Source organism: Vicugna pacos, chromosome 15 (assembly GCF_048564905.1).
Source record: "Vicugna pacos chromosome 15, VicPac4, whole genome shotgun sequence".
Classification (NCBI taxonomy): domain Eukaryota; kingdom Metazoa; phylum Chordata; class Mammalia; order Artiodactyla; family Camelidae; genus Vicugna; species Vicugna pacos.
The window spans coordinates 8,965,591-9,027,481 of NC_133001.1; the positions used below are offsets into that span (position 1 = coordinate 8,965,591).

General features: G+C 37.7%; 3 protein-coding genes and 1 non-coding gene across 13 annotated transcripts in view; 3 read left to right on the plus strand and 1 right to left on the minus strand.

Moving 5' to 3' along the window:
• SNRPG (small nuclear ribonucleoprotein polypeptide G) overlaps positions 1-1,147 on the plus strand; it is a 7,989-nt gene extending 6,842 nt beyond the window's left edge. The window contains exon 4 of the mRNA XM_006201557.4: positions 1,013-1,147. Within this exon, the coding sequence (XP_006201619.1) occupies positions 1,013-1,063 (51 nt within the window). The 3' untranslated portion in view covers positions 1,064-1,147. The remainder of the gene's footprint in view (positions 1-1,012) is intronic.
• Positions 1,148-4,225: 3,078 nt separating this feature from the next.
• On the minus strand, positions 4,226-16,264 carry PCYOX1 (prenylcysteine oxidase 1). Its single transcript, XM_006201556.4, has 6 exons — positions 16,097-16,264; positions 14,700-14,906; positions 13,144-13,318; positions 6,032-6,243; positions 5,528-5,680; positions 4,226-5,099 (listed from the first exon to the last, which is right to left on the minus strand). Exons 1-6 carry the CDS (start codon positions 16,215-16,217, stop codon positions 4,441-4,443), a joined length of 1,527 nt encoding a protein of 508 aa, XP_006201618.2. The 5' UTR covers positions 16,218-16,264; the 3' UTR covers positions 4,226-4,440.
• An 11,774-nt stretch (positions 16,265-28,038) lies between these two features.
• TRNAG-CCC (transfer RNA glycine (anticodon CCC)) lies at positions 28,039-28,109 on the plus strand. The gene has a single exon. It is a non-coding gene; the product is annotated as a tRNA-Gly (tRNA).
• Positions 28,110-28,366: 257 nt separating this feature from the next.
• On the plus strand, positions 28,367-56,180 carry TIA1 (TIA1 cytotoxic granule associated RNA binding protein). 10 transcript variants are annotated; one of them, XR_004189172.2, is made up of 13 exons: positions 28,368-28,673; positions 35,961-36,057; positions 38,742-38,840; positions 39,354-39,408; positions 39,579-39,611; positions 40,852-40,939; positions 44,149-44,224; positions 50,084-50,322; positions 50,570-50,665; positions 50,780-50,864; positions 51,250-51,373; positions 52,219-52,364; positions 53,484-56,180. XR_004189172.2 is itself a non-coding variant. In XM_015237066.3 (13 exons), exons 1-13 carry the CDS (start codon positions 28,648-28,650, stop codon positions 53,608-53,610), a joined length of 1,158 nt encoding a protein of 385 aa, XP_015092552.1. In that variant the 5' UTR covers positions 28,376-28,647; the 3' UTR covers positions 53,611-56,180. The 10 variants fall into 10 exon arrangements, 6 of the variants coding, with proteins under 6 accessions (XP_015092552.1, XP_031532359.1, XP_006201616.1 ...); XR_004189173.2 differs by having other exon boundaries at positions 52,222-52,364; XM_015237066.3 differs by having other exon boundaries at positions 28,376-28,673; positions 50,084-50,192; positions 52,222-52,364.
• The last annotated feature ends 5,711 nt before the right edge of the window (positions 56,181-61,891 follow it).

A 61,891-nucleotide genomic window follows, 5' to 3' on the forward strand; every position in this document is an offset into this window, starting at 1 on the left:
CAGTGATCACATGCAAATTCATTTGTTTCCTTAGCGGACACTTGTGGAGCCTTGTGTGTGCCTGCCACTGCTTCAGGCACTGGGGGCGTTGTGCCAAGCAAGGTCCCTGCCCTCAGAGAAATGACAATAGTGTATGTAATAAGTAAATCAAGCAAGCAAGCAGAATGAGGGGAGAAGAGAACAAGTTACAGCTAATTTTACTCCACCTGCCTACAAGCATAGTTCCACTTTGAGTCTGCGGAATGCCTCCATTTCTAATAAATTGTTACATGTCCCCTCACCCCTTCTGTCCTTTGAGCTGTCCAGCTCCCTGAACTGATCTGTAATTGCATTATCTACAGTCCCCCAGGGGCTTCTTATTTTCACAGTCCCCTTCTGGTTTGACTTTTCTGCCCCTTCTTGAGCTCAGTTACCAGCCCTTTCACCTGTGCCCCCTTGAGTGCCCTTGCTTATCTTCCCCTAGGAATGGCTACTGTGTCAGACACTGTACCCCTAGGCCTTTTCTTCTCTTCCTCCCTCCAAGTTCCCACTCATTCTTTTATATGTGCTTTTGCCAAAACTGGTCATTCCCCCACCTGTGAAACTCACTGGCTCATTGGTTTCAGGATGCCCTCCAATCAGTGTAAGATTAGTGTTCAGTTGGGTACAAACTGTCTTTTTCCCACTTCCCTTCGTAACCTTTTACTGTATTCAAATTAGATTCTTTCTTTATCACTTTACTCTTTTTATCTCAGTTCTATTTAGAATTTCCTTTCTGTCAAAATTCTACCCAATTTTCAAGACCCAACTAAAATGTCATCTTCAAAAGGCCTACTTTTTTCAACTTCCATCCTAGTTTGTTCCCTAAATGATCTTAACACCCCTAAGTTGACATATGTTCTATTGTACCTATTTTTCTCATTAACTTTTGGATCCCTTAGGGGCAGGGATGGTCATGTTCATTTGAGTCCTGTAATTTGGGTGAAATGTTTTGCTAAATGAATTGTTTTTAAATTCATTTTCTTTTTCTTAGGTAATACGAGGAAACAGCATCATCATGTTAGAAGCCTTGGAACGAGTATGAACAATGGCTGTGTTCACCAGAGGAATCAACTGCTTCCACGTGTCCCCTCTCCACATTTTGCTACGATAAAAATTGGGTCGTGTACATTCTCCTATTGAACTTTTTTTTTTGTTAGATAAACTTTTGTGATAGTCAAAAGTGCCTTCTCAGATGTTTTGAACATAGAAAATATTAGCTCATGTTTTGACTTTTTTCTGTTATGACTGTTCCTGGTTGAGGCTGACTTGTTCAAAGGGTTTTGTGTATTAAAATAGAAGAGTCTTATTAAATGTGAAATATGACAAGGATGCCCTTTTCCCCTGTCTTTTACCACTGAACAGAGGTAAAGAAGCTGCAAACCGAGTGGGTTTCTTCTGGAACATTAACTGGAATTTTCAAAATTCTTGAAGTAACTTTGAGGTACTCTGACTTTCCAGGTACATCCACATTCCAAGTACAGTTGCAGTCAAACACTGGTTTGAACTGCACAGATCCAGTTGTATATAGGTTTTTTCCAGTAGTAAATACTACATTATTACACCATCCATGGTTCAGTTGCAGGTTCAGAACCTTGGATAGCACAACCACGTCCATAGAGTGCTGACTGTAAGTTACCTGCAGATTTTCAGCTGCGTGGAGGGTCAGCACCCCTAACTCCCATGCTGTTTAAGGGTCAACCATATAGCACAACAGAAGTAAAACACAGGAAATAATGATGTTTTATTTTGAACATAAGTGGGGAAAATTTTTGAATATAAGAGTAGAAATATATTTGAGAAAAACATTCCAGTGCATTGTGATTCTTTGTGGAATAGAGGATAGTGATAATGCTGCCTGTAATATATTCATCTAGTTGGTAAGTTTTATGGTGCACAGCCTCAGATGAGAGCGATATTACAGATGGTTGTGTCATGAACCCAACTTGAGAAACCTATCAAGCAAATGCTTAAGCCTGTTTTTGTGATCGGGTAAAAAGCCTACAATCATGAATCACTTTAACTGGAGAATGGGTGTACACACAATATGTGAGGTACCTGTAAAATAGAACAAAATGGGTGGCTTATATTTATCCCCAAAATGGTATTTCCTATTCATAGGAAATGATTCAGCAAATGAAGAGCCAGAAGGATCAGACTAGAGTTGATGTGAAAGCCAACACACTTTTATTCTCCAGCAGCTCTTTAAATCTTCGCTAATGTTGACAAGCTCGTGTTTTTTGCAACTATACAGAGCTGAATTGTAGATCTGGTTCTCTGTGGTTCCGAGACCAGTAGCATCACCTAGGAACATAATAGAAATGGAGTTTTTTGTATCCCACTCCAAGCCTACTGAAACAAATTCTGGAGGTTAGGCCCAGCAATGTTTTAACAAGCCCTCCAGGTGACTGTGGTGCATACTCAAGCTGGAGAACCACTGGAGCAAAATTTGGCTTTCATTCAGCCCCTACATACATAGTTTTTACCAGTCTCTACTATAAAAAGATGATTTGAGTGGCCTTCTGGAATAATGGGCTCTGATAGTATTTTTCTTCCAATTAAAAAAAATACTGTAATTGCATTAAAACTAATATGCTCAATATACCGATAACCTGTTTTTGCTCTTTGAGAAAGCAATCTCAGGTGCCCTGTCAGAAAACAAAATCAGAGTTAGGTTTGACATAATAGCAACATTTTAAATTGGTGTTTTTCTAAACAAAAATATATCCCATTGCAAAACAAGCCTACAAGTGGTAGAAATTAAAATTATTTCATTAGTATTTACCCACTTTTAGCAATATACATAACAGTATCACATTCTCTACATACTGTCTTCATTAAAACAACAAAAGAAAAAATACAAATGCCTCTTAACATACTTCCTAAGAATAAAAATAGTAAAAAGCTGACCCTTTGACAAACTATAAATTTAATCCCTGCCTCTACATCAAATATATCTTGGCAGTTTTATCAGCATATTAATATTCACAATTGTAACAGAAGTAGGGAGGAAATTGTCTTAAATAAGACTCAGTGTTCTCTTTTTCACTAAAGTAGCTACTGCTATAATCTGGAAATGGACTTTTTCTTTTTTAATGTTAACTTGGTTGCAGTTACTTTTAGAATTCAGGAGCTTTTATTTGTCCTTCCAGTGACTAAGGACGGTCACTCGTGATCATTGTACAGATGGGAGAATTGGTTCTCAAGTTTGGCTACATGTTAGAATCATTCAAGAAGCACTCCTACAAGTGATTCCAATGTACAGCCAAGGCTGAGAACCACTGCTTTAAGATTTCAGCAACCAGTTTCTCACCCCAAATGCTACAGTACCTTTAGAAGCATTTAACAGTTTGAGCATATGCTGGATCTGATCAAGCATGGTGTCATTCTGAATATCCCACTCCAGTGCAAACTGCTCTGGAGTAATCTAAGTTGCCTCTGCTGTTAGACTGTCAATGCTTCTTACTATCAAGATTACTTGAGTTCTCACTGAGAGAAATCATTCTCTGCATCATGGATCTGCTCTGATAATGGATTGGGTTTCTTGGGACTTTTAAGGCACTAAGAACCCTTTGGAAACATAAACCCTCACATCAGTGATTCTCAATCCAGGTTGCATGCATACTAGGAACTTTAAAAAGCTACCAAAAAACAGGTCCTATCCTCAATCCATTAAATCAGAATCTCTGTTGTGGGGCTCTGTCAGTATTTTTCAAAGCTCCACAGGTGAGGGTTTGATAACAGAATGCTAAAATTTTATTAGCCAGTATTTGCTTTTCATTTTACTTGAGATTTTTGCATGACATCTTAAGTTTATACTACTGAGACTTCTGAATTTCACCCCTAAATAAACAGAGACAGAAGCAATCAAAAGAACATCCTGAAAGTCCAGACTTCAGGCATGGGCATATTTACTTTGAAAAAGGGTATAAATTACTAAATCCAGGCGTAAGATACCAGCTCCCATGTAGTTTTATGCGAATGAAAATCACATCCAGCTGTGAAGCACAAATCACCTAGTCCCCAGCTAAAAGATAAGTCGTCCTCAAGCACTCACTTAAAATGCTCTAAGGTTTTGTTCAGAATCCAGGGCCCCCACCCCAGGCCTATTAAATCAGAATCTCCAGACGAGCTAGAGAACCCATCTTGTTTAAGAAACTCAGATGATTCTTACGATCAGACACATTTGGGAAATGCTGCTGATGGATTAAAAGAGTTAAGAAATGGTGGAGATGCCACCTTTATGCCTTCATGCTTAATTAGAACCTTGTATCTTCTCATGACTCACTGGGATTACTTTTGTTAAACAATGATAATGGCAAAATAGCTGATTCAAAATCATCTCTGCTCAGACTGTGCTCTTTTTTGCCAGTGATACTCCATTTGGAACCAGGAGGGGGCGAAAAAAGAGATGGTGGTATTTCAGAGCTCAGTTTTAAGTCTCTCATATAAGTCCTCTTGGTCAATCATGTGCGTGTGTCCGTTCCAGCGATGGTAGGCGAGGAGAGCAGCATTGTAGCCCGCCACGGCGCTCATTTCCATGGCACTTGCTGCGAACTCTATGCCGCTGAGGTAATAGAGTCGATCATGGAGTATGATGGAGGGGCATTTCTCTGGAGGCGTATAATGAGGATATGCAAACCATGACTGCTTCACAGCATAATCATAGGACACAAAGAGCTTTAAAATTTGCTCTTTGCTAAGAGCTCTTGCGGAAAAGATCTTCCAAACGTGTGCCTTCTCTGCTTTTGGTTGAGGACTATTATCTTCTCTTACGGAGGACACAAACCCAATGCTGTTAATGAACAAATCTGGATTATCAGTGGTTAAGACGGTACCGAGGTCAAACTCATCTAAGGGTCTAGAGCTAAAAACAGTTGAATTCAATTGCCCCTTAATTAAAGTGGTCACTAAAGGTTCGTAGGGTTGATGGAATTCCTCAATTGGAGGATCAAAGTTGAGAAAAGTTATATTGGACATTTTTCGATTCAACGGAGTGGCCACCAAGACAATGTCATAGAAGTCCGAATGGGTCTCAGATCCAGTTTGGTAGACCACTTCATACATCTTTGTGGGATCTCCTAGAGGAAATTAGGAAGCATACATTATTTTTTTAATTGTTTCTAACATACTATAGTTTATACCTTCTAAAAATAATTCTATACCTTCTTAATAGTTTCTCTATCATTTTAAGGAATTAAAGGAAGTTTTCCCTTGCATTATTATTACATTGCCACCAATTTTCTATTTGGAATCAAAAAAAAAAAACCTTGTCAATAAGTACAGAGTATGAAATTTGTACTTTTGAGGGTGAAATTGTCTTTTAAATCCAAGGAGTTATGCTGCTGTACTTGAGCACATTTACAAATATTCCCACACGACACAACACATCCAGTCTAAAATTTCAGCATTTGGAACTGAGCAGGAGATGGTGAAAGAGGTTCTTCTCCCAGAGCAATTATTTTCTGCACAGGAAATGAGGAACAAGACAACAGATGTTCCAGCTCACCTGTCTGTTTGGTCCTTGTTTTCTCCTCTATGGATATTACTGAGCCAGATATAAGATTGCTTTTGGAAGCCTCAAGGAGCCGTGAGCAGACAAGTTTATTGCCACCTTTTACTGCCCAAAGACCAGGATCAGTAGCGGACATTGACACTGCCCCTGTGAGCGGTAGGAAAACAATGTGTTTTAATTCTGACTCTAAGAGACCCTCTCCCCACTCTCCCTTCCCAAGTAGCCGAGCCCTGCTCCAAATGTCTCCAGACACTGCCAAATGGCCTTGGGAGCAAAATCTCCCCCAGTCAAGAACCATTCAACTAATGAAAACTAAAGACACCGTTCCCATAAAGATGCACATCCACATATACATAATTTGCCAATGTTTCTGTTGGGCCTGGGGTTTCACAGAGAAAGGGGGTCTTCTCCAAATCATGGCCCAAAGTCAGGAGCCACCACAGCATCAGGTAAACCACTCCTAACTAATGTCCATGACTATTCCAAGCCCTGACTTACCCACAAAGCCATTGATGTTCATGTTTTGGCCATAATTGACCCTCATGACAGGAGTAATAACTTCATCAAGGAATTTCTCAGAGAAACCTGCTTTCTGCAAGGTTTCCAGAAGTGATCGGTTAAACAGTGCAAGGAAGTCGTCCCCTCCTAGGGAATGCAGTAACTTCTCCACGCTACTGAAGGCATAGTCATGAGATTGGTAGCGGTAGATCCTTTTGAATAGAAGAGAAATGGCCATTAAACATCAAACAAGACGGGGGAGGGTAGACATAAAGAAGGAAAAGAGCATCATAAGACTCAAACTGACTTTTCCTGTTTCCTCTGATTCCCACCTATCACGTGAGACGCAACTCAGTCACCACCTTCCCCAGAGGTCCCAGAAGCTCTTCGTCCTCCCTCTCCCCCCGCCTCCTCTGGAAGCCCACTGTCCTTTGTACACACTCTTCTGCGTTAATCTGGTCACTGGGAGCACCTTTAAAGAGGAGGGGATGTCTCGTTCTCATTCGCCTTATCTTCCAGCAGCACTGAGGCCACGTCTACAATTAAACTCTACTTTTCCACTAAGGATGATGCCCTCCACCTACCCCGCAGCCCAGCCAGAAATAACAGGCTACTTCTAACATCCTACGTGCCATCCTCAGTTCATTTAGCTTCAGACTTAAACACGTCACTTCTCCTTTCTGCTTCTCCCACCGAACATGGAAACTTCATCAGTCTTTCTAACATCTCTCTTGTTACTTCACCCTCATTTCCCTGATCTTACATCAAGATTTACATTCAAACTCTTAAAATGAAGAATGGATGTACCTGCTTCTGGTTTCTCTTCTTTGAAACATTTATGAATCTCCCAGAAGCCCAAAGTACCCTTCTTATTTTGTCATCCATTCACTTATTGAAAAAAAATCTCGCTTACTATTGCTTAATCAATAAAGTTCTGACATTAAAAAAAAATGGATTTTTTTAGAGCCAAACTCATCAAGTCTCCTTTGCTCTAACTGCAGATACAGAAACAAAGTAGAAGTAAAAGAAATGGTCTAAAAGTCACATAGCAGGTAGAAGGCTCAAGCACCTCTCTCCTCCCTGCCCTCAACCACACACCCACGCACACTCACACACACAAACACACACTCATATCTTTCACTTGGACACAGTTGGCCCAATTCCCTGGTCTCTAAATACACTCTGTTTATTGCTCCCAAACATGCACTCGCTCTTCCCTCCATGTGGATACCGTCCTCATTCCTAATCATAGAACAGCTAGCTACAGGTCCTCCAGAGCTTGAATCCCACCTCCTTTGCAAAGTCTTGCCCAACTTCCCAGTCCACGGCGATGTCACCACATTAAAAAGTCCCATAAAACTTAGCACTCATGCTGCTCATCCAATACTTAGATACTACTTTGTATTATTTAATTTTTAGAAAATATCACCTCACATTTCTCTGCACTTTGGACTTGAAATACATCCCCATAAATTAATTCATGCAATAACTCAATACGTATTTTTTCTCAGGTTGCACATGATACACAAGTGAGAAAGACATGGTTCCTTTCTGTCAAGGAATCCTATCAGTCTCCTGTCAGTGGCTGTAGGAGGAGTTTTTAAATCAACTTTCTTCTCTCAAAATGAACTGTAATTTTTCAAAGAGCAGAGATAACGTCCTACCCATTTCAACATTACCTACTGTCTAACAGTGTAGTGTACAAAACGTCAAATAAATTTGTGTGGGAAAATTCTCAGCATCCAAACTGAGAAATTAAAAGAATTGCCCCCAACCGTATCATCTGGCTTCTAGTTTCTAAGAAATTGGAAAAAGTAGGATGAAAATATTGAGTTCTTTAGAAAAATAATAGACTGAATACCTCACAAAATGAAGAGTGATCTTTTGCTAATGGTCAGCATGACAAAATAGTAGTCAATTTAATTAAAATAACTTATATATGTTGTTATAAAAAAATTATTTCCTGCCTCCTCCCACCTGAGCCCCAACCCCAATCAAACAAGCCTCCTAAATGAGGCATGAGACAACATACACCATAGAAACACTGAGCGTTGTAACTGCTCTGCAATACCAGTTGCACTAGAATACAAATCTATGGGGGAAGAGTATAGCTCAGTGGTAGCGCGCATGCCTAGCATGCACAAGGTCCTGGGTTCAATCCCCACTACCTCTATTAAAATAAATAAACCTAACTACCTCCCCCCCAAATATATTTATCAGAAAGTTAGATATAAGTAACTAGTAGTTTCTGCTAATCGATAGCTTGAATAGCCCTCTTTCTTTTTAAACTACATATATATGACCCTTAACCATGTATTCATTCATTCATTCATTCATTTATTCATTGAACAAATAATTATGGAGCATCAGCTTTGGGCCAGGCACTGTTCCAGGTGCTGAGGATGCAGAGGTCAATACAACACAGAAAAAATCCCCGCCCTAGTGGAGCATTTGTTCTAGTTGGGTAAACAGGCAATAAAAAAATTAATAAATGTAAGCAAATTACCTAGGAGTTTAGAGGATGATCATCATTAAGGAGAAAAGTAAATGAAAAAGTAAGGCTGGGAATGCTTGGAGTTGGCAGGGCTGCAGCTCTAAATAAGACGGTCCAAAAAAATAAGCAGAGTGGTCAAGGGAAGCCTCACTGAGAAGGTGACATCTGAGCAAAGGCCTGAAGGAGGTGAGGATACAAGCCCTGCAGTACCGGGAGGGGGTGGTATTTCGGGCAGAGGTAAGAGCAGCACAAAAGCCTTCCGACAGAAGCACGCCTGCTCTGCTCAAGGAACAGTGCGGCCAGTGCAGCCGACGCAGGGAGATCAGGAGAGCAGGAGGAGGCCCAGTCAGAAAAAAGGAAGGGAGAGGGAGGAAGCACTCCTAAAATGATGGAGGAAGGACCTTAGAACATCTGCCCCGACATAAAAGCTGTGGCACACATTGAACATCAACTTTTTCAAGACTCTGGAAATAAACAAAACACTTGTCCAAATCCCAGGAGTATTTATTCAAGCTAAATGGCTGAATGTTGGTAAGAAGAAATGAGCCCTGTGGCACTTGAACTTGCTTTGTTCCCATTCTCCTCTTGCTGGCAACAAGGCAGCCTTCAAAATCGGCAGCCTTGCCACTGCAATCTTGCTGTGACCCCAGCAAGCTGGAAGCCACAGGATAAGGCAGGTCTGGAGAGCCCCCAAAATTCCTATGCTTGGGTGATTACCTTGGGCCCATCTAAATAATGAAGAATATCTCCCCACTTTGAGTCCCTTAACTTAATTATATTTACAAAGTTCCTTTTACCATGTAAGGTAACACATTCACAGGTTCCAGGGATTAGGACGTGGAAACCTTGCAGAGGAAGGCATTATTCAGCCTACCCCAGGAGGCTACTCCAACAATCCAGACTACAGATAAGAGTGGCTTGGATCAAACTGGTAGCAGTAATGATGGCAAGAAGTGGTGAAGTTTTGGATTTTTTTTTTAAAGACTGCATACTTTTTAAAGATAGGATTCAAGATAGACTGGATTTGGGAAATGAGAGAACAAAAAAAAGAGTAAAAAATGACTCAAAATATTTGTTACGAGTAACTTTTTTCCTTTTAGGGAAAAAAAGGGGATGTTTATAAAGCCTTTCACTCTGAGCTCTTTCAGTCTCAGATCAAGAAGTGTGAAGGATCTAACATATCCCCAGACATACACTAAGTACTGGGGACAAGAGTGAGCTTTAGCCTAGCCTATCAGCCAAGGTATCGCAACAGGAAGCCATCAGTGGACCACAGGGTTCAATGCAATAAGTATCTGAGTGAATATCTACTACATTCTAGTTAATGAGCATACTGTGGAACAACACAAGTTGAGCATGTGGTGTGCACATACAATGCCTAAGAGATGTTTGAAAAGAGAGATGAATGGTGACTAGGGAATTAGGGGAAGGTGCCCAGAGTATTAAGAAAGGGGTGAGATAAGAGACTGAACTCTGGGATAAGGAATGGCATCCAGGCAGAAGAATTGCCTAAATAAATGCTCAGAACTGGAAATTAACTTGGAAGTGTGGATATCAGGGGCTGCAAGTTCTCTACCCAAGTACCTCCAACAACAGAGAAAAATGAGTGCATCCTCCCAGGGTGTAGGGTGTTGCCTAACACAAGCGTGAACCGTCTTTCAAGTGTCACGGATTACTACTGCCACACGGACCTGGGCTCACACTGTGCACACTCTGGAACGGAAGCACAAAAATGACAATGCACTTCCTCGAAGCCGGTCAGCAGACCTCCCCAAAAGTTCCTACAGAAAATCACAAGCCACTTTCAAAAGGAGCCAACTGGATCTGTCATATGTATTCCAAAAAAAAGAGCGAAAATGTTGAGCGAGGACTTTAATTTTCTACACCATTCAAAGAAAAAAACTCAAGAATATTCTCCAATTGTGCATTTTAACCTAGTGGTCTCAACTCTGATTATTAAGATTCACCTAAGATGAACATACCAATGCCCAGATCCTACTCCAGAACAATGAAATAAAAATTCTCTGGGATAGAGCACAGTGTTCTCATTTTTAAAAGATCCCGGGGTCGCGGAGGAAGGTATGTAACTCAGTGGTAGAGCGCATGCTTAATTAGCATGCACAAGGTCCTGGGTTCAATCCTCAGTACCTCTATTAAAAAAAAATACATGTATGTGTGTGTGTATACGTATACATATATATGCCAAATTACCTCCCCCTGGTAGTAAAAATTCCCCATGTGAATACCATTTGCAGTCAGGGTTGAGAACTACTGCTTTACTGAAATGTAAGGATTCCTCTCTTGGCAACTTCTGTGGCTCCCAATCCTGGCTTCTGTGACATGGGTGATACTGCAAATATTTAACAACTGGTACAGCATTAAATAGAAAGTAGACTGACTCCAGCACTGGAACTGAATCAAGGCTTCGTGCTGGGGGGGGACGGGGGAGGGTATATAGCTCAGTAGTAGAGTGTGTGTGCCTAGCATGCATGAGGTCCTGGGTTCAACCCCCAGTACCTCCATTTTAAAAAAAAGACTCCCTGCAGGGGGCAGGGGAGGAGGTTCCTGAGGAAGACAAAACAGGCAGGCAGCAGCTATTTCACAACCCCAGCAGTATTTCACTACTTCAGCTACTGGCACACGCTGGCTCAATACCTGCCTTCTCACCAACTATCTCACAGGGTATGATAAAATTACCAAAATAAGATTTGCATGATCTTGGTTTATTGAAAGAAACAGACATGTCTGATGCATGACCCTTTAAAAAACAGAAAGGTCAGTGCTATATAATCAAGTATCAAAGATACACCGGAGAGGGGCAGTCATTCCATAGTTTGGAAACTGTTTCCTAAAATCAAAAATAGTACAGAGGGGAGGCTATAGCTCAGTGGTAGAGCGCGTGCCTAGCATGCATGAGGTCCTAGGTTCAATCCCCAGTACTTCTATTAAAGATAAATTAATAACCTAATTACCTCCTCCCACCAAAAAAAGCAAACAAGCAACACCCTCACTCGGTCTTTTTTACAGTTCTGTAATATACAGAATTCACTTCAAAAGTGATTTCTTGATCTCTCAAAGGGCAATTCTCTACATGTCAAGCAAGCCACAGATAGGAAAACCGGCAGGGCTGTGTCTGATGCCATGAGAACTTGAGTTTCCTGCTAAGCGTGCACCAACATGCCACCTTTTTTTTAAAAAGGGAACGGCTGTCTCTATACAAGTTCTATATATTTTCCTAGTTAACTGCTGTCTCTCTATCAGAAGGTATGTTCTCTGAGGGCACGGACATGTTCTAGGTTCTATATCTTTAGGACTTAGAATAGTGCCTGGCACATACTAAACAGTATTTGGTGAATGAATAAATGAATGACTACTTTAAAACAACCTGCACTGCAGCCAAACTTAACATACCCACTGGAAAGATGTTCAAGGAACTGACCTCAGAATGATGTTTAGAACAAAAGGAATTCCTAACTACTATAAGTTAAAGAAACTAAAGTATATTCATCCTATGTAACTCTTACATTTGTTCTGGTCAATACTTGATCACATGACATGTAATTTTACCTTCTTTTTTTTTTTAATCATTATTTTTTTAGTTTTCACCTTAATGGAGGCACTGGGGATTGAACCCAGGACCTTGCGCACACCAAACACATGCTCTACCACTCAGCTATATCACTCACCCCCAAATTTTCCTTCTTAACAATTCTTTTACTATGTTGGAACAATCATAGTAATGAAATATTACTAGCATTTACAAGTTAAATCATTCCAGCATCTAAAACTGTAAACCAGCATAAAAGTCAGTACATGCCAGCAAACTTAAAAAAACTGATTGTATCTTTCAAAGCTAGATTGGTAACTTTATGTTATTTTTTTCCTACTTAACAAAGCAATGCCCAGTCATACACATGGAAAATTTCGAAAACAACAGAAAAACATAAAGAAGAAGGGGCACCTGTATTCTAACTACCCAGAACAAGGCTGAAATTGAATATCTTAATTTAAATTCTTGAGGCATAAAACTGATACTCTATTCCAGGCTGCTGGCTCACTGAAACATCATCCCATAATCAAATACAGCTCCTTTAAGTCTTCTGATCCCTTCTACAAGCTCTTGCACACATTACCTCATTGATCTACTCACAACCCTAACACACTTCAGAAATTAAGAGTGAGGACCCTGGAGCCAGATTGCCTGGGTGAGAACTCCAGCCCCACCCCCTACTCGCTGGGTGTACTTGCCCACCTGAAACCTCTCTAAGCCGCCACCTCCCACATCTGTAAAAAGAAGCTAATCACACTACCTACCTCAGAGAGCCGTCATGAGACTTTAAGGATTTAGTATTTGTAGAGTAATTAAAAGTGTCTGACAAAACAAAATGAGCATTTGCAAAATATACTTGAGCATCTGCAAAAATAATTTCAGAGGCGAAAATAAACTCCCCTTTCAATTTCCAAGTGGATACATGGTCTGCATAATTTATGCAAAACATTTTGCCTAACAATCTGACAAACAGGCCTTGCGGTTAGGTATAGAACTGTTCCAAAAAACTCTGATTCTAAACATCATCTAATAAAAGGTCTTAGGTTAGATGGAAGAGAAAAAAATTACCTCATAAACTTGTCTAATATATCCTCTACCCACATGTGCATTCGGAGGGACTGAAATCCATAGTGCCAAATTAGTTTAATCATGTTAATTATAAACCAGCTGCTCTCCTCATATACCAGAGTCTCTCCGTTATACACCCCAACTAGGCCACTAGGGCTCTGAACGGCAGAGAGACCTGCAAAAACAAAGAAAGGGTAGCTAAGTCAGTGGTGTCCACGCTGATCAAAGGAAAGAAGGTAATCTGAAGCTACTGGAGACACTGTGAAGTGAGCGAATTCCGGGCTTCCCCTAGTTCTCAGGAGACATATCCAAGCTCTATCTTTAGAACAGTGTGTGATACCCTAGACACTCACCACACTGTCCAAAAGCAGATTCCCTGAAAGATGGCTTAGATGATTGTGCACATGTATCAAAATTAGACTGGCTATATTTAGTCTAAAAAGACGAAAAAGTCAAAAGAAAAAGCCAGAGTGCCAGCTGAGTTCAACTTAAAAACTGAAATGTTAGATAGGATTTTTTGCAGCATAAATTGCTCCTGGCATCCACTTGCCTTCATGGAGGAAAGAGGCCCAGGGAACATCCACAGGAGATATGGAAAGCAGCTAAGGAAAAGGCAGCCCCACTCTTGGGCAAATCCTATTTTGCATAACTGGGTATTTCTGATAACTGGAAGGAGGCCAAAATTACACAATATTCACTGAGGAAAGAGCCTGTAGAGGCCTGCAGAATTCCCCCAACACCTGTCAGGCACCTCTGCTGGTAGGGAAGCAGTCAGATGTCCCAAGTTCCAGGCACATGTTTGCACCTAAAGCTGTGTGACTTTAAGCCAGACACTTCAAGTCTCTGGGCCTCATTCCCCAAGATGTAAGATGAACACACTAGGTTTCTGCTAACTCAAACCATTCTTTGACTCTTTTTATTTTTGATTTTTTTTAAATTGAAATATAGTCGGTTTACAATGTTGTGTTAATTTCTGGTATACAGCATAGTGATTCAGTAATATATATTATACATACATATATATTCCTTGTCATATTCTTTTTCATTATAGGCTATTACAAGGTAGTGAATATATTTTCCTGTGCTATACAGTAGGACCTTATTGTTTATCTATTTTAAATATAGTAGTTAATATCTGCAGATTCTGAACTCCCAATTTATCCCTCGAACCCCTCTTTGCCCCTAGTAACTATAGGTCTGTTTTCTATGTCTGTGAGTCTGTTTCTGCTCCATAAATTAGTTCATTTGTGGTTTTTTTTAAGCATTCTCTGATTCTTAACAGGAACCCAGAGGTTTAAGAACCAGCAACAGTAACCATCCCCACCCTGCGCCCCATGTCTGTAATTCCAGATAACTGAAGATACAGATAACTAGTGCCCCATTACAGCAGCACAGAACCTGAGGCAGAACGAATGGCTAGAAGGAAAGTGCGGGAAATAGTTTTACCAGCTTCTCTGTAAAAGACAACTGACAAGGCAGAAGAGTTTCAGTTCCCTGTCTGACAACAATATCCATGGATATTGAAACCTGCTTAGCTGGAAGACAAAATTACATACCCAGGTCCTTGACGAAACGCTTCATGTGCAGATTTAAAGGATGGATGATAGAGCCTCCTGCCTCATATTCGTGTCCCTGCATAGTCAACGTGGCCAGACGGCCCCCCACCTCTCCTTTTTCAATCACGTGAATCTTCACATGTTCCCCAAATTTCTGCCGCAGACAATAGGCTGCTGAAGTGCCACCAATTCCAGCTCCAATAATAGCTATGAGGAGAAAAAAAAAAAAAAAGAAGAGTTCATTTTTCCCTCTTACCAGCTTTGTAGGTTTTGTTAGTTTTTGAAAGGCTGTAAATCAAATTTTTTTAAAAATGTTACTTAAGCCTGTTAAAAACAATTTAAGGCAGGCTGGTGGAGGGGGTAAGGGGGGAGTGACAGTTGCAGTGAAGATAGAATTCTGAATCTGGGCAGCCACTGCTCCCATTCAAAAGTGGTAGTAGATTAACTTATAAATTGATATTAATTGGGGGTTGTGTTTGGTTGGTTGGTTTGGTTTGGGTTTTTGGTTTATTTTGGGTGTTTTTTGTTTTTGCCAGATGCCCCAAGATTCTCACAGTTCTTTGCGAAGGTACCAAGTGGTCCGCACACCCTTCTTTGTGCCCTACGCATGGGAACAGAGGAGGTGGGGCCTTCCCAGCACGCATTTTAAATAAAGTGGCCGCCATTTTTCCCTGGATGTGGTCTGTCTCGTTAACACAAACAGGCTCCTGAACCCAAAGAGCAGAGCCTTATTTAAGGGGAATAAAAATAATAACAATAATAATAAGCCAAGCAACACAAAACAAACAGGGAGCAAAACACCACGAAGACTGAAACTAGAAAGAGTGACGGTTTCGGCTGTGTAGTCGTCCCAGGCAGAGAAATTGTGCACGCCACGGGCCTCCGCCAGCCGGCGGACTTCAGCGGAGCCGACGGGGGAAGGGCGCCCCAGCCCATCATGGGAAGCAGGCGCGGTCAGCGCGGTCAGCCTGTTTGCACTGCTGGGTGTGCTGTGCCCGCGTGCGCCTCTCGTCTGCAGAGCTGAAGCGGCCCATTGCTCCAAGACGAGCCAAAGGGCTGGCCTCCCACAAGTGCAGCAAAGGGAGGTGGCGAGAGGGACCTCGGCCACCTGGAGCCCCAGGCCTCCCAAGACAGGTTCTGCAGGGCCGCTTGGTCCGGGTCCCCTCCACGGCCGGTTCCTCAAGTGGGCCTGTCTCAATGCCCGGGAAGGCGCGGTCCCCGGGGAACAAAAAGTGGCCCCCAAGGTGCTAACAGGGAAGATCACGACTTGCGCAGAGGGCTGGTTCCGCGCTGCCCGGCAGGCTCATGGGTGCCGGGAACGGCGCATCAGGCAGCGGCAGCCGGGTGCGGGGCGCGCTCTCGCAACCCCCTGCCCCCGCCGCCTCCTTCTCGCCTACCGATCTTCTCCGGCGCAGCCCGCGGCTCAGCGCTCCCGGGGCAACCCCAGCCACACAGCAGCAGCAGCCCCAGCCATAGCCCCACAGCCGAGCAAGCGAGCTTCCCCGCGGTGCACTTCATGTCTCTCCCAGCGCTGCAGACCGACTAGAGCGCCGGGCTGTCAGCCCCTGTTTGAGCCTGCGCTCTCCGTCCGCCCCGCCCCGTGGCTGGCCTCGCCCCCCCAAGCCCCGCCCAGTTACCCCCACCCCCACCCCATACCCCAGTGCAGGCCCCTGACACCCGAAGTCCACACTTCCCTCCAGGCGCTCCCAATCCGGGTCCCATTGGTCCCCCAAGCCCGCCCTGCCCCTCCGAATACCATCCTGCTTCAGAGAGACACCAAAAGCCCCAGGGGAGGCGGACCCCACCTTTTAATTTCCTCAGTAGTGCCCTCTTCCGTCTCATCAAACGCTCTTGCTCAAAGAATGCACATGGCTAGTCGCTGTCAGGTACAGACGGGTTGCAACAAACACTGAGTGATCGCTATGTTCACTGTGTTAGGGAATGTTGGATATGAAATAAATGGGTAAATGGTGCTAGATGAAAGGAAAGAAAAATGGGGGAGACCAGGGATGTGGTGGTCCAAAGCGAAGGGAGAGGAAAAGTAATGACAGACATGAATGAAAGTATTGTATCCATGTCATATAGTGGAACATTATGCAAGCATTAAAAAAATGTAGGATTTGTATCTATTGTCCTAGTATTGTCAGGTGAGAAAAGCTGCTGACTGAGTAATGGGTATTATATGATCCTATTTCTGTTATTACAATACCCCATCCAAACAAAAAAAAAGGGAAAAGAAAAAAAGAAAAACTAGTACATGAACATGAAGAACAGTATGGATGGAAGGAAAGTAAGTTTGATAAAAAGAATAACCTTTCTAACTTTGAGAGAAGTAGAAAACCCACTACAAAAAGGATTCATTTATTGGACAAATATTTATTGACTTCCTTCCAAGTGGCAGGCAATGTTCCAGGTACTTGAGAAAGAAACAGTGAATAAAACAGATTTTTTAAAATATTTATTCTCATAATGCAGACATTCTAGTGGAGGGAGATAGACAATAATTAGAATAAATGAACAAATGATGTAATATAGACTGGGGAAAGAGGATTGCAGAATGGCTTGCAATTTTGAATAGCTTGGTCAGGGTAGACCTCACTGACCAGGATGGCATTTAAGCACTTAAGCAAAAGTTTGCAGAAGTGAGGGGTTGAGCCAGGTGAATATCTGGGGAAAGAGATTTCTAGGCAAAGAGAATGAATGTCTGGCATGGTTAAGGAACAGGATGGAGGCCAGTGGAGCAGAGTAAGAAAGGGGGAATGGAGGTGTTTCTGGAACAAGATGCAAATCATACATGAATTAAATACTTCTACTTAAGAACATAAAAATATGAAGATTAAATCTCCTTTTTCTACAAATTACAAAGAAAGAACTAAATTATGTGTCTTTTCTTTTTCCAAGTTACATTATGCTCACAACGCCTCACTACATTAAGCCTAAAAGGCCTTCAGTAAATATGTCGGCTGATTACAATTAACCATGTCAGTAAACTTGACACAAGTGTCCTAAGTGTAAACTTTCATTTCTGCTTCTGAAACATTAGGAAAATTTTTTCAGAAAGGACCCTCGGTGAAGAGGCAGTATACAGAACTTGCAAAGTGGAGGTGGATTGAAGGCTTTCTTGTTCTGCACTCTTGCCTTTTCAAGAAATATTATCACTAAAACTCAAAAAGATTAGTTTTTTTAATCATGGGAATTGTTGCCACAAATATGAAGTGCAATATAATAAGGTGTATTAGAATATTTATTTAGAGTGTTGTTCGAAAAAGCAATCTCCTTTGGAAACTAAACACTGACTAAGATTCTCTCCTTGACCAAATTCTAGCCAAGTTCCTCAGAGCACTCTTTCCAACAGGGGCTCAACTTAAGCATATAAAGACTTGAACAAACACTAACATCAGTTACCACAGCTCAGAGCTGCATCCTTCCAGTGAGCTTAGCTCACCTTAAAGTGGCTATCTGAGTAAACACAAGGCTGCCAAAAAAAATTTAATGTTCGTTCCAGCCAACAAATGAAGATAGAGCCCTTACCTCCTAGCCTTTGTGGGAGGACAGGGAACTGAATTTGATAAGCAGCAATTAACGAGAGCAGAGGCGTTTCACCTGCCTAACTGCTGCTACTTCTGAATTTTTGTAATCTTTCACTTCCCTAGCTCTACTGAGCCCCTATTCATCCCCACCCCACCCCTATTCCATCATTCTCCTTTTAAAACATGAGATCGCCTATAACTAAATCAAAGTCTATTTGTACAATTCACACTGGACTTCTTCCTGTTACAACAGTATATTATTGATTAAAATTTAGACGTTGATTACAGTCCAGCTTTGTATTCACACTGGACTTTTCCCCACTGAAATGGCATACTACTGAAAAAGGTTAAAATTCAACCAGTCTGGCTTTGACAACAATCAAATCAAGAATTCTGCCATGTCTCCAGGTTTTGTTTTTTTCCATTAAAACTACCTTGAAGAAATTCATTTTCCTATGTTCTTACTTTCACACATCTCATTTCTTTCTCATTCTGAATAGCCTAACTGGTATTTATTGTGTCTTATGCAAGATAGGAAATTCAGAAGCAATATGAGAAAAGATAAACCTATTTGATTACATAAAACACAAACATTTTCAGATAGCAAGAGACAGAATTATGAAAGTTAAAAAAAATATGAGAAAAAGTATTTGCCACTAAAGTGACAGACTAGATGGTAGTTTATATCACAAACATACAAAGAGCTCTACAAATGGATAAGAAGCAGTAAAAAACTCAATATAAATACAGACTAAGTACATGAATAGGCAAATTACAAAAGAGAAAGCAAGTGCCATTGGTCAAAAAAGCACACATGAAGAAATGTTCAACTCCAGTAGCACTTTAGACGAGTGCAAATGCAAGTGAGGAGATACTAGTTTTTATGGATCATATTGGCAAAAATTAGTAAGACTAATAACATCTTAATGAAGGAGAAAATAAGGTGGAGTAGATGGAGATCTCAGGAGCTGACTCTGTTGGGGGGAGTGTGAATGACTAAAACCTTTGAAAAACAATTATTTACTAAGATATAGAGAGAGATACCATTTAATCAAGAAATATCATGTTTGGAAATGTATTCTACAGAAATAAAAGAACCACTCATAAGGAAAAATGTACCAGGGTGCTTACTGCAACACTGTAGTGGCAAGGGGTGGGGAGGCACTAGGTATAAAATTCTAACAGACATAAGGAGAAATTGACTGAAACGCAATAACAGTAGAGATGCTAACATCCCACTTACATCAACAGACAGATCTTCCATGCAGAAAACCAATAAGGAAAAGAAAAGGAAAAAAAAGAAAAAGAAAAGAAAATTACAGACCAATATCACTGATGAACATAGATGCAAAAATCCTCAACAAAATATGAGCAAACTGAAGCCAACAATATGTTAAAAGGGTCACACACCATGATCAAGCAGGCTTTATCCTAGAAATGCAAGAATGGTTCAGTATCTAATAATCAATAAATGGGACATACTACACCAACTAATCAAAAAATAAAAACCATATGATTATCTCAATACATGCATGAAAAGCTTTCAACAAAATTCAACATCCATTTAGGATAAAAACTCTGAATAAAGTGGGTATAGAGGGAACATACATCAACACAATAAAGGCCATATATGATAAGCCCACAGCTACCATACTTAGCGGCAAAAAGCTGAAAGCATTTCCTCTAAGATCAGTAGCAAGGCAAGGATGCTCACTCTCGCCACTATTATTCAACCAGTATTGGAAGTCCCAGCAACAGCAATCAGACAAGAGTAAGAAATAAAAAGAATATAAATTGGAAACTAATAAATAACACTATAACTGTTTGCAGATGATATATATTATACATAAAAATTCTAATGATGTCATTTAAAAGATTACTAGTGCTCATCAAGGAATTCAGTAAAGTTGCAGAAAACAAAATTAATATACAGAAATCTGTTGCATTTCCATACACTAACAACAAACTATCAGAAAGTGATATTAAGGAAACAATCCCATTTACAATCGCATAAAAAAGAATAAAATACTTAGGAATAAACCTATATAGGGAAATATAAGACCTATACTCAGAAAACTATAACATACTGATGAAGGAAATTGAAAATGATACAAACAGATGGAAAGACATGCCATGCTCGTGGATTGGAAGAATTAATATTGTTACAATGACCATAGATTGCCCAAGGCAATGCAATCCATATCAAAGCATCAACGGCATTTTTCACAGAACTAAAACAAATAATTTTAATATCTGTATGGAAGCACAAAAGATCCCAAATAGCCAAAGCAATCTTGAGAAAGAAGAACAGACCAGAAGGGATCACACCTCTTGACTTCAGGCTATACTACTAAGTCACAGTAATGAAAACAGTATGGCAATGACACAAAAATAGACGCATAGCTCATTGGAACAGAATAGAGTCCAGAAATGAACCCACACATATATGGACAATTAATCTATGACAAAGGAGGGAAAAACATACAATGGAGAAAGACAACCTTTTCAATAAACAATGTTGGGAAAACTAGACAAATACATGCAAAAGAATTAAACTGGACTACTTTCCCACACCATGCACAAAAATAACTTCAAAATGGATTAAAAAACTTGAAACCATAAAACTTCTCAATGAAAACACAGGCAGTTAGCTCTCTGATGTCGATCTTAGCAATATTCTTTTGGGTATGTTTCCTCAGGCAAGGGAAACAAAAGCAAAAATGAACAAATTGGATTACATTGAGCTACAAACTTCTGAACAGTGAAAGAAACTATCAACAAAATGAAAAGGCCACCAACTGAATTGGAGAAGATATCTGCAAATGCTATATCCAATAAGGGGTTAATATCAAAAAAATACACAAAGAACTCTACCCATCTTCAGTTTGGAAGAATCATGCCCCTACATGATGTATTTACCAGATCTCCTTAGGAGACATAGGAATGCCTGCTCAATTCATACAGAGCAATTTACTCATGGTGCTGGCAAGGTAACCCTTTAGGATATAACATTAATTTTTTTTAATCCTGTAAGGGGTCACTACGACTCACTTCTCACCTTCTATGTGCACATCTGGACTATGTAAATTGTCAGTATGTCATCTGATGTATAACCTTTTGTCTCCAAAATGTATGTAACTGTGCTTTAACTTCTAATGGGCAGACCAGTCCTCAGAGCTTTCTGAAAGGCTGTCTCCTGGAATATTATCCTCAGGTTGGCTCAAATAAAATTCTCTATTTCTTTTTTAGATTCACTATTAATTAATTTTTCATCAACATTTATTTTCATGGTATAGCCAGCAGGGTATCAGAGACACCCACCAGAGGGTAGCTGGAGTTTACCCCAGACTGGTGCTTGGTACCAGCGCAGGCCTTTTGAGCCCCACCAGCTTCTCAATACTCCTCAGCTCTTTCAGCGAGTTCTCCTGATATCCAGATCTTCTTGTTTTAAGAGATAATCCTAAAAATTACATTTGAGCTGTTTTAACTTAAGACTTGGAGTCTTAAGTAAGAGGCACTGATGCATTTCCTAGGCAGGGCTCTAAGGGGATCTGGGAGGGAGGCTCAGGGAAACATAGGTCACCAGGTTTTTGCTAAATCTGGCTTAACTGAAAAACAGGTAGATATACGGTCTGAACAAACTGTTTGCTAGTGAAATGAGAGACAATTATTCCACTCTGAAGAAAAGGGACATTTGCTCCTTCTGGCCACAAGATGTCCTCAGGTGACTGAAAACCTAGGGGAAGTGTCAGGATTAATTCTTGTGGCGTGCAGCAGTCTCACAGGGAATCTCTCTACAACCATTTAGTAAATTCTGCTCTTCCTGGGATGTGTGATATAAAGACTGATCACCTAGGGCTCTGAGTACTCACAGAAAAAAAGAGGAACAAACAAAGACATGTAAATGAGTCAAATCAACCCAAGGATGACACTTGGGGAGCTGGATTCAGAGGCAACACGCATCCAACCCACCTCATGGTCTCCAAAAGCTATTCAGATCATATCTGAATGAGGCTACCAAATTAATAATGGGACACTGTGCCTCAAAGACCAAACAGCTTCCTGATGGACAGCCACCCATGGGACCCCCAGCTGGGCTTCTGCGTAACACTACGGAACTGATCCTTACAAATGCTGCTGGGAACTGAGGGAAGTCTCACCCTGAAAATGACCAAAATGGGGCTCTCTTGACATTCCCAAACTGACTTTACGTACACAGTTAGAAAATGCTGGCATGATAAACATCTTTTCAGAATTCAGACCCTATGGGAAGAAGACTTTCTAGGAGGAACTTGCTCTTCTCTCTGTGTGTCTTGAGATGTAAAGATTCTACCAGGGCTCTCAGGAATTCTTATCTAGACCATCTCCAATTCCTGAAACTGCAAGGAAAAAAAAGGGAAAAGTGGCCTTTTAAAACTCAAGCAGGTAAACTTAACTTACTTCAATTGTTATTTACAAAGTAGTAAGTTTATATTATAATACTTGATTCATAACTAGATTTTAAAATATGACATCTCTGGTTGTGTCTGTCTATATATCTATGTGTACATTATAGATATGATATATCTTTCCCTCCAAATGGTTTTACCAAAATTAATTTGTAAATAACCTCTATTTAATTGACTTAAAGTAAATTAAACTCAGATAAATACTCAGAAATATAAAAGAAACTAACCCAAATGAATTTCAAGTTCACATGATCTGGAAAACATTCAATATTAAAATTAGTGTTTGGTACTGAAATTAGTTTCAGTTTATTGGTTTAATTAATACAGGTATGTCTTTGGAATCATCAGCATTAAGTACCTAGGTTAACTGGAAGTCAAATAAGATCTTATTATCTCTGTTACAGAATTTATCAGCAAGAAAAATAACTTAATTTTATGAAACCAAGTTTCTTTGTTAAAATTGCACTGTAATTAGATTTTTAGCCATGCCTTTTAAAGACTTTTGTCATTTATAGACAGTTATTCTTGTACTCTGATGCTTTTGAAAGAATGCCTCATCTCCAAGAAGATTTATTTTAAAAAGCTTTTGACAAGTACAAGCTCCTGATGATAACTTTCCAATCATGCCACTGAATGAGGTAAGAATTTAAAGAATTCTAATGAAACCTGATGGCTTCATAAACTGTTAACAGAAGGCCAAGGTCAACAAGCATTAACTATATAGGACTGAATGAACTGATGAATACAGTTACAGTTTTTCTGGGTTTTTTGTCTGAAATATTATTGGCTTTTAATTTTTGTTTTCCAGTTAAAAAGAAACCTTTCCCTTAAGCTAATTATGACTTACAGCAACTTGGTAAATTGTACCTTTGTAAGCAGAATTGAAATATTTATCTTTATCTACCTGATCCTTCTAGAATTTGGAGACTCTTAGTAAGTATTCTTATTTTTATGGCAATAAAGTTATTTGTATAAGTTGAGTAAGAATCTGTTCTCCTTATAATAGGACATAATTGGAAACATTGGTTATATCACCATGGCTTTGAGTTGAATGCCATACTAGAGACTATGATAAAATCAGATATTACCAAACAGCTTTAAAGAACTAAAGGCAAACTTTATGGTGCTAGAAAACCCCTTGGAAAAACAACCTGGTACACTGCTTTTAGGGTTCCCAGTATTCTTCCCAGGTAAATAAAGAAGTCCACCTCCTGGCTGATGCAGGAATCTCAAGATGTCTGAGGGACCTTGAGAAGAGAGGAATTCACCCAAATCTACAAATACTGCAGGAGGAAACTGATAACAAGCCCTTGATGTGGCTTTCCTGGCCTTGAGAGGCATTTTAAAAGTTCCGTCTGAGATTCCTTATGAAAAGTTCCAGCAAAGCCAGTTTAAAGTGCCTATATGGTCAATTACACTTACGTAAATAATCAAGCCAAGTTTATTAAAACCAGACTTATTCTGCGAACACTTTAGTCTTAATTTGGCTATATTTGGTGAAAATGAGGACAATTTTAGAGGGAGAAAAATGTTTCACCAATATACCTTTGTGGATATTAAATTCTAGTGTTGTTCAGTTGTCTTTGAGGTTTTATATTTACTCACTTCCTGGACAGCTCCTCATTACTATGCTATATTATTATAAAGTTTAATTAAAATTATAAAGAACAGTCTAAGTTTCTTTCTGAAGCTTATCCCAACAATCTGTCTTTGGATGAAGATCAGATGCCCACTGACCAGCAACCAGATTATGCATACTGGGAAAGACATCATTTAAAGGACTATATCCAAACTAGATGGAAGGATCCTTATCAGGTACTATCAACTAGTTTATGCACAGCAAAACTGAAGGGAATTGACTTTTGGATTCATATTTCCCACTTAAAAAGGGCCCTGCACTGGACTGGTCTATAGAGAGGACTGCTGACCTCATCACCTTAAAACAATGCTCAGACAGAAGATAAGCCACATGCACTGATACAGGAAAAATGGAGCACAAGAGGATGGCCATGTCCCAGGTCCCAGGTGAGTCCCTGGGACATGCCTCATTAAGTGAGGGTCCTTGGCTTCATGCAGAAAAGAATTCAAGAGTGAGCCACAGCAGAGTGAAGTATAGAGATGCACACTCCATAGACAGAGTGCGGGCCATCCCAGAAGGCCAGAGAGGCCATGAGGCATGGGGATGGTGTTTAGTTCACAGTAGAAATAGATACACACTCCATAGACAGACTGCAGGCAACTCCAAAGGTGAGAGAGCTACTATAAGGTGTGAGGTTGTTAATTTTTATGGGCTCAGTAAGTTCGTATGCTAACAAGTGGGACGATTATTCCAACTATTTTGGGGAAGGGGCTGGGATTTCCAGGACCTGGGCCATCACCCACTTTATGACATTTTATGGTCAGCCTTGATAACTGTCACGGCACCGCCCCGGTGGGAGTGCCATTTAGCATGCTATTGTATTAGAATGAGCATATATTGAAGCTCAAGGTCTACTGGGAGTTTAATCTTCTGCCATCTTGGTGCTAATTGCTGTGCCATTCTTTCAATGGTTGTGTCCTACCCCCTCCCATCCTGTCTCAACACCAAGACAAGAAGAGAACGAGATCATAAGTAGGCAGCTAGCCCAAGGTACTGGACCTGACCTGTATGATCATTATCGTATTTTCTTGATTTCTTGGACTTTTTTAATATATCAACATTTTTCTGTCATGGGCACAAATCCTATGTAGGGTTTAAAATTAATTCAGTTGTTGGGTTTATGGTCAATTAACTAAGGCTAGTACTTGTAAGTTACCTTGGTGATTTCTCCTCTCCAAAGCTCTAACTGGATGGCCCTTAGAAATTTTATTTTAGGAGAAACAAACTCTAGAACTGTGCAAGCTACTGCCAATATCATTAAGTGGGACCCTCTTACCTAGCCAATTAATGACATTTGTTCTGAACCTGGCCATAAATACTCTTTTTCGCTAGATATTAAGTATATTAGGCAGCTCCTAACAGGACCCAGTGGATTTATGAAAAAAACTTATGTCCTTGTCTTTCCTCGGGTTGGTTAGGAAAATGCACAATTGGTTTCCCTTGGGCTTAAAATCACTCAGGTAGCCTTGGAAACCACCCCTACCAATCTGCCTTTAATTCGAGCACTCTAGGATCAATTAGTATGATTATTTGGCCACAATATTTATTGCGTCACTTGGAATAGAAGATGTCATTATTCACATAGAGGCTTTAACAAAATTCACCCAGCAAACCTTAAATGATAGTAACCATGCCATCAACTTGCTCAGGTCAGAAGTTTCCATGATGAGAAAAGGGGTCCTACAGAATTATATGGCCCTCAATATTTTAACTACTTCCCAAGGACGAATTTATGTTACAATATGTACTAAATGTTGTGGTTTTATACCTGATGAGTTGTCTAATATAAGCAACATTATGACACATATGAAGACTCAAATTTCCACTCTGAACGATCCACTTTCCAGATGAGGGGAAATGCTAGGAAAATGGTTTGGATCAGGGGAATCCTGCCTTAAATCTTTACTAATAACATTGTTACTCCTGTTGGCAATTTTTAGTACAGTTTGTATAACTTGTAAAGTAATGGTTTATTGCCTTTTGCACTGTGTATCATCTGCTCCTACGAAGATAATGATATCTAATCTGCTTGAAACTATTGATCACATCTACAGTTCTCTATAAAATACCGAACATGCACAATGCATATGCAATGTGAAATTGGCATAAGTCCTATTGGAGAACCTGGAATTGACTGTCAGTAGTTGCCAGACATTCTACCAGTACAATGGCCCTAAAAGAAAAGAAAGAACCAGGCTACTAGGGACGTGATGTTCTACGAGACATGATGGAACCCAGGGCAGGTAAGCAACCGCCATTGAGGTATCAATATTTGATCACCTAATGCTTTCTATTGAAAGATTAATGATCATAAGGGGGAGTTGATGAAATACAACTATATTCAAGGCAGGAAAAGAAACATTTTATACATAAAATTCTCTCTCTGATCCTTTAGGCCACTAACCCTCAATAGTGTGTGCACTGTGTATTACAGGATACATTAACCAGGAAGCAATTTTTTTCCTGGTGCCAGCAAGGTAACTCCTTAGGATGTAACATTCCTTTCATAATCTTTAATCAAGATGACCCACTATTTGCCTTGCGCATTCAGATCTGGACTACATAAACTGTCAGTACCTCATCTGATGTATAACTCTTTGTCTCCAAAACATAAAACTGTGCATTAACTTCTAATGATTAGAACAGTCCTCAGAGCTTTCTGAAAGACTGTCTCCTAAATTAAAATCCTGAGTTTGGCTTGAATAAAATTCTCTATTTCTTTCTTAGATTGACTATTAATTAATTTTTCATGAACAATATGAAATGTCCAGAATTGACAAATATGCAGAGACAGATTAGTGGGCCAAGGAGAGGGGTGGGATGGGGAAATCAGCAAGGGTTTCCTTCTGGGAGTGATAAAAATATTCCAAAATTGAATATAGAGATGGTTGCACATCCCTGTGAATACACTAAAAAAGCCACTGAACGGTACATTTTAAATGGAAGAAATGTATGTTATGTGAATTATATCTCAAACAGTTGATTAAAAATGCTATCCACTATTAACATTTGCCTTATCCTCAAAAGGTTAATATTTGATATCTTTAAATAAAATCCCAAGAATGTGCCACATATTTTAAAGACAATTCCAAAAATGGTAATCCAAAAGTATCGTACTCTAAAGGAACTACTTGAAGAAAACATCACATTTTTGGAGTGTACCTTCTACAATGTTAAGTTTTTTTCACATGACTTATAAAATGCAATACGAAATTCATAATGAGTATACTGAAGCATATTTCAGAGCCCTAATTTTTCTGCCTCCCTGGGAGAGGACTGAAATTTGAGTATCTTCTGACTCATTTGGTTTTAGAGTTCTTGGGGCCGATTTGTGTCAAATAACCATTTCTTTAGCATTTTCCAATGTACACTGATACACCAAGGAGATTCAAATATAAAGCAAAATTCCGCGAAAATCTGGAAAAATATTCCTGGCTCTCAAAAATTTGCTTAACACCAAGACAAGTTCTTCTTAATGAAACTCTTATTTTCTTAAGTTAAAAATTATTTTTATGTGAGATTTTCTGTACAGAAAAAGTAGGAGCTTATTCAACTATACTGGAATGAGAGAAAAGAAATCATGCTTTACAACAATGAAAAGTAACACATTATATAGCTTCTCAATAAACTTTTATTTTTAAATGAAGAAATAAATCTTTCCCATATGGGAACAGCTGCTAGCAGTTAGTCCTAAAGGTTTTCAGCAAAGCCGCCTACCGTCAGCGCCGCTGGTGTAGTGGTATCATGCAAGATTCCCATTCTTGCGACCCGGGTTCGATTCCCGGGCGGCGCATGCAGTTTTGGTTCTGCTGTAGCTTACTCTTCTAAATTTCTCTTATTCTGGAAACGCTTAAAAATTTTAATTTCCATGAAAATTTATGTTTCATTATAATTTACTGTGGAAACATTTGAATCAGGAGGTGGAATTCAAAAACGCTTACTCGTCATGAAATAGTTAACCTTTACGCCTGCGCAGTCTGAGTCATCCCCTAGCGCTGTTGGAAGAGCGGCTGCGCAACAAGTGACTATATGGACTAAGGTGTAGCCTGGCGGCCCGAAGGTTGAAAGTGCAAGATTCTTCTGCGCCTGCGCGGCCCAGGTCACTTCCCTGGCTGCTCCAAGGCTCCCGGCTCGCCGCCATCTTGTATTGGGGGCTTCATTGTTCGCTCTGGGCCGGGCAGTTTAGTGTAATTGCCGCGAAGAAGGAGGCGGGGTAACCTCCAGTCAGCCGAGAAACCCCGCTATTCTGTAGCCATAGCGGCTCAAAAGATTTGTGAGGTAGTAAAGGGTAGGGAGCTGGACCCGGAGGCGCCGCCGCGACCGCAGCAGCCATGGAGGACGAGATGCCTAAGACTCTGTGAGTCTGGGGCAGCGATGAGGGGGGCGGATGGTGGTGGTCCCGGAGCAAGGCTTCGGCTCTGCGGCGCTCCCCAGCCTATTGTTCCCCGTGGACGCCGCGGTCTCATGGTTTCTCTCATTGGCGTTCACCTGATGCCCGGGGACCCGGGCTGTGAGAGTACGAGATGGAGGGAGAGGGGGCTCAACCCCCTAATTGAGCCCCGACACCTTAAGTACACCACGGCTTGGCCTTTGGCCTCGCCCTGGGCCCTCCGTGGTCCTAGGCCTGGAGAAAAGACTTTTTCATTCAAATCTCTTTTTAGAACTCGGCGAGCCTTTTTGTCCCGTGCTTTCCTTCTCTCCTCCCCCTCCCCCCCGCTTCTCGGTTAACCTCTTGATCTTTACAGCCGTCTCCCTTCCATTTCTCTTTGATTCCTTCCTGAAACTCATCCTTTTCTTCTCGTTATAGGAATTTTTCTCTTGAAAGTGCTTGTACTAATTTTCAGGGAGGTAAACTTTGTTCTCGCAGTCGCCAACTGGAAAAAAGCCAAATTCTTTTTCTTTTAACTTCTCTTTGATTTTCCTTTTGTGCCACCCCTTCCCCCGATGAGAAGGCCTAAAATCGACCCCCTAAGGATTTTGACACTGCTTTTTAAAAACAGGAATCTCACCTGGAGGGACATAGAGACCAGGGGGAAGTAGATTTAATGCATTTTTACCATCGCTTGCTACTTTTGTGATTGACACGTTGGTGAAGGAGCGAGGAGTTTTATGAAGCAATTAATGTTAATTAATGTTAGTCACCCCTGAGAATTTGTACAGTTAGTGTTAAATGATCACAGTTAAGGATACTTTTCTTTGTCGTGTGGCATCCCCCAGCGTTCGCCTTTGTTTTTCGAAATATTGTCGGTCCTACCCTTGTGGCTTTTCTCGAAAAGAATAAAAAAGCCCGATGAGTTTTGGGCAAAGCTTTTTGTTTTTATTCTTGGAATATTGGCAATTCGAGAACTCTGTGCGTTAAAAACACACTCGTAGGTTTCTTTTTGCAACTCTAGATACTACAGTTGTTAAGAAATACAATATAAATCAGTTACTTTTTTCATGACTAAGTTTCCGTTTGTAATCTATATGAGAAATACAGTCACACTTGTTTTCTTAATAGATAAGTAAACTTTTTGCTAGTTTGTCTCATAATCTGTTACCTTAAGTGTCTGTTAATAGGATGCGGAAATTAGTGCTTGGCCTTTGTTTTTGAAAGATTATGTCTAAAAAATCATTAGCCCCATAGTTTATGGAAACCTTTTTAAGATTCTTATTTTGAAATTTTAATTTCAGAAACTGCCAGAAATATCTGGGAACTTAACCTTTTCAGTATGTTAATTTCGGTATATCAGGTAATGAAGACAACTTCAGCTTTCTCAAGCCAATGTACAAAAGTTGGTAGTTAAATAACACTAGCTTGGGGACAGGGGACCAACTATTGCAGGAGAAATAACGAAGAAAGTTTTATTCCACAAATACTTTTTGAATACTTACGATTTGCTATGTTCTGTGTTAAGTGCTTTGTGAGCTTATTTAATCCTCATCAGAACTGTGCAGTAAGTGGATCTATTGTGCAGTTGAGGGAAAGCTAAGCTTAGAATTTAACTCATCCAAAGTCGTATAACCTTATTGTTCATCATCCTGCAGGTCTACTCTCCTCAACTCTTAACTCTTAAAATTTATTTTGCCTTGTATCTTTCACAAGCATACCCCATCCAAGAATCTTTTCCCCAAAGTAGTCCATGCTTTAACATTTCCTGTTATCCCCTCCCTTGCTTCTGTCTTTCTCAACCAAAATTCCCATTCTTCCAATCAGACCAGCCTTGATTCAGTATGAGTAGATTCTCATCCCTAAGTTTTCCCACTAATGTTTCTACTTTTAATATAAAATGTTTGTTTGAATAACCTTGGAAGTCAGGGGCTTTTAATACGTTCTTTACACAGTGTCAGGTCCAGGGTAAGTGGTCAGTAAATTTGTTTTAAAAACTAGTATCATTCCAAGCAGTGAGTCAAGATTTTATTCATTCTTGAAGGTAAGATGTGGTCTGAATTCTTCTGTTGCCTGTGTACCTAAATGGCTCAGAGGAAATGCCTCCCTTTGCTACAAATGAGTGTTCAGCATTGCCTTGTCAGAGATTGCCAGTACTCAGTTTCTTGTCAACAGTACTTTGGAAACATACAGTTGACTCTTGGAACAATTCAGGGGTTAGGGGCTTTGACCCTTGAGCAGTCAAAAATCCATATAAAACTTTATAATTAGCCCTCTGTATCCGTAGTTCTGCATCTGTGGATTGAACCAGCCATGATCATACAGTACATATTTAGTGGAAAAAAATCCATGCATGTCTAAGTGGACCCGCGCAGTTCAAACCTTTGTTATTCAAGGGTCAGTCATATTGTGAGAGGTGGATATGTTTTCAAAATAGAACTGTAGAAATTGCCAGTGGATTGGGTGTGGGATGTGAGAATGAAGTCAATAAGATTTATTTACAAATGTGGAATTATTAATCATCTAAAATGTTAGTTTGTTGCAAAACATAAGTAAATGGAGAACAGTCTTGACAGCATGGCTGTTTTAGTCTTGCAGGCATAGTGTTAGATACTTTCATTGAGACTGGTTTATGTACATTTGGCCCTCCGTATCCATGAATGTGGAACCCATGAATACGGAGGGCTAACTGTAAGAGACTTCGAGTATTTGTGCATTTTGGTATCAGTGGGAGGGGGCAGGTCCAGGAACCAGTTCCCCTCGAATAGCACGAAACAACTGCATGTCTGATCTCCAAGTAAAGGAGGTGCTAGCCAATAAAATAAGAGGGTTTCAGCTATTATGAAACAGACTCTCCTTTGTGAAGAGTAGACAGTTGTTAAATAGTATTAAAATTATGATGCTGGAATACAGTGTTTGTATTATGTACAGCAGTCATTTACTGGTATATACATAATTTCATAATTAGTAAGAGACATACACTTTCCACCCCTAACTAGAGTAACTCAGGCAAAATGGATTAATTTTCTAGCAAATTGCAAATGATCAAAAGTAATTCTGAGAAAGTACAGTTATCTCTTTAACAGATATTTATAGAGCACTTAAAATATTCCAGGCAGGGTTCTAAATAGTAGATATATAATATGGATGAAAATAAAAGTCTCTACTATTAAGAAATTTATTATTAGAGTAATACCTGATTATTCATGCTTTTCATTTAGATTTTCAGAGGCCTCACCAAATTCTGCATATTTGTACAATGATTGTGGTTCAAAACAAACCCAATACAGCATTCTACTTTGTAATTTTGTTTTGTAGGTTAAGTTTTCTAGAGCTGTAATAATCAAAATGAACATTTTAAATGTTTTGGATTACAATTTTATAACTATTCGAACTTAATATCATCTTCAAATATACATATTAAATTGGTATGGAATCCTGTCCCAGAACTGTCAAATTTTCAAATAGCATTGATGACTTTTTCCATTGAATCTTCTCAGGTAGCTTTTTATTTTGAAAAATTAAAAACCTGTGGAAAAGTAACAAAAATAGTATGTTGAAGACCTTTTATGTGGATTTACCAGTGGCTAGTAGTTAGCCAAATTTGCTGAACCATTTCGGAAGACATCATGACACATCAGGCCTAAATACTTCTAAAAATAAGGGCATTGTTTTACATAACCACAATATAATTTTCATATTAAGGAAATTACATACATAGAGTATTGTTAACTGATATACAGTTCATATTCATATTTTAGTTGTCCAAGGAGGACATTTTTTTAGTTCATTCGTTAACAATTCTCTTCTACTCCTGTCTTTACTTTCCAGTTCTGCACAAGATTGGTACATGATCTCAGGGGTGAAATAGTAAATATCATGGGATACTTCAGTCCATGCTATTAACAGGAAGTCTGTGGAACCACTAGAAAGGGATACTTTAATTTCTTGGAAAAAAAAAGGCATTTTGCAAAATTAAAGCTATATAAATATAAGACAGTGACATTTTTGTTTAGTTACCCAGTAGACATGATGATGGGAATCTTGGCTTGCAACTGCTCAGTGTCAATTTTTGTGTCAGAATTTTCTAAAAAGAATACTGTAAAAAAAAAATTCAAGCATGGAAAGAATTTATTAAAAAGATATTGGATACTCCCAAAATTTGCAGGAAAGTTATGGAACTGGCTTAGAAAATGTTTAGGAAATAGAGACAGCTGTCAGGCTCACAGTCCTAATCAAGCCACAGACCATCTCAGAAAGGCTGCTGCTGTCACATCCACTGAGGACCTGGTATTACAGCTCCTACTTTCACTGGACGTGGGATGTATTCAATCTCTGCTTCTTTAAGCCTTATCTTTGTCTTCTATGTTCCAAGACTAGTAACTCCCATTTGACCTACTCTAGATCACATGCAAGGGAAACTATAACCATATTTAGCGTTTTCATCTTCTGGTGAGGAGTCAGGCTCTCCCATAGGGTGAGGATTCCTCTAAAAATAGGAAGGAAGATGTTTGGTGAAAAAAATCTGCTACACATGTAACTTAAATCCATACTGTTAGTAAGAAATCCTTTAACTTCAGAAACAGAATAGGATGGGACAACTAGAGAAACATATTTAAAAATGAGAATGAAAATATTATATACATGACTTGTAGTTTATTGTAACAGTATCAAAATGTGAGAGCAAGTTGTTTGTGTAACTCCCCCTGAAGAGTTTTTCTCTAAACAGCTGTGTGTAGAGTTAATTGATAAAGGCTCCTGGACCTTACAGTATACAGCAGGCCACAGTCAGTAAACAAAGTAAAGGCAATACAAACCTTAGTGCTTTTTTAAAGTAGCTTTTTTTTTAATTAGCTATCTTCAAACTAAGTAAATCACTCAAAATATTTCTGATAAAATCTTAGTTTTCCAAAGAGTAAATGATAGAATCCAGGTTCCATAAATACGTCAGCTTGTCACTAGATTATCTAGCTTTAGCAAAGTAGAGGTTAGAATTAAATTTTCAAAAGAGCCATTTTTTTTTTTCATCTAGACATGGCATTCCTGAGGATTTCTTACAGACACAGGAGTCAGGGTGAGAATAGACCCAGAAGAGTTGCAGAAATAGTACAAAATTCTCACCTGACCTCACCCAGCTTCTCTTTAAATGTTAACATCTTATACCATAGTTACATAGTATAGTTATCAAAACTGAGAAATTAACATTGGTACAATACTGTTAACTACACGTTTTATTCCAGTTTCCCGAGTCTTGCCACAAGTGTGCTTTTCTATTTCAGGATCTAATCCAAGATACCACATTGTGTTTAGTTGTTATGTCTCTTTACTTTGTGAGGAGATACCTTTTATGACCCTGACACTTTTGAAGAGTACTGTTTCTCTGCTGTACAGTGACTACTTTTTTTTCTCAACATACTCTCAGTTAGAATTGAATCACTAAGACTAGCCCAAACTCAAGGAGAGAGAAATTAAACTTCACTTAGTAGAGGGAGGTGTCTTAAATAATTCTTGCCAGCAGCAATTATTACTATGGTGTTTTAATGGTAATTTCCCTGATTCCTTCTACATTTATTAATTAGAGTTCTAGAAGAAAAAGCTATTTTCCCCAACCCTGATCCAGGATTCTGTCAAGGATTACTCATTGTATTATGTTGTCAGTGTCTTTTAAGTCCCTCTTAATCAAAAACACTCCACTCCTCTTTTTTTTTTTAACTTTTTTTAAGACAATAAATTTCTGAAGAAGTCAAACAAGTCACCTTATACAATATCCCACATCTGGATTTGTGTGACACTTATATGCCCTATATCCTGTAAACTTAGATCCAAATTTAAGCTTAATTAGATTCAAGTTAGACCTTTTTGATTTGAATACTTTATAGATGATATTGTATAATTCATACTGTACACGCAGTGTCTCATCGTTTATCCATAAAATGGTTTAAAGTTTGATCTCTGTGTCAAAGCAGTAAAACAGCCAAAGCTCTCACTTCTAAGGTAGGGTTTTCCCTTTGCAGTTCTTATTAAGTAATGTATGCGATAACTTTGACATCCTGCAAATACCCATTTTCTTACCAGCATTTCACCTACTGGTTCTGCATTCATCAATGGTTCTTGCCTGAATCAGTTATTTAAGTAGGGCTTACCCATTGTTAATATAATGCTGTCTGTCTGCATTTATTGACTAGCATTTTTCTATGAAGGAATTGTTCGTTGTTCCGTAAGACTCAGCACCTCTCCCTTTGCCATTTTAACCTATTCCTCTGCCTTCACAGTAAGCACTCAATATTCTGTTGAATGGGTAAATAGAAGGAAGTAATTGAGTCCACACTTTCTGGCATGTATAGATGTTTATTTTTCTGGAGAGAGAATTCATACCTTTCATCACGTTCCTTGAAGGATTCTTGGCCAAATAATGAGAAACTGCAGTTGTTGGGAGACTACATTCTCTGATTTCAGAAGTGATAAACCTCTAACTCTAACATGTCTGGAGTAACCTCATTTCAGAATCCTATTTTGAAAATTAATTTATAAATTCTTTAAATAAGGATCATTCCCCTCCGCACCCCAAAATTAGGATCATCCCAGTCATGGATCTTATAATACATTATTTACCCTAATTAAATTTCTCAGTCATTAATTCACATTATCTGTTAAAAGTCTCTCCTAGAATCTTTTACTCTCCACTTCCACTGAGGAGTGATATTCATTCAAAGATTTCCCATTCCTTTGTGAGCATGTACAACACCTGATGAGTGATTTACCCGTTATTTTTCAAAAATATGTTTATAGTGTAAACAAAAGTATGCTTAAATTGGACAGTTTTAGGAGACTCATGTGAGTTAAAAATTGAGGAAAATTTAATGTTCTTCGTAATACTGGAGAAGTAGAAATAATCGCAGAACTTTCTAAGATTGATTGTAGAAAATGTCCTACATATCTAATGATTCATTTGAGAGATTTTAAGCATATCTTCCTAAAGTAAAACTAGAAAGAAAGAAACAAGCAACAGGTTTAATTTGTAAAACCTAGACTGAAAACACAGACAAACGCTAGCTTCCCCTCTAGTAACAGTGTCTAATAGATTTGCAAGTAACATACCTTACATGTGTTTTGGAAGAAATTTTGAAGTTCTGGCAAACTTTTGTAAGTTCCCAAATAGTGTAGTTTAAGGCAAAGATCTACCGAGTCCCCAGATTCACTTTTTAGTAAACAACTTTAGGAACTGATGCAAAAAAGAAAATTTTAAATAGTGAATTGTTTTTCTTTGTGTTTCAGATATGTTGGTAACCTTTCCAGAGATGTGACAGAAGCTCTAATTCTCCAGCTCTTTAGCCAGATTGGACCCTGTAAAAACTGCAAAATGATTATGGATGTAAGGGTATTTTACTTAGTTAACTTTCTTCTTTTTTAATACATTATTTAAATTCGTTACTTCCAGGAACTCTTAAATTAGTTCATACTGTCTAAATTTGTAGGGATTTTATTAAATTTGTAATAATCTGTTTCGGCCACTGAGTCTAAATTTATTTTACTAAATAAAGGAAGAAGAGAATAGAACTGATCATTTCTAGACCAGATGAAGGCTATATGTGGGCTTTTGTTTTAAAATGTATCAAGGCACCAGAATTGTTTATTTTATGTGTGGTGTCAGTTGATTGGCTAATCTAGAAATTCAATTATTGCAATTAAAATGGGAAATTTGGTTAAAAAAATAAACATTTGATACTGTGTGAAAGTGTTTTTAACTTTATTTTTAAAAGTTGTGATTCAAGTTTTCATCAGACTTTAATGTATAGAAAAAACATTGAATTCACTCATCAAATTGGTATTAATCCTGAATCATAATATGTATAAAAAGACAACTTAAAATTCTTTTGATGAGAAAGACAGTGTTAATGAATAATTCTTTCATCTTTGGTCTCTCCTTTGTGTAAACTTTTGGTTTTCTTTTCTCCAGGAAAAAGTAATATATTTGTATATCTGTATCTGCTACTTTCTCTTCTGTTTATTCCAACTTAAGTCTTTTTATGTGGTATTTTTAAGAGTAATTGTTTTGCCAATTGGCTTCAGTTTGTTGTCTTGGATTTTAAAATGTCAAACCTTTGTCCTAGTGTGGCAGGGTCACCTACATATAATATAAATGGATTCAACAAATGTTTTTGTCCTTCACACTCTTCTAAAGTGTTTTTTGTTTGTTGTTTTTGGTTGGGGGGGTAATTTTATTCATTTATTTATTTTCAGTGGCGGCATCGGGGATTGAACGCAGGACCTCATGCATACACTCTATTACTTGAGCTATACCCTCCCCCTACAGTGTTTTCTTAACCACATTTAATATCTGTATGCTTTTGGACAAAGAAGAAAAGATCCCTGTACCCACAGAGAAAGATGAGAGGGAAGGACAGGGGAAAATGACGGAGAATTTAAAACCAGTTCTTCCTTCATCTCCTCCCTTGTCTTACTCATAGCATTTATGGAATGCTTACTTCCTGTTAGTTGTTTTAATGCTAATGCATTATCACAAATGCTTAATAGAAACATCATTAAGCAAATATTATTCCCACTTATCATATACAGAAATGAGACAAAGCAAGGGTGTAAACCCAGATTGATCTATATCCTCTCCATTGGTCTATAGGCTGCTGTTCTCTCCATGTCTGGATCATTCTAGATGCTTGCCTGGTAAAGGTCGCTAGGCAAAATGTTAATGACTGCTAGACCTACAGAACGGACTAGCTAGGTTAGCCTCTGCCACTTTGTCTAAATTTTGGATTTTGGTCACTCAGAAGCTCAGATTAACTATCTTCCTCCCCCTCCTCCTCCTCCTTCTTCTTCCTGTCGTTATTATTAAAGTCTAAATCCCAGTCTGTTCATACTGTTGGACTGATGTTTGTATGTGTGAATTTTATACTCCCTATAGCACAAAGTCTAAAAATATATAGGCTTAGATTTTTTTAAATCTGAAAAGTATGGTTTTGGGAGAGGGTATAGCTCTAGTGGTAGCCCGGGTGCTTAGCATGCAGACGGTCCTGGGTTCAATCCCAGTACCTCCTCCAAAGATAAATAAATAAACCTAATTACCTCCCTCCCCAGAAAAAAAATTTTAAATTTTAAAAATTAAAATGTATAGTTTTTTTCTGGGTATAAACGAAGTAAAATAAGCATTCTTATTTATTGGATTGCCCTATTCTTAGGTATGAGCTACTTCTCTAACTACATTCTGATGCTTAACATTGATCTTGGTAATAGAATTCTCGTTAAGTTTAGCATTAGTTTGAATTAAACAGTTTTTAAAACATTTTCATATTCTTTAATGTTTTTAAAATAAAATAGTGGATAATTTCAGTGTCATCGATTTTGTGGTTGCCTTCTTGCTCCAAAATTCTTCTCAATCATTGCCAGTGACTTTTTTAAACTATTAATTGTACTTGAAACAAAATAGTATATTTCTTTATTCTATTATCATTCTAATCTTTTGAATTAGTTTCTTTTTCACAATTCTGCTTGAGAGATTATGGAAAGAATTTTAAAATGGACTATAAAATCATATAGTATTTTGCACTGACAAGTATAAAATACTGGGTGTTTTTTCTGCTTCTTTAATTTATAAGAAAACATCCAGGCTTCCTCTGTCATGAAACCTCAGCTAATTGAAACACTAGCAGAAAAGAGCAGAGAATTTTTCAAAGCACCAAAAATTTTTGTGTTAGAAAGTCCACATTCTAAAACCTGTTCTAAAACTTTACTTACCAGAGGACCTTTTCAGTTTTCAGAGCCTGTTTACTTATGTTTTAGTAACAGGTTTAAGAAGGTTAATTAAGACACTTAATCATTAATAAAAAGATTAAATTTTATATAGTATAGTATAAGTTGTTGAAGAAGATAGCTTTCTATAAAATAGTATATTTTTAAGTGTTTACTTCCTTATCTAAACACTTGCAGAACAGACCCTTCATTCTCCATGGCATGATAACTGAGATGTATAAAAGTTTGTGTAATTTTAAGATAATGGGAGTATGAAACTTAAAATTGGGTTTTATGTTTCTTCTTCAATAGACAGCTGGAAATGATCCATACTGTTTTGTGGAGTTTTATGAGCATCGTCACGCAGCTGCAGCACTAGCTGCTATGAATGGGCGGAAGATAATGGGTAAGGTAAGCTATCATTATTAAAGAAGGTGACTTGCGCTGAAAAATTCTAAGATGTATACAGTTCTGTTTCCTTTTTAGAAGACCTGTATTTGCTTTGCAGAAAAGGATCAAAGTTAATACTAAAAAGATGGGATAAAACTTTTAGAGGCATGTTTATGTTAGTATTCTTCATGTCACTTTGCACGTGGTAAATACTATTTGTTGCATTAATCAATCTTGGATGAAACATCTAGTAACATTGGATGCTAATGGGGAAGAATAAAAGGAAAAAATTATTGGTACTATAGATAGGAAGGGTAGTTGAATGTTAATAGAGAAGTATGAAAGGTTAGGATTTGTTAACATTATTTGCCTAAGTATCCATTAAAAAATAAGTGTTGAAATTTTGACCAGAACTGATATCCCTTTGAATGCTTCATCTTCAACATTTACCTGTGTATTCATAGATGCAAATCTTACAATATCTGATTCTAAGCTTTATTTTTATGGAGTATAAATGTAGAAAAATTTTTTTAGGAAGTCAAAGTGAATTGGGCAACAACCCCCAGCAGTCAAAAGAAAGATACAAGCAGTAAGTATATTTTGTACTCTTTGAACGTTTGTTTTTATTGTACACAGTAGTTTTATTGTAAAGCATATAAACATCATACGTTTGCAGTAATGTTTTGATCGTTATCCTAAGATATGATTGAATATGTTTGTGTTAATAAATTTAAGAACAAATCTAATCTTTGTCATCAGGTAGTACCGTTGTCAGCACACAGCGTTCACAAGGTAATTGTATCTTCTTAAACATAAAATGAAATCTCTTGAAAGGGTATTCACTAACCACCTGAAATTTTTTTGTTTGATGCTGGGGGGAGCGGGGAGGGAGGGAGTCGTATTTCTATTTGTCTCTGGCAATATTTTTCCCCCTTTTCCCAGTGTTAACCAAGTGTGGCTTGTCCACAATTTTGGTGCTATTGTAAGTTCTCTGACCCCCCCCTGTGGTAGCAGCTGATGTCTTAGAAATACTTTCACCACTGAAGGGCAAGATACCCTGCTTCCTTGAGGTCACAGTCTGTGCTTAACACCCAGATCTTCCGATTGTCCGATTGCTTGAGTTGCTCCTGAAACTGTGTTTCCCAAATGGCAACCCAATATGTTGCTTATGGCCTGCCAAGTAGGGGTAACTTTTCTTTCCAAATATACTTTGTCAAAATTAATCTATGTGTCCATTTAAAGTGTTGATCCAACTATTGTATTTTTAAAGTGTTTCCTTTTTTGAGCATTGTCTTTTAAAAAAAAAAAACTTCACATATGGGATCGTTATTTCTCTCCAATGCTTTTTTAATGGCTCTGATATAAAGTGAAGGGATTACTGTTTTCATTCTGTTGCCTTCAGTCTTAGTTCACTTGCACATGGATTCACATAAACTGAATGGTGTAATGTCTGGGCAACCAAAACTGTTGGCTTTTGAGAAAACTGTCAAATACTTTAACATCAAACTGTTGCAATGCAAGGTATTTCTTTGATTGTTCTTCACAAAATACGGTTAAGCCAAGTATATCGTGTAGCTAGGTTCAGTAAATTGTCTTAACTGAGGCAAATCTAGTCTACATAACTCATATTACCACTATTTTAATTGGTACAGATTTAATATAGTGGTAAACTGAATAAATGTAAATGACTATTATTAGAATAGTAATTAAGTCATTAATTTTTTTCAAAACTTGTTATAGATTATTAGTTTATTTTCTTAGACCAATATGATAATTGGCTGTAAATAGAAATGTAGTTGTCAGTTTTCCATTAGATATATCACAGTCTTTAGGAGAATCTTCCCTGTATTGTCACTTTGATTCATTATGTTTAAAATTGATAGGATTTGTCTAGATATAGAATAGTGTTTTACTTATACTTTACTATAATCCATAAATTAATTTAAGAATACTTTATTGAATAGATTTTAGTATTTTTTTAAATTCTAAAATTTTATTTTTCTTTTCACTTCCCCTTCCTTCCCCTTATAAGATCATTTCCATGTCTTTGTTGGTGATCTCAGTCCAGAAATTACAACTGAAGATATAAAAGCTGCTTTTGCACCATTTGGAAGAATATCGTAAGTAGCAGAAGATAAATTTAAAATGCTTTTCATTAGAAACAATCTTATGTAGAAGTAATTTGAAAATCTGTTGTGAATTTTGGACATTAATTTTAACACCTGAATGTAATGTATTGTATCCACTTGAATAAATACATTGTTTAGCAATTAATTCAAGCAGTTAACAGCCAAAGATTGTTTTCCCACTGATATATAAATCTTTGGTCTTCAGTTCTCTTGAAATTATTTTTCAGTGAGCATTAGCTTTTAAGAGACAAATTTGCTATTGTGCATACTGTTTCTTGTATGAGTGTCTTGCTAGCTTGGTCATGATCTTTAGTAAAGTTGTGCTCTCACTAAGGAATTTAGACCCTTTGGCTCTTCTATGATACCATGCATTTTCTGTTAATATATTTTAACAAAAAGAAACCTTAACAATTTAACCCTAAAAGCAGTTATTGAATATTAATTCCCAGGTATCTACCCTTTTGTTGTTGTTGCTGTTAACAATAATAATAATGCCTTTTAGTATTTTGTGAAGCACTGTCTTGCTTGCATTTTTTATTAATCATACAGTTTAGGCCTTTTGTAAATAGCTCATAAAGGCAGATTGATCATAAAAGAACTTTAATGTTTTGAAAAGCATGCCATATAATAGAGTAAAAATAATACATTGATTACTACACTTTCTTAGAAGTAATTGTTATATTTAGAAAAACAAAAATTTGGGGGGTTACTGGTTGCTTTATTATTGTTGTTCCAGCTAGAAGCGTGATAAAAAGGAACTGCTAGCTTTGTTTTGGTTTGATGAACAGACCAGACCAACAGCAGAAATGAGATGAGAAGGAGACTGGAAAGTAAATGCCGTAGTATCGGTGTTGAATTTTGAGAGTTTTCATTGGAAGAGTTTAGAGTTCATTGGTAGGAGGATGAAATGCATAGTGAGCAAGGGATGACTATAAGTAAGGGGCTAACGTTAAAGGCAGTTGCACAATTAGGGTGTTTAAATGGACTCTACTTTTAGGTGAAATTTTTCTTTGTGGGAACTGATTAGGAGACTAAAGTTCTAATTTCTTGATTGTTCCTTTTAATCTGTCTTAGGGTTTTGATGATGGTTAGCTTGCTTTTAAATATCTAGACTGGAAGGTCTTAACCTTTGGCCTTTCAAAGGCTCTGTAAATCTCTGTGCAAAGTTCTGTGCTTGTTTTGATTTTGGTGTGGAGTTTCCTGTAAGTTTTATCCTATTTTCAGAGTGGTCACTGTATCAAAGGATTAAAGAACTCTGATCTAGATCTTTGCTGCTTCTTCCTTAGGGAATCCTTTCAGAAATAAGTAAGAATTAAATATAGTTCAAGGCTAACATTTCCTGAAATTTAACTTTAAGAAGAAAAAGCTTTTCTAACATTTTAACAGATTAGTTAGCTATTTCATTAAATACTTTGATTTTGATTGAAGTAGCTTTTCTGAAAACATGGGAATTTTAGTTTGAGATTAGATAAAGATTGTTTAATAATTGATGAGTTTAAGTTAAGTGGCGTTTAAATTTTAGTGATTTCATTACTTTTTAATCATGGATCAGTAATTTCTTTTTGTTGAATATGTTGGTGGTATCATAATTATAGTCTGTAGATTTTTTTATCGTCAACTATAATTATTGATTTATGTGTTATTTTCTTCCTTGGTAAGACCTGTAAGTTTTATAATTTTCAGTCAAGGTAATGTATAATGTCTGAGCCTTAGGCTACGCAAGGAGTTAGTGTTTCTAAATTTGAAAGAACCATTTTCAATTGGTAGCATCTTTTCCTGATTTTGTTGTTGGTGTTAAAGAAGATAAGTTCATAACTTTATATTTAAAGGTTCTCGTGATAGTCAGATATTCTCTCGAAGATCCTACAACAGTGCTTGGTTTATAAAAAATGTGTAGTAAATGATGGCCTATTAAAATATTTGCTATAAAAATACAGTACTTTCTTTCCCTAATTCATACAGTTTAAACTCTTCCTGTTCCTTGAGTTTAGGGTAGTCTAACAAATACTGGTATAGAAGTCAATCAGTTACAAATTAAATGCATGTGTACCATACAGATCATTTTAATAAGTATTTTTACATATTGAGAAGTGACTTGCATTAGTTTTCCCCTTTCACCATCACCTCTTTGTCATTTTGACCCTAAACTTAGTAATATCACTCCTAAATTGATCAAAATATGCTTATGTATACTTTTAATATAAAATTATATTGCATGGCTTTCTGACTTGGGTTTTTGTTGTGAAAGTGCCTGTTTTGTTCATGTGTCCTGAGAGAACAAGCATTGTGACATACCTGGCTAACTTAAAAGCAGATTGCCTGTGAAGCACAATTTGAGTCCAATTTTTTGAGGTATGGAGTTTTAGCTATCATGGCTGGGTTTTTTACTCAATCTCAAATAATAGGGCTCTGGTTATTTTGCAGAGTATCTCTGAAGAATGGACAGAATTGCCCTGGCTAACTACAAGCTACGGTTCACAGTGGATAAATGTTGGCGTGCTTTTTTACTTTCTGACTTTTTACAATTTTACTTTTATATCTTTTAGTTTCCAATCAATCTTATATGATTGCTATTTTAGAATTCAGTATAAAATCTTTTCTTATATAGTTTAAAACTAAAGTGTGTGTCTAGTGTTTTTCTTCAATGATTTAACATTTCTGAAAAATGTCAAGTTCTCAAAATTTACCCATAGTCCAAAAGGGGGGGTGAACTGATATGAGAAAATAAAATACTTTAATTAATTTAGGGAATATACAGCTTTTTCATTCTTTTAGTTTCCAGTTTTCTATTTTAATTTTTTAATGATTAGGTAGTATATAGTGTCAAGTAGCAAATTATAATTGCATGGTTAAAGAAAGCCATTCATTTAGTGTGCCTGTGAACTTTATACTGGTTAAGTAATTCATGTGAATAGCTGCTTTGACCATGCTTAATATTTTAAAATTTTAAAACTTTTTGAAGTGAGAGGCAGTTTCTGTACATTGTATACATGTATATTTAAGAAGTTACTGATTTGCATGTTTATAAAATTAAGCCTCATTTGCTAATACATGATAAATTTTATAGAGTAAAAGGTGAATTTACATTAAAGGTTCATTTTAATGAAGATGAAACATGAAAATGAGTTGTGTGTGAAATTCTCACTTGATATCCAGAGAAGAGTTTGCAAACCTAAACCTCTGATTGTTTCTGATTTCAGAGATGCCCGAGTGGTAAAAGACATGGCAACAGGAAAGTCTAAGGGATATGGCTTTGTCTCCTTTTTCAACAAATGGGTGAGCTCGATAAAAAGTGCATGAACAGTGCTTTGAGAGTAAAGCATAAACATTCTGTTTCAACTATTAGTCATTTCTTTCATCTGCCATTTGTCATTTCACTGATAATGTATACCCTTACTAGAGGACATCGTCTTTCTCCCGTTTGGTCATTTAGTCAACATTTATTTAGCACCTGATGCATGCAAATTACTGATACAGTGTTTTCAGAATATAGAAAGTAGAGGTGTTTAAAATCATCAGCCAGAGGTAGATAACTGAATATCTCATTTATATATTTAATTCATTATCTCCCTGTTTTATACTCTAGTATTTTTGTTTTTTTGAGTAAAGACATATTTATCTAGAGAGATATATACTGTATAGAGTGTAGGCTATTTCAGAAGCCAAGAGAAAGGCCACGAGTATGGGAGTTGGGTGCTCAGGTTAAAGTAAAAGTGGGTACACACGCCATAGACAGTACGGGGCATCCCCGAAGACGAGGGAGCTACAGAGGCCAAGAGGCACGGTGTTACCAGTTTTTATGGGCTCGGCACCTTCACTTGCCAAGAAATGGACCATTTCTAGCTACCCTGGGGAAGGGGTGGGATTCCCAGGAATTGGACCACTGCCCACTCTTTGACCTTTTATGATCAGACTTGAAGCTGTCATGCTGCCTGTGGGCCTTGCTATTTTAAAAGTAATTAAATGCTCCAGTGGGTGAGGACTTCTTTATTGTATATTAATGTATTTGAAAATGTCTCATCATTTGACTCAGCAAACATTACTGAACACCAATTTGCATGGACTTGAAATTTCTGGGTTTTGCAGAGAAAAGGAAGGATAGTGCATTTGTCAAATGAGAGGTAAGAGTAGGGTATAAAGAAGGAAAGAGCTCGTATTTAGGGTGACATCTGGATAAAATCCTTGGTATGTTCTCCATACAACGTAATACTGTGCTGTTGTTTTAAAAAAAAAAAAAGAATGAGGAAGCTCTGTTACATACTCATTATGGGAAGATTCCTATGATATACTGTCAGGTGAAAAAGCTCATTTATATTATAAAAAAAGGAGGTGGGGAGCATATATTTGTGTGTGTGTGCATGTTTTCTTTTCCCCTTGCAGGAATAAACAAGAAACTTGTTGTAGGGTCTCCTGTTTAGGCATGGGTAATGAGAGTTAGGCAGCTGGGCAGCAGGGCAGGAAGCTTCTCACTATACTATACTGGTTGAAGCTTGAACCTTGTAAATATAGTATAAACTCAGATAAAGAATTTAACTTTTTTACTGTGATAACACAAAGTTCCAAGAGATATCACACTTCCAAAAATACAGGGGTGGATGATGGGAGGACTTACATGCACTAGTCTTAGAGTGCACACTGAGGTTTCATTAGCCCTAGATTTTATTGTATTGCCTCTGTATTATGACTGTTGTTTGCTGATGATAAGTACAAAAATGCTGTATTTTTCTGTGTAAGAGTGCCTTAGAATGAGCCATTAAATTTTTTTGAAATGTATTCTAGAAGAGATTTTCTTACTTTAATAAATGAAGTATTTGAAATAGGTACTGTATCGTTGATTTGATGATTTCAGGTCAAATTTATGAACATCATTTATTGTGCCATTTCCCTCTGAGGTCCCCCCCAACTATTTTTTTAAGTTTTCTTGGGGGGAAGGGAGGTACCTTGGTTTATTTTATTTGTTTGGAGGAGGTACTGGGGATTGAAACCAGGACCTTGTGCATGCTAAGCATGGGCTCTACTGCTTGAGCTATTCCCTTCCCCATGTTCTGAGTTTTTTTAAAAAATACATGTTTGCTGTTATGCCAAATAGTGTCAAATCTTGTTTTTTTTCTAGTTCCTGTGTCTGCTTACACTGAAACTAATGTCTAGTTATTCCTCCCTATGAACTCGTACTGTCCAGATATTTGTTATAACAGTTTGCAATCATTTTGCCCAAATTTTACTTTTCATATAAAAAATGTGCCCTAAAGATGTTTACGTGGCTTGTAAATTAAGGCAAAAGAAGGTAGAATGCACTGCAATTGTATGTCAGCTATTTGCACAGTAACATCACATCTTGCAGTCTGATTGTTTAAATGTGTTACACAGCATAGCTGTCATCCTCCTCTCATGAAGTGAAAATGTCTTCTAAGAAAGTAGGTTGGCCTGAGAGATCAGGAAAATTTCATATATTAAAAGAAAAGTTGCAACTGATAAAGCATATTGAGAGGTGAAAAAGTAAAAGCTCTCCTATGTACAAGTCCCATCTACCAATTACAAAATGAGAAAATAAAAACTACCGGAGTGTAGCTGCTGCTTGAAGCTTTACTGTTAATCACAGCATAGTATTTCGGAAAGGTAGAACAATACGTCATACAGTGAGCTGATAGCCACAATTAGTGTGAGTTCCTTAAAGGACTGATGAGTAGGGTTTTAGTGTTATGTGCTGCTTGGGGGAGGTAGGTTGGGGGCTTTGGGTGGGCTGGGGACTCATTTTTTACCACTTGAGATTATGGAATATACACCCCTGCTATATGAAAGTCACTATTTAATGCATATTTAGTATGAAGGTCAGCCAGAGTTGGATTGTAATCCTGACAACCATCATATGATAGGTGTAACTTTGAGTAAATGATTTAATTTAATTTTTCTAAATTTATATTTCTGTGTCTATAAATTTGTGATATGTGATTGGCAGGTGTTGCAAAATGCCACGTCCCTGACTTCAGTTACCCCCGACTCCCTTGCCTCTTCCCGGGTTGTGTGTGCTAGGCAAACTACAATATTGGTTCAACATAGCTTTTCTGCTTACTCTGAAGTAACTGAATGTTGCTAGAGAAAAACTGAGTCAATGGGTTTTGCTTCTAGTTTAATGGTCACACACGTTATATAAGGACATGATATTATCTTTGCAAACCTATGTTTCTCTAGTAAATTTGATTTCCTGTTCTTTAATAACTGTTTCATGCCCCTCTTGATCTCCTTAAATATCCCTCTTTTCTCCACCACCACCCTGAGCTGACAACCTTATGCTTCAACCAAGAAAATAGAAGCTGTCATATAGAGGAATTCCCTCAGCTTTCAACTGCCAAACCTGCATAAAATGCATTCACCGCCTTGTTCCTCCTATTACAGAGTAAGAAAGGCCCTTCCTGTGAAAGACCAAATCACTTACGATTGGGGTCCTACTGCTCTGGCCTTTTCTAGGACTTTAAATCGTGTGCTTATTCTTTTTTTTTTCCACCAAAGCTTTATTGAGATACAATTCATATACCATGAAATCCACTCATTTCAGGTGTACGAAATGGTTCATTAGTTTTTAGAATATTCACAAAGTTATGCAGCTATCACCAAAATTTTGGAATATTTTCGTCTCCCTAAAAAGAAACTACATACTCATTAGCAGTCACAATCTTTTTTCTTTTACACTGTCTCCCCTCAGCCCTGAACAAGTATTAATCTACTTTCTGTCTGTATAGATTTCCCTGTTCCAAACATTTTCTGTAAATGGAGTAAAATTATGTGTACTCTGTTCTTTTGTCCTGGGTCAGCAGTCTTTTCCTCTTCACTGGACTGTTCCATTCAACCAAAAAACATGTTCTAGTGTCTCATTAAAAACCACACTTTACCCCACATCCCTTCCCTATCTGTATCTGCATTTTTCTGTTGTAATTCAGAATCAAACTTCTCAAAGGAGCTGTTTGCCTGTGCTTCCACTTCTTCATCTCCTGTTCACAACAGTACACACACACTCCATTAAAATGTTTTTGCTGCTTCTGTGAACAAGTAGTTGTAACTGTTTCCTAAGGCTGCTGTATCAAAGTAGCTGAGTGACTTACAACAACAGAAACTTAAACTTTCTTGACGTTCTGGAGGATAGCAGTCCAAAACCAAGGGGTCATCATGGCCTTGTTCCTTCTGAAGGCTATCTATGGAAGAATCCTTGCTTCCCTCTTAGTTCCTTGTGGTAGCTGGCAGTCCTTGGTATCCTTGGCTTGTAGCTGCCTCACTCCAATCTCTGCCTTCCTCTTCACATGGCCCTCTTCCCTCTGTATGTCACCACATCAGCTTCTCTTCTTATAACAGCGCTTCTTATAAGGGCCCACCCTAACCCATATGACCTCGTCTTAACATATCTGCCAAGACCCTATTTCCAAATAAGGTCACATTCACAGTTATAGGACCAGGTAGACAGAACTTCGTATCAGTTTAAGGGATACAGTTCAACCCACAACAGTAATTAAACGTCTTACAGAATTCAGACTAGTTAGTGTAGTAAGCAGTATTTGTTTCTTTTTAAGTATATGCGTTTCCTTTTTATGTCTCAAGAATGGCTTTTAGACTTGAATTTCCCTGTTCTTTTGCTAGGTTAAGCCCGCATCTTCACACTTCCAGACCAAAGCAGCACCGCATTTACTTCTCAGTACACTGTAAGCTGACTTTTGTTCTTGCTCTGTACCAACACTGTTCTTTTCAAGTTTGCCTCTTGATTTCTGCTTCCTTGGCTCTGTCACAGTTCATTTTTGTGGGTTTCTTCCTTCATCACTGGCTGCTCCTTAGTCACCTTAGCTAGTGATTTCTCCTTTACCCAGTTTTCAAATTTTGCTGTTCTGGGATGCTTTTTTTTTCTCTCTAGTCTTTCTTCATGACTGAATTTTATATCCCTAGCTGGATTTACTTCACATTTACTAACAAATGCTTTTCGTTTGGATGTCTTACAGATGTCTCAAACTTATTGTGTCAATGGAGGTCTTTGTTTCTTCCTCAGACCTGTTCCCCTCCTCCCTTCCAGTCTTCTCATTTCCATGAATGCTAGCACTATCCTCCCTACTGTCCAATCAGGGACCTTGAAGTTACCTCTGCCTTCTCCTCCTTTACTTACTGTGCACTCCCCCATCTCCCAGTTCTGTTGACTCTTCTTTACATCCGCTGCTACTGCACTAGTCCTGGCCACTAGCATTTTTTTTTTAAATCAGGATATTGCATTAGTCTTATAAAATGTCTTTTTCCTTTTACTACGCATCTTCCCATACTGTTTTCCTCCTAGCGCTAAAAATGGCCTTCTTACAACAAATCAGATCATGATAATCTCTTACTTAAAATTTTCAGTTTGTTCCTGTGGCACCTTTCCTTTTTGCAGACAAGGTTCCAGTGAAACTAGTCTTCTTTTGCCTGCTGCATCTAGATGCGTACCAAACCCTTTCCTGCCTTAACACACACCTTGCCGTGCTTTTCCCTCTGGCTGGAACACTTTTCTAGCTCCTGTTCCTCTCAAGTTCGTCTTAAATGTCATTTCAGACAGAAGTAGATCCCCATGCCCATGTCTCAGCATGGGTAGTCTGTCTCTCTGAGCCTTTTGTTTCTGTCCTAGCATTTACCACCATTTACAATTACTTTGTTTGTCCCCCCAAAAGAACATAAGCTCCGTGGCAGCAGAGACCATGTCTACCTCATCCACCACTGTTTCCCTAGCACTTAACCTGCTGTCTAGAATGTGATAGCTGTTCAGTATTTACTTGTGGGATGAATGACAAACCAAATACTGTCATTAAAAACTTGTTGGGTTGTATAAAGTGAGATTTTTCACCCATAGTAGTCTGATTTGTTACATGAACTTTATAATGGCTGTGTCATAAGGGCTTTGGGGCTCTGGAGTTTTTCAGGTGATTAACATTCCCAGAGTCTGATTTTGAAGTAAAAGACAATTTTAAAACACCATTGTATTTTAGGAAAATGGTTATATGTTGTATATTTTACAAAGCATTTTCATTGAAAAAACATTTGTGAAAAGCAACCATGAGTTTTCTCTACTGCTAACAGTTGTTTAACATCAACTAATGGTGGCTTCTTTGTCATTTCTAATGTTGTGCGGAACAGGATGCTGAAAACGCCATTCAACAGATGGGTGGCCAGTGGCTTGGTGGAAGACAAATCAGAACTAACTGGGCAACCCGAAAGCCTCCAGCTCCAAAGAGTACATATGAGTGTAGGTGTATTGGAGAAGAAAAGGAAATGTGGAATTTTGGAGAATACGCTAGATTTTAAGTGTTAGAGCTGTTCCCGGAGACTTATTGCAGAAATAGATGAGAAGCAAATCAAGACTACTATTCAAAAATGTACTTAGTTTTCATTTTTGTAATTATAAATAACAAATAATATCTCTAAAGTCTCCTATTAAATAGAGAATACTGAGTAATTTTTTAGACATTCTTGGGGAATGTTTAATCAATCAAATGTAATATGTATTAAATAAGCGTTTTGATCAAGGTAAATATTACCATTACAGTAGTGTAGTTAATGTTGCTTTCCTCTCTCTGAACATTTTATTTAATGAATTAAGAATATTAAACTTTCTCTTCCTAGCAAACACCAAACAGCTATCATATGATGAGGTCGTAAATCAGTCTAGTCCAAGCAACTGTACTGTATATTGTGGAGGTGTCACTTCTGGGCTAACAGGTACGAGGGCTTTATCTGTGTGGCATTTTGAGATTAATTTTTTAATTGAAAGGCTTAATATTTTTAGGATTTTAATATAATTTAGTGTGGTTTGTTTTTGTTTTTGTCTAACAGAACAACTGATGCGTCAGACTTTTTCACCATTTGGACAAATAATGGAAATTCGAGTCTTTCCAGATAAAGGATATTCATTTGTTCGGTAGGGGTGGTTTTTTAAATAAAAAAAAAAAAAACTTTTGCCCTCAAATCATTTTTAAACATTTAACTTAGTGGTTTCCTTTAAAATTTACTTTGGTTTTAAAGAAATAGAGATTTCTCTAGCATTTATCATATTTGCCACTTTTTTAATAGCTCCCTCCTTGCAACACAAGGCAAATAAAACATTCTCTATTAAAAAAAAAAAGTTTTCTCCAGAACTACAAGATCTTTGGGGAAAAAATAGCAACAAAAATACGCCATTTTATTGGTTCTTTTATATAAACTGCCTGTTTTACCTCAGGCTCAGTTTGGCTTTTTAAAATAGATTTTATTCATAAGTATTTTAAACGGTTTATATTGCTAATTCTTAATATTACTTCCAATAGGTTCAATTCCCATGAAAGTGCAGCACATGCGATTGTTTCTGTTAACGGCACTACCATTGAAGGCCATGTTGTGAAATGCTACTGGGGCAAAGAGACTCTTGATATGATAAATCCCGTGCAACAGGTGAGAGGGTTCTTGACTTTGCCAAGTAGTTGCTGGGCGAATAGGTATTTTTCAATGAAATTGCTGATAATCCTTAGTAATGTTTCTAGCTAAAATCATAGTATATAAGGGCTCTTCCTACATGTATTATAGTTCCAGAGTGGTGGTTCATGGATGGCAGTGGTGACATGATGAATGTGACCGCCTCAATTGACCTATGCTCACAGAGAGGATTTTAAAATGCTCCAACAAACCTAACAGGGTATTAAATTTTTCTAATACTTGGTAGATTTATTCACGTGCTATTTGGAGAACTCACAAGCATGCTTGGTTCAGTGGGAAATAGAAGCCATAAATATATCTAGAACCTTGGTATTTTCTTCCAGATTTTGCTGCCTTTGTTTTTCCAGGGAGCTTTTACTGATTCAGACTTGATCCCACAAAGATTTCTATGAGGAAATTGTAAATGGAGCACCAAGATAGGAGGAATAAAATCCTAAACTATATGTTTCTTATGTAAATTGTGTATAGGAATAAGTAATCTTTATCTCTTCCCTACCTAAAGGAAACAGTCGTGGATAGGTTACAAGACATTTAAACATTATATTGAGTTTCATATTTATCCCTAGGGCATTACTTACTGCCTTAAAAAGAGTATGCTATTTAGAGCCTCGTGTAGAGTTAAAGCAGTATAACCTCACTTTTTTCTTTTTTAACCAGTGACTTTATAAACTTGTTTATCCTTTAATTTTACTTGTAATGATGGCCCTATGTGTTATGGCTCTATATTTGTGGTAAATTAGGACTGTGTATGTACCTCTAACTTCAAATAATATTAAATTATGTGTTATAATTTTACTTAATAGCAGAATCAAATTGGCTATCCACAAGCTTACGGCCAGTGGGGCCAGTGGTATGGAAATGCACAGCAAATTGGCCAGTATATGCCTAATGGTTGGCAAGTACCTGCCTATGGAATGTATGGCCAGGCGTGGAATCAGCAGGGATTTAAGTAAGCATAATTGTTCTTTTCCTTTATTATTAGCTTTTGAAAATGTCAAGAACTTAGGAAGAGATTTTAAGTAATTAGTAGGCAATGTGGCCCTCTGTCTAAACTATAGCCTTTGAAGGACTTAGAGGTTTCTGCTTTACAGTTTTAAGTGTTTGTCTTTAAAAATTTGCCTAGGGGTGGAAGGTATAGCTCAAGTGGTAGAGCACATACTTAGCATGCATGAGGTTCTGGGTTCACTCCCCAGTACCTCCTCTAAAAATAAATAAACCTAATTACCTCCTCCACCCCCTGCCAAAATAAAATAATTAAATAACACAATAATAAATAAATTGAAAAGAAATTTTTTTGATTTGCCTAGAAATACGTTGCCTTGAATTATAACCAGTGTTACAAGAATTTTGGTAATGCTTGGTAATTAATCAACTATATTTAAGAAAATAAGAACTTAATAGTTGCTAAGCTTTGTATGTGACTAATGGTATTAGCTATTCTTGGATACAGTTACTTTGATGCTAGTTGCTTTATTCATTATGCTTTTTTTCTGTGCAAAAAGGTTTATTCATACATTGTTATATGGAAGCTTCTTTATATATACTGAATTATGCAGTTTTAGTTAAATTTCTGAAAAACAAACTGGAAATTTAAAAAAACACTTTGCAGTTTTTATTTAAAAGGAATCTTGTAATGTTGAAAAAATGTGTGACCTTACATATGTTAATAATTATTTTAATTTCTTCTTTGAGTAATATAAGTAAGTACAAGTCCTTATCATACTAGATGATCAGATTTCTTTCAGGTACTGGCTTGTTCAATATATGGCCAACCCCAGATAGACACTTTTCTTTTCTGGGATTAGAGATTAGTTTTTTTCTGAGTTCAAAGAGAATAAATGTTTATAGATTAAGAGCAATTTCTTAGCTATAATTAAACTAACAAAATTAAACTGTACAAATTAAAGCTATGAGGATGCTTATTTTTAAAAGAAAAACTTTTGCCTTTGCTTTTCCTGGCATAACAATTATTCTTATATCTGGGCTTAAGAAAAAGGGTATTTCCCTATGTGTGTCATTTGTTAATCGGTGGATTTCCCTTCCCCTCTTCTTTCACATTCTCCACCAGTCAGACACAGTCTTCTGCACCGTGGATGGGACCAAATTATGGAGTGCAGCCGCCTCCAGGGCAGAATGGCAGCATGATGCCTAATCAGCCTGCAGGGTATCGAGTGGCAGGGTATGAAACCCAGTGAAAAAGGACTCCAGAATCTAAAGCCAGTGGCTTGAGGCTACAGGAAGTGTAGTAAAGCCGTTGTTTACTTAAAGATTTATCAAATCAGTCAGTGCAAATGTCAGATACAATGTATTTATTTAAAAGATTCATTTTTTAATCATGAAATTACTTACCATCCACATTGTTTTAAAAAGAAACAAAATGCTGGATGTCTGCCAATTTTTGCCTTCATTACCTTTTTTGATAAAGTTTCTCAGATCCTTGTTTCAAATACAAATGCAGGGATTGCTGCCACTTTTTTAAAATTGAGGCAGAAAATTGCACAATGTTGAACTTTTTTCCACTGAAGTAGTGTGCAGTTCTAGTTTGCATTCCTGATGTGATTTAAAACATGTAATATAAAGATGTTAGAAAAAAGAAAAACCAAAACTGTGCAGAGTCTAGAAGTTTTTTGTAATCTTCAGCTTATGCACAATTCTGTTTTAGAGTTTTTTTGTTTTGTTTTGTTTTGTTTTGAAAAAGACATTGTTTAAACTGTCCCATCTCCACTGTTTTCCCTTTGGGGTTTTTTAATATAAATTATTAGTTTACAACATTTTTGTATCTACATTTTTTCATAAATTTGTCTTGCCTTATTAAAGTTCTGTAAAGTATAACTGGGAAAAATGATGTTCAGTTAGGTTGAAAACTTTTCTCAGATGGATTGATAATTGCATTCATCTTGTGTTTTATATGAGAAGGTGCCTCAAGAATTCCCTGTTGAATTTGTTTAAAAGGGTTTTTATCTTCTGTGATAAACTTCACTGTGTACCAGGAAATATAAAAACAAAAACTTGTTACTAAAGAAAATCTCTGAAATGTGATAAGTTCTTATGAACCCATGTTAATTTCATGTGTCAAGTTCTACATTTACATGTGTTATTTCATTATGTAAAATGTCTTAGCAATTTAGTATTTTGCACAGTTAGCAAACTTTGTCATTTCCTCCTTAAAGGCATCATGCAGAGTTGACAGGAGATTTATAAAGTTTTGTTTGCATGTGAATATCAAGTACACACTTTGGTAGTCTTTGAATACAAAATCATCTGCTCTTGTTTTTCAAGAATTTTGAGACACAAAGTTGTATGTAAATGAATATATTAATTTGCCATTTTCTAGTTATATTTACTCAAAAAGAGTAAATCAACTTAATATGTACAAATGATAGCTATGAAACTGTAGAATATCCTTATGTCAGGCTTGGGGTTCACTGTGAACTCCAAAGTGTGCCTGAATGACCAGCCGGGCAAAACATTTTTTTAAATGTTCAGAGGCCAAAAGATAAACAAAAAAACCCTTGAAATCCTACCTCCTTAAACAGCCTTCAAAGAGGAGAGTCCTCAGTGCAATCATTACTTTGATTCTTTTGGTACCTGTTTTCCTGGAGTTCCCAATTTTATTATTTTGGGGTGGCTCCGAGCATTAAGAGGTTTAATCTTTGATGGCATTGTTCTAGTTTTGAAATTTCTAGTACATTTTGCAGTCTCTTAGAAGAGTTGTGGGAGATTTTGTTTTGTTTTGTTTTCAGTGAAAGTCACAAACTCTCTGACTCACAAAGGGGAAGGGTCCTCAGTATACATATTTGGATGGCTGATTGTTTTTTTAAGACCTTCCGAGAGCTCCTAGCATTTTATTTAGGAATAGAAGGCCTGTGAAATCTTAAGAGTTCCCTGGCCTGTATCTTCCAGGTAGGAGCAAATGACTCTAAGCTGGTCTTTAAGCCAAGACTCTTGTAAACCAGAGCCCAGGAAAGACAGTTCCTAAGTGTATAATTCTCTGGAGCTCAATTCTATGCAGTTGTACTGATGTTTCATTAAGTCACTGTGTATTTTAAGTGTTAATACATTAAAAGTTGCTTTATGGAAGATGAGTAAATTTTTTCAACACTTGGAAATTTTATTTCCTTGTTAACTTCTACAGATCAGGGCATGCAACCAAAAGCATCTTAAATGAAATACTCAAAAAAATAAAATAACAGGATGCTGTTTTTAGATTCTTCTGGTTTATGTTCCTATTTTAGGACCCTCATTATTTTCCTCTTACTCAAAAATATCTTATGTCCTATACATCTATGGATGGACTGCAGGATAAATTATTTGGGCATAAATAATCTAAGCAAAAGTATAGTTTTTCTTTCATTTTGACTGTTTTCAAGTATTAACACTTTTTATTAGCCAATATTTTCTTATTGCACAAATCTTAAAATGTACATGACTACTTTTTAAGAAGAAAGTAGTATTACTCAAAGGTTTACTACTGAACAAATTCACATTTCAGGAACATTGCCAACTTTGCTTTAAATCTTAACTCTTAGTGTTAAAACAAATCATTTAAAAATTTACAGTCTAAAAATCAAACTGTCACTAGTTATCAGGTAAGGAAATTAAAGTTTTAAAAATGATTTCATTCTCTGCAAGATGCATTCAGATTTTACTTTAAAATACATCTGGTACTGTAAAGAACCCAGAGTGGTTCCTACTTAATGGGTCACTATCCAGTATTCGTTGCCCTGACTATTTGGATATTAAAGTTCCTTTATGTTTTGTATAACCTTTGGGATCTTCTTGCAGTGATTATTGTGTGTGAGAGATTTTTTTTCTTTTTGGTCTAGCCATAAATATTGTTACATCCACCCAGGTATTTATTTGTTAATCTTTTTAAAATCTTATTCCAGAAACCATGGTTTACATTGGGTTACTGTTTAATCCCACAAAGAACTGCTGCAGATTTAACTCATGAAATCTGGGTCTCATTTTCCTCGTTGGTATTACCTCCCTGTTGAAAATGAGATTCACATTTCTAGTTGTATCCTTCGGTTTTGGCCCTGTGTTTGCTCATCTTCCTTTCGTATGTGGTTAGAGTTCTGCTACTGTTGAGAAGGCGGTTGATAAGGACTAGATTGGATCCACAAAGAGAGTTAGGTTCACTAAGCTGTAGGGTGCTCTTGAGGTTACAACTAAATTAGAAAAATAAAGTGTGTTTATAGGAAATAAAAAGGAAACCCTTTCAATGAAAGAGTGGTGATTTCTAAAAACAAAATCTTTTTTTTCGGTAGGGAGTTATTGTATTTTTTCAGTCACTGCGTTTTGACTGTTAAGAACTTGAAGAACATACCTCCAAAACAAATCTTAATTTAAGAGCCTTGACATGAATGTGTCTCAGTTGAACAGGACTGTATGCTGTGGCCTCTAAAGTTGGAGGCTGAAGTTATCCTGATAGTAATTCAACTGAAAAAGGAAAACGATGTCTGACTCAGGGTTACTAGACTAGGATGAGATGGTACCCAAAAAACAGGAATTAAGCACAGTTTTACATACTAGATAAATGAGATCCCTAGCTCCTTAGCCATGCACAGCACTAGAATACCAACAGCCACACTTACACACACCAGGCAGGGTTTAGAGGATCCCACTGTGGAAAAACTAAGCAACTCTTGAGAGGAAAGACAGATGCTGACATTTGAGGGTCCCCACCAAAAAGCAGCTGGCCACCAGTCCGGACTGATGATCAGAGGGCTAGACTTAGGATTATGTGACGGCTTGAGCTGTGTAGATAATTGTATTGTGGGACATTTTACAGAACAATGGGGAATGTGAGAAGATTAAATGCCAGAAGAAAATCAGGCATATGGGAAGAGGCAATTGTCAGGGAAAACACTGTATGAGAAAGGAAACACTCCCTGAGCTAAGTACATGCACTGAGACAGTATTTCATAAGTTTTCCTGAATTATATCCATAAATATTTGTACGATTCCACTGCTTGGGTTTTCTTTGGCAACTCCAATTGTATGTTGGATTTCTGTTTTCCTAAATTCTACCAGTTTCTGTTTCACTTCATCTCTTCCCTGAATTCTTGTATTTCTTAGAGCTGCATTTACTTCATTATATTTTTAAAATTCACATTGGAATGTTGGTATATTATTTTCAGCTGCTTTGTGGGAACATTTTCCTTGTGAGTTATCTCCAAGAAAACTCTAGGTAAGTTTTACTATCTTTATTTTTAGTTACTGTATCTTTGTATAAATGCTGTGCTTATTCCTTTCTACCTACTCATATTTGAAACAACTGGACTTTCCTGGAGCACCAGCAAGAGGATGAAGGAGAAAGACCCTGTCCAGGGTTCTCACCTCCCTCCTCTGGCTACAGTGAACTGTCTCATTAGAAGTATAGCTAAGGGTCCTCCCTGGGGTGTGACCTTGTTCAGAAGTTCTGTACCAGCTCTGACCTCCTTTGGTTCCTTCATCTCCTACATTAAGGGACCTAACTCCTGTCTTCAAGGACATCCCCAACTTGCTTTCTGAAAGCCATCACCTCTGGACCCTGTCGGCACTTCATGCACCTTCCTTCCCTGCCTCTCCCAGCACTCATACACTTGTGTGGTCCTGCCCACAGCAGGCTCCACTCAGGATCTGGCTGTCTTCTCAGAGTGAATATTTGCTGGTGATTCATGAGATCTGCCACCACCAGCCCCCTCCTCACTCCCTATTTTTCACCCACAGCACTCAATTGGCCTCCCATCCAGTACCACACTTCCACTCAATGTGAAATGTGTAAGTTTTCTCTGCCTCGCTAGTTTCATTTAAGATGCTGTTTGTGGGAGTCAGTGGTCATGTTTTCCTTGTTCCCTATGGTTTCCAAAAGAAATGGAAAGATCCAAAACCAGGCTGCTGAGATTTCTACCAGAATCAGAAACCCAAAGGAGTCTTTTATCCATGTAAACCTGATCATGACACTTCCCTGCTTGAAAGTCAGACTTCATTTGGGATGTAATCTAAAATCTCTAAAGTGACCTGCAGTGCCTTCTGCAGTGCAGTCTGTATTTACCTGGTTTCACAGCAAGCCATTTTACACTCTCCCATAATCCCTTTTCTTTTCTACTCTCATCTTTCAGTTTCTTGAAGAAGTAAACATTTTATATCAGCCAGGGTCCGGTCAGGAGGCAGAAACCAATGCAAACTTTGAAAAGGGAAATTTTAATATAAATATTAACAAATATTTTAACATAAATAATTTTAGCATAAATAGTTAAATAGGAAAATATGGTTAACTACTAAAAGGGATCCAGAAGTTGCAGTTGCAAAGTAAAGCAGCTTAAGGACAGAGAGGACAACGCAGGAACTAAGGGTTCTGGAGAGCACTGACTTTCTGACCTCTTCAAAGCGGGCTTGGTTACCACAGAAGGTGCAGCCTGATGAAGAAATATGCCTGAGAGTGGTCCTTAGAAGCTGCCTACCATTGCCAGAGATGGGTGGGCTGGGTGGAAGTGATCTATAGAAATGCTCTATCAGGTTGGGAAGCTTGGATTGCCAGAATTAGGAAGTGAAAACAATCCCAAATGTTGCATGAAACATACTTAAATGATTACTTGGTAAACTGAAATCCAGATTTAACTGGGTGTCCTGTATTTTCTCTGTCAATCCTAGAGCGTGTCACAGGTGGTGCAGCCAAAGCTGCTGTGGAAGCAGCTGCAGGTGGGGAAGTGTGGCCTGAGGGTGCAGCTAGGGCAGGTCACGAGAACCACTGGGAGTGTCATTGGGTCTTCTGCACACTGATCCACTGGCTCCCACACTGAATAAAAAGAGAACCAGAACCCATAAGGGAAGTGCCTTCCTGTCACTATCAACTTGCATTATTCCCCCAGTACCCTCTATTGACAAAGCCAATTAGCAAAGGCGGAATATTTCACAAAGCAAGGCAAAGAAGTGTGGATTGGGGACCCAGATCTCATTGCAGAGCCCTGCCTCCTGAATGCCCTTTGATCTTTGTCTTCAACTCTCCCTTTCAATTCTCTTCCTCTAAAAGGCCTTTCTTTCCTTAATCACAATCTAAATCAGTAGGCTCTCAAACCATCTTATATAGCATTTGTCATGATTTTAAATTATGTGTTTTTTGTGCGATTACATCTTTAAAAGCAGTGTTCCTCACTAACGTAGAAGCTGGTGACTGTTTTCTTCAATGCTGTATGTACCCAGTAGGTAATAAAGAATAGGTGCTCGTTACAAGTTTGTTGAATTAACCAGTCAATTATCTCAATCCTGTTTTAACCAAATGGCTTTCTACCATATGCTGATAGTACCACCAGCTAGAGTACTGGGTGTGAGACGAGCTAAAACTGAAGGGTCAAAACAGGGCCAAGTCTTTATGCCATGCTGAGTAATTTGAACTTTTTTTTTCTAATCTTAAAGGTCCTTAGGAGCCATTGATCTAATTTGTTTTTAGTCAAGATGTCTTCCAGGTTCCTGGCATGACCAGTTAGATGGATGGTGGGGCTGCTTAACTGGAGTGGGAAAAGGAAGAAGAGCAGTTTATGAAGTGAGTGTGGATAGAAGTGAATTAGAGGGCAGAAGATGAGAGCTAATGAGTTCCGTCTTTCAAAATGTGGGACTTGGACATCTGTGGCATTCAGGTAAATATCCAGTAGGTAATGATACGGAATTTAGATGGGAGATCCAGGCTGGAATAGAGATGGGAGTCATCAGCATTTAGGTGGTAGTTCAACCCATGGGAGTGGTAATCACCCAGAGACACTAGAGAGAAAAGTGAAGACAGCTCTTGGGTGCATCAGTTTTGAAGAGGGCAGAGACAGAGAAGGAGAATGAGGAAGAGCTGCCTGACAGGTGGGAGAAATATGGAGGGTCCATGATGTTGCAGAGATCGAGGAGGAAAAAAATCCAAGGAACTAGAAGCAGTCAAGAATGTCAAATATGGCAGAGACAAGAAATACAAATTGTGTGGGGAAAAGTCCACTGGATTTAGCAATAAGGAAGTAACTGGTGACTAAAGAGCATTTTCAGTGAAGTAGTGGGAGCAGAATGTGGACTGCAGTTGGTTAAGGGATGGGAGGTGAGGATAGTTAACTAGTACAGACTGCCTTCCCAGATCACTGGGCTGGAGAGAGGAAAGAGGGGATGGGTTTAAGAAAGCAATAATTTTTTTAAAATCTCAATACAATAAACTATGAATAAATCACAAAAGTAAATGATCAGCAAAGAAAAAAATCCCATCATTCACCCATTCAGACATGCAAAACAAAAAACATTCACCTCTGTTTTATGTAAAAAATTTGGAACTACAGTTAGTGAGCACATGTGTACTCTAGGATACTTAGAATTGAATGATGTGTTAAAGAAATGTAAATTGTTAAAGTGGTATTGTATATGGTCAAATTGCCCTCTTAAAAAGCTGTACCATTTTACACTCCAACCAGTAATGTCCTGAAGCACTCATTTCCCCCTGTTCTACCAGTGCTGATTGTTAAGAAGCTTTTATTTTTGCCAGTCTGATGCATGTTAATATGATTTCTTTAACTGTATTTCCCTGATTGCAAGTAAATGTTTTTTTTTTTCCTCATGACAGCTGGCTATTTGTGCTTCTTGTCTGTGACATGTCTGTTCATGTCCTTTGTCCATTTGACTCCAAAGACTTTAGACATAATAGTCACATACTGAATATGCAGTAACTGTATTTCATGTCTTTAGAAACAAAAGATGCAATAAAAATATGAGCAAGGAAGAAGTGACTATTGAGTGATTAGGCAGAATTTTTCAAGGAACTAATAGAACCTTAAGAAATTAAAAATATAATAGCTAAAATTTAAAATTCAATGGACTTAAAAATTTTTTAAATTTAAAATTAAAAAGATTTTTTAATTAGAAAAATTTCATTGGACTGATCAAACTAAATTAGATACAGCTGAAGAACTCAGTGAGTTGGAACAGGACAGAGACAAAGAGGTGGAAAGTATGAAGAGTGAGTGGAGAATAGAATGAGAAATCTAAAATACATTTAAACTGGAATTCCATAAAGAGAGACTACAATTTGGGATGGGCACTATTCAAAAAGGTAATGGCTGAGGATCTTCAAGAATTGTTAAAAGGTAGGAATTCTTAGATTCAAGAACCACAAATAATCCCAAGATAAATAAAATGAATTAAGTGAAAAAGCAAGTTGCAGAAAAAGTGTAACATTTATCTTTGAAAGTAATAGAGGAAGTTTTTAAAACAGTACTTGTGAACTTAGACATCTTTCTTCTAAATATAACTAGAGTGAATGGTAGCCTTATGCAAATGGGGAAACCCTAGAAACATTCTTAAGGTCAAGAAGAGAAGGTTATCCACTATTACCATGCTAATTAATATTCTGAGCCTATGACAATTAGAAAAGACTATAAAAATGATGAGAAAATTAAGCAAAGTGGCTGGGTGAAAAATATTAACATACTGAAAATTAACGTATCATAAATTAACTTGGGAGTATTATGC

Coding starts and splice junctions, on each gene's coding strand:
- PCYOX1 (XM_006201556.4), bottom strand. CDS start 16,217: ATGAAGTGCACCGCGGGGAAGCTCGCTTGCTCGGCTGTGGGGCTATGG. Junction 14,907..16,096: donor GGCTGCGCCGGAGAAGATCG/GTAGGCGAGAAG, acceptor TTCTCCTCATAG/CTATTATTGGAGCTGGAATT. Junction 13,319..14,699: donor GCGTTTCGTCAAGGACCTGG/GTATGTAATTTT, acceptor TTGTTTTTGCAG/GTCTCTCTGCCGTTCAGAGC.
- TIA1 (XM_006201554.4), top strand. CDS start 28,648: ATGGAGGACGAGATGCCTAAGACTCT. Junction 50,193..50,569: donor TCCAAAGAGTACATATGAGT/GTAGGTGTATTG, acceptor TTCTCTTCCTAG/CAAACACCAAACAGCTATCA. Junction 50,666..50,779: donor TGTCACTTCTGGGCTAACAG/GTACGAGGGCTT, acceptor TTTGTCTAACAG/AACAACTGATGCGTCAGACT.